Genomic DNA, 60,948 nt, shown 5'->3' on the forward strand with positions numbered 1-60,948 from the left:
ACTTCAAAAGAAGTCTGGAATCTGCAGCCTCAGACTGCAGACAAGGAAGAAGACTTCTCAGCATGCAGTGTATCTTCTTGATGACCATAGTCATGGTGGCTGGGAATCAGCATTGCTCTTATTGCTTGAAATCTAAATATTCAGGCAACTAAGGTGGTCTGACCAGAGACCTGGTGGGTATTTGATCCTCAGCCTGTAGGTTCAGTCTGCTCGAAGCAATCAGGAGAGGAAGAAGTTCAGAAGTTGAGTTCCTAGGCCATCTGAGAGTCAAAACTGAGGAAACAAAATTCAAACACAAAATCCATGCAGCAAAAGTAGGGTTGATGCCGTGAGGCCAAGCCAGTGGCAGAAGCCAAGTATAACTGGGATGGAACTGGAATTTAGTATCCAAAAAATGGGCACATTCAGCCCACTGTGCGCCTACTTGCCAACTGCTGTCATGGTGTTTTGGCAGGTCAGCCTGGCTTAGCCTTTAGTGCAAGTTTGGCTGACATCATTTTTCTCAGGGCAGAAATGAAAACTGCACCATTGTTTTGGTTAATTTTCCTTTTTCTCCCACAGATTAAAGAACCTCAGAGTTAGAAGATGGAACTTTGGCCCCATGCCTCGTAGTAATCCTAAAGTGAAAATAGCATTTAGAGCCCCTGGCAGAGTCCTCCTCCCCCAGGACTTCTGCAAGTGACTCACTTACAGTGCATGCAAACAAAAGGGCCATGAGATGGAAACCAGCACCTAGTGCACACCACTCACACATTTCCAAAGAATGCGTATCGCACTGATCCCCTTTCCATCCAGGTATCACCATGCATTTTCTTTCTGGCAATAATGGAATGACATTGGTGAAGGAAACAAGCATGAAACTTCTAGCTTATTCTGTTGTGGTTCAGAGAAGAGAGATTTCGTGTTCAGCCCTCTGACTATCTGACTAATGTGCTCCCTGGATTTGAATGAATAAAGAAGGGGGGGGGAACTACAGCTAACTCCATACTAAAACACGGAAAGTGGGAAGGATTGTATGGGGTAGAGATGAAGGAAGAGAGGCAGCTCAGCTAATTCGATTTTTCCCAAACAAAGGATCAAGAAAACAAAAGCCCAAATCTTTACTGTAAACTACTGGGTACCAGAATCCTAAAATTCTTAGGACTTTTGCAGCAAGTTACTAATAAGCGAAAAGAAACCAGGTCAGTGTAGAACAGTCTTGAGACTCCATCACAAACACTGGTCTCCCTTCCCATACCGTCTGTTGTGACTGGCTGGGGGGAAAACAAATTCTCTCCTTTTGGGTGTGAACTAAGCTGACAAAAGAAACATTTCTTTCTATCCCGGCCTTTGCTTTGTCCCAGTGCTCAGGCTCAGGGCCCTGGGGCCAAGCTCAGGGGTGAGACTTCTCTTCACCGCATGAAGGAAGCAGTGTTGAAAGCAAAGTATTTGATTTCAAGAGAGGAAGGCCTGTTCTCAAGGCCTAAACATTTAACTGTAAAATGTGTAAATGGTGCCATGGAATTCTGGCTGTGGTATGTGTCAAGCTAAGAAGGCAACGTGCCATCTTGCCACTCTATGTGACACAGAGGTACAGAGAGGCTGAGATAGATAAACACATACACAAGGTTGTTCGTTGTGATATTAAAATAAGGGAGCCGCTCAGAGAATTTCCCTGCTGTTGAAAAATTAGAACCACCATTGTATAAAAGCCATGGACATTTTGGCTTGATATCATCATCAACTAAGCAGCAGTTATAATAATTTGTTGCTGGAAATGCATAAAGATAAGGGAATATCTTGGTTTTCCATTTAACAGGTTTCTGAAAATGCGGAAAGAAGTGTTTTGTACGTGAAATCATATTAGGCATAGCCCTACTTAATTTTTTCTGTAGCACATATGACCTTCTAGTATTTAATCCACTTATCTGTTGCATTTATTGTTTATTGATTCTTTCCCTCCTATTGCAACATGAAGATCTTTGCATCTGGCGGCTACAGCCACTGCTGTGGTTGTCAGCCCAGGACCCAGCTAACACCTCAACCCCAGGGCTTCCTACTCCACATCTGCATATTTACCACTCTACCCCCAAAAGCCTGGGGTGCTCAACTCTAACACTTCATTATCCTGAAGGTGTTACAGGGATATTTAGCCCCCAAACGGGGAGAAGATTATTCCTTTCACCAACCCTTCTCTGCAACTGTGATCCTTCATTGACATGATGTTACCCACACGGACGTGCCCTGATTTACTATTTCGACCTCAGAATTTTTCAACAACTAATGCTTATTGAGCACCTACTATGTGCAAGATACTGTCCTGGGTGCTGGGGATACAAATAGACAAAACAGACAAAAACTTCTGAATTCATTCAACTTATATTTCTTAGTACCCATTGAAATTGATCCCATATGCAATACCCCTCTATAAATTTACCCTATATGTCTAACTCCATGCTTACAATCAATCCCACATTAAAGTCTCAACCTGACACTAAGTTCTCATGTTTGCCTTTAACATAAGCAGACAACAGGACCTATAATACTCCAGATCTCTAGGGTTTTTGTTAAAGTATCTTACTTCACACTTAGCGTAAATGAACAGGTGCTCGCCTCCCATAAAGCCCTGGGAAGGAATCATTGAATGTGAATATCACAGATTGCACAAACCTCATTTTTACTTCAGGGAGACTCCTCACACTCCCAAAGTAACCACCAAAAAGCCAAATTGAACTATTATGGAATTCTGGAATAAGTTTCCTAATCCTTTGAGAAAGCTCTGTCAATCTGCTTCCATCTGACCATACTGGTCCATGATCCACCCATGCAGACACCCTTGCCCAGGCAAACCACTGGAGGTTTTTAGTTGGAGTGTCATTTATATGCCAAGTCATAGGAACTATCTCGAAAATATTAGGAAAAGTCAATACAATGAAAAGCTTTCCCTTGTCTCATTCTTGAAATTCTTCTCCAGCTTAACCCAATCGCGTAAGTCACTTAGAGGCCTTTAAACAAAATGAAATCCTAATGACGTCTCTGCCATGAATAATTAATTGTTCATGTACAATCTTCTCAATAAAATCCATTCTCATTAGATTAGAGGTTTCCTCAAGATGTGTGGGTTCATTACGGACATTTTTACCTCCTTCTTGTATCTTTCTTTCTTTGTCCGTCTGGCAGCCTTCCAAAGAGGAAGAATTGGAAGGCATTTGAAGACCTTTGAGAAGTGGTCAAATGTCTTACTATTTCAGAACATAGTGGCTTAACTGACAGAGTAAACAACAGATAGTGAAGGACTAAACTTACCACAGTACTGAAGGGTAGTTTGGTCTTTGGGTGGGAAAAGGGGGAGTAGGGAAGGCATGCTTAGCCGTCTTCTTAGAAACTGACTTTTTCGTCCATGAGTCTTCTGCCTTCATGAGAAAACCTTAGCGACCAGAAAGCCTTGGGAAGAAAGAAACATAATAAGATCTTGTAATTTCTTTTCAGATTATGGAATGTAAGGTCATAAACACAATGGGAGAAACATTAGAGGTCATCTTCCACTCATTTGACAAAGTGCTGAATGCTGTCATCTGTTACAGTTCTAACCCCTGGACAATAGTGAACCTTGTCTCTATCCCCTTCACAACCCTGCCTTTCCATTCTTCCCTCCTTCAGCCTCACACACAGATGTGTTCAGTTCTTCCAACTGTATTGCTGAATTAAGTCAGACTTATTAAATCTATGTTTAAATTTTTAAAACTACTCTAGGGGCGCCTGGGTAGCTCAGTCAGTTAAGCATCCAACACTTGATTTCAACTCAGGTCATAATCCCATGATTCATGAGATCGAGCCCTGCATCTGTGCATTCAGCACAAAGCCTGCTTGGGATTTTCTCTCTCCCTCTCTCTCTGCCCCTCCCCCACTCACACATGCATGCACACATGGTGCTCTCCCTGAAAATAAATATTTAAATCAATACAAGTAAAACTACTCTAGAAGAAGAAAGGATCTCATCTCTAGCTTCAAATACACTTTCTATTTTTCTCCTAAACATTGGATGAGGCCTAATTATCATTCCTGCTCATAGTCATGGTCTAAAAGAACACTTAGGCATAAAACACACTTGGCAGATACTAGACACAGATTTTTCTTTCACAACTTTTTTACATAATTATATTCATCCGATAGACAAGATTTCGTATTCTGTTCTGTCTTCTCTAGCGTGTCATACGCCACTTTTGAAGGTAACAACCACCATTTAGAAAAGCTGCTTAATATTCTGCTGGGCGGACACACTCTAACAAACCATACTCTTTTCTTTCCATTTTTCATTACTATCAATTATACTGCAATGAGCAATGTCTTTCTGTATAAAATTTTTCCACTATTTAGTATTATTTCTATAGGTCCAACTCTTAGAAGTATAACTACTGAATTAAAGGATAACATTTAGGTTGTTGAGATATATTGTGAAAAACTTTCCCAAAACACTACTCCAATGTATCCTCCTACATTTCCTATTAAAATTAACTTTCAATTTAAGGTGTGTCAACAGAAGAGGCAGACTTTAAATGTTTATTGTGAAAGGTATCTTACATACAGAAAAATATATTACACAGTTTAAGGAATAATAATAAACACTCGTGTACCCACCACCCAGTGTAATAGAATATTTTGAAAACCTTAGAAGCCCCCTTCGTATATTGCAACACCTACAGACATATCTCATAATCTCATTAGCTTAAAATACGTATACAGACACATACATTTATATTCCATTCACATCACAGCCTATGCAGCCTAAGAAACACTCTTTGATATAATTTTGGGGCATTTCCATCTTACAATTTTACCATCTGAGATCTTTTTTTCTGCCTGTATTCAAGTGTGACAAATAAGAGAGAGGGCACAGAGAACTGACATCCACTTTTAACTGCCTTTCTCAAGAAGTGACACATCTCTGCTTTCTTTGTGAGAACTGCCACATGCCCTCAACTTCACCATAAAGGAGGCTGGCAGACATGGTCTTTCTTTACACCCAAACGGTGCTGTCTGCTGCCTCTGGCTTCTGCAACAGCACCCTTCCCCAAGACAGAACCCCTTCCTGACTTTTGTTAATCACTCCCTTGCCTTTCTTTAGTGTTAAAAAAAAATTGCCTAAGAAGCACAAACCTAATTGTGTGAGGGAAACACAGAAAATCATATTCATTCCAGACAAACAGCTATTGTTAATGGAATTCTCAGATGCATTCCTTCTGTCATCATTTTTTAAATTACTGCCTTCTATATGCAAAATCTATAAGGAAAGATGCGATTAATTTTCATGATGCCACATAGTACTTGGCTCCATCGGTCCATCAGCAAAATTCCCTCATGAGAAAACTCTAACTGCAACCAAGGAAGCAAATATCTCCCAAGAGCTCCTGGGAGAAATAGCTGATTCTAGGGCTGGGGCAGGACATATACAAGAGGAGCCTGGAACACCTTGTTTTGCCAGGAAGGCATAAGGAAATGTTCAAAGGGAAAATCTCAGTGATGAGAGTATGTCAAAGGGACACCGGAGCCAACTAAAAGCATTCCCAATGGCCAAAGCTGGAATAATATGAGCAACAAAATAAAGTAGTATTGGATTAAAACCCAATGTATAAGATAGGTAAAGATCCATGAGTCCAACTGATGTAAGTAAATGATTGGAAAAATAAATGGGAAAGAAGAGACAAATATTTCATGTAGGAGAACTCTAAATAATGTATGTAGAGACTCATCTATAAAATGGTAGAGCAGACCCTACTATTTAAGTACAGGATGTACATGGTGACTTCCTTCCAAAGAGCAGAGTATGGAAAGGGAGTAACTCTACAGTGGAGAAATCTGACAAACACTGCCTCGACCAGGTGATCATGGTTAACATCAAGAGCGATAAGTCGTGTTGATAGTGTGTACTCTTGATGTGATGTGAGGAAAAGGGCAATTTACCTCTGTGCTCATCCCCCTAAACACACACAACCCTACTATAATGAGAAAAACATCAGACAAGTCCTAAATGAGAGACATCCTATAAAACACCTGACCAGTACTCCTCCGACTGTTAAGGTCATCAAAAAGAAGCAAAATCTGAGACACTGTCACAGCCTAGAGTAGTAGGTAGACATGAATAGAAAAGGGACATTAAATAACTATTAAGGAAATTTGAATCAAGTATGGACTTAGTTGATAACGACGTATCAGTATTGGCTTCTTAACTGCGATAAATGTACCACACTAGTGTCAGCTGTTAATAACGGGGGAAACTGGGTACAAGCTGTATGGGAACTCTCTGAACTATTGTTGCAATTTTTTTTCTATAAATCTAAAATTTCTAAAATTACAAGTTTATTTTTTCAAGTTAAAGAAGTTCAACAAAAAGATCAACAGAAACATCAAGCAATTGAGGCCGCTTTTATCTATATGTTTGAGCTTTAGACAGTAATAATTAAACCCCTGTAATAAAAGATGAGGACTAAAGAAAAGTTTCTCCCAAGACAGCTGCTAAATAAGTCATGCAGCATAGATTGTTATCTCATTACCAAAAACGGTGGTCTTATTGGTGGATTTTCTGTGAATTTACCCAAAGTAGAGGCTGTCAGATTCAACCACCAAGAGCCAACTCTGACACCCGCGCTTACTTAACTCCTTTGGGAACCACTCCTCTCTCTGGCGCCACCTAGTGCACATTAGAGTCACCTGCACAAGTGGTTATTACTCTTGGAAATTTTCTGTATGTTTGAAATGTTCCGTAATAATATTAGGTCGTGTTTTGCTAATTTTTTTTCCACTAAACTTTCAATTTTGAAATAATTGCAGACAACAAGTTGCAAAAACCGTGCACCCTTCACCCAGCTTCCCAAAACGTTAACATTTTATGTAGCCATAGGACAATGATCAAAACCAAGAAACTAACTTTGAAGCAATGCTATTAACTAATCTACAAACTATCTTCAAATGTCACCAGCTGTCCCACTAATGTCCTTTCTCTGGTCCAGGACCACACACTGCATTTTTACCATGTCTCCAATCTGGGGCAATTCCTCAGTCTTTGTCTTTCAAATCCTTAACATTTTTGAACAGTCAAAGTAAAACAGGTAAACTATGGAGTTTATGGCAATCTCCCCAAAACAGTTTTATTGAAGGTAGCCCTTCAGATAACTGCCAGCGAATCAGGGAAGAGCCGTGATATGGGTTCTTAGCCGAGATGACTCTGTCATCTCTAGCAAGACCCCAGAAGCAATAGGAGGATAGGGAAGTGGCCGACAGGGGCAGGACTGTACCACACCAGGATTACAGAAAAACCAAGCTTTTATTTATTTATTGTGGTTTTTTTTTAATGTTTATTTATTTTTGAGAGAGACAGAGCACGAGTCGGGGAGCGGCAGAGAGAGTGAAAGGGAGAGACACACAATCCGAAGCAGCCTCCAGGTTCTGAGCTGTCAGCACAGAGCCCGATGAGGGGGCTCAAACTCATGGACCGCGAGATCATGACCTGAGCCAAAGTTGACGCTTAACCAACTGAGCCACCCAGGTGCCCCAGACAAACCAGGTTTTTAAATCTAAGGTCCCCTGAGCATCTACCATAGTACCAAGTTCCTAGAAACCAGGAAACCTCACCTCATTTGCAGGAACTTCTGAGGTAAGGGGCCCCAATGTTGATAAGTCCACTCAGCTGAGCTTGGTGAAGGAGTTCAACACCAAGCTGTGAGAGAGACCCAGGCCGTCAGTACAGTGCACCCTCGAGCTGGCAGGGGTCCCAGTCTGCAGCCTTCCCAGAGTTTAGCATCAAAGACTCTCTGGGCCAGGAGAGGGGTTCCTCTCTTGCATGCTTCCACATGCTACTGTAAAGTAGCATCCTGCCCTCCCCTGGGGCACCCAAGCTCTGACGAACCTAACTCCAGGACTCACCGCCATAGAGATATGTGGTGTCACAGCACCATCTAGTGCTCATGTAAGAAAGTGCACTAATGCTGCCCCTGCCTCTCTAGTCACCGTTACTGGGGGGCCATAACACAAGGTATTTAGCAGAGGTTGACAACCTTGAAGAAGCAACATGACAAGATTTCATGAGTTTACTAATTTCACACTATGACAAGCCAGTGAGGTTTGTTAGGAAGAGAGACTTTGGATCAGATGGACCAGGAGAGAATCCCTTCTCTGTTCTTATTCAATGTGACTTGTTTCAGTCTCTGAACATCCCTGAACTTCCTTTCCCTCATATTTAAAATGAGGCTAATAATAGTTACATTTAAGATTGTTATAACATACCTGGGTGAGCACTGGGTTCACATTAGGCCCCAATAGACACGTATTCCCTCTCACACTCCTCTAGCTCCTTGTGCATAATTTCCATGGCAACCAAGGTTGTCATTGAAATGGAAGAGGCAGTTCACGAGAGGTATGATAACATTTATCCAACAAGTCAGACACACTGTGAAATCCAGCAGCCACACTGCAGAGTGCTTAGAGCAGAGACTCTGGCACCCTTTCTTTCACAGCAGCTCTGCCAACTGCTGGGCTTTCCAGCTGTAAAATAGAAATGGTAATAAACACAACTGCGTCCTAGGCTTGTTGTGAGAATTAAATAAATGAATACCTTCAAGGCACTTAGGAGAGTACACATTCAATGAGCGTGGTCAATTATTGATCACAGTTCTTAATGTTGTTGACTCAAAAATGCAGCAGTGGGGGTGGGGAGACTCAGGGCCAGCATTTATTTGATTTATGAAAAGAAAATGTTACATGTTAGGTTTCTTGTCCTTTTGAATGCTGCTACTCCATCCAGACTTGTGTTTTTCCCTAAACACACACACACACACACACACACACACACACACACACACACACACACACTCTGTCTTCAAATAGTCTGAGTCTAGAGCCTCTTAACTGTTGGCTTCCTGGGCCATGACCAAAGCGTGGGGGGGCCTGGGCAGCCAACCTGGGCTTCATAAAGAGCCCAAATCCTTCAGCAAGCTGCGTATTCCTGGTAAAGGGGATCTTTTATCATTATGAAATATCCCTCTTATTCCAGCTATGCTCCTTACCTGAAAGTCCACTTTGGATACTAGATACACCAGCTTCCTGTTGGTTCATAATTGCACGGAAAGACTCTTTCCACCCTTTTACTTTTCAACCTTCCCATATCCTTACACTTAAAGTATGCTGTTTTTAAGTCTCACAGAATTGGGCTTCATTTTTTATCCAGGCTGGCAATATTGTCTTTAATTGTGATATTTAGTCCATTTATGCTTGACGCAGATAGTGATGCATTCAGGTTTAAATCTATCTCCTTACTGTTTTCTCTATTTGCTCCCATGCTATGCTCCTTTTTTCTCCTTTCTTGCCTTCTTTTGAATTTTTGAATTTCATATTCCCCTTCTATTCTCATGTTTAACATTTTTATTATTCTTTTAGCAAATACTGTACAAATGAAATGTGCACCCTGCTTTATTTCTAATATAAATTAGTGCCTTCACCATTTCCATTTCTAAGACAATTTAAGGACCTCAAAATATTCAATTCCATCTACCTCCCGTCAGACTATAGGCTACTTACTCTGTCATGTATTTTAGTTCATTATACATGTACGACCCTATAAAGCATCAAATTACTGTTTTATGGCATTACCTTTTTAGATTTATACATATATGTATCTTTCCATTGTTTTTCAATTCCTTTCTGCACCTCCAAGTGATCTGTGATCATTTTCCTTATGTTCAAACACCCATTGGTAATTTTGGTACTTTAAAATGGTGACAAAGTCTGTTTTCACTTGCCTGAAAATGTCTCCTGAGGGATATTTTTGGCGCATATAGGCTCCCGGGTTGGCTATTGTTTTTTTTTAAGTTCTTTGAAAATATCATCTATTAGGCTTACTTACTATTGCTTCTTTGAAAGTTTTCCTCTGGCTACTTTTAAAACTGGTCTGTTTTCCAGCTGTTTTACTAGGAAGTAATTGGTGTGATTTTCTTTACATTTATCTTGCTTGGAGGTCAACAGCATTTCTTACATCTGTGGCTGAATATCTTTCATCAATTTTGGAAAATTCTTAGCCACTGTCCCTTCAAATATTGTGTCTGCTCTATTCTTCCCTTGTTCTCTCTCCATCAGTCACGACATTTGCTTACCTTTCAGTTCACCAATTCTCTCTTAAACTGTGACCATCAAAGCCATCTCCTGGTTTTTAAATTTCAGCTATATTATGTTTCAATTCTAGAATTTCCTTTTTATTTTTACTTTTTTTAATGTTTATTTATTTTTGAGACACAGAGAGAGACGGAAACAGAGCGTGAGTCGAGGAGGGGCAGAGAGAAGAAGACAGAACTCGAAGCAGGCTCCAAGCTCTGGGCTGTCAGCACAAGAACCCACATGGGGCTCGAACTCATGAACTGCGAGATCATGACCTGAGCCGAAGTCAGATGCTTAACCAACTGAGCCACCCAGGTGCCCCTAGAATTTCCTTTTTATAGGATTTCCAGGTCTCTGCTGAAATATTTCCATCTTGTCATTTAAACCCTTGAACATTTTTTAATTTATTTTTAAATGTTTTTAGTTGAGTTTAGTTGGCACACGATGTTACATCAGTTTCAGGTGTACAAAATAGTGATTCAACCGCTCTATACGCTATGCTCTGCTCACCTCACCTCAAGTGGAGCTACCATCTGTCACCACACACCGCTATTGCAATATCAGTGACTATATTTCCTATGCTATACCTTTCATCCTCATGATGTATTCATTCCATAAGTGGAAGCCTGTAACTCCCACTCCCCTTCATCCATTTTGCCCATGCCTGCCCCCTCCACTCTGGCAACCATCAGTTTGTCCTCTGTATTTATAGGTCTGATTCTGCTCTTTGTTTGTTTATTCATGTTTTTTTTTTTTTAGATTCCACATATGAGGGAAATCATATGACTGATTTCACTTAGCATAATACCCTCCAGGTCCATCCATGTTGTTACAAATGGCAAGATCTCATCCTTTTTATGGCTGTGTAATATTCCTGTAGGGTGTGTGTGTGTGTGTGTGTGTGTGTGTGTGTGTGTGTGTGTGTTCCATATTCTTTTGTCTATCAAAGGACACTTAGGTTGCTTCCATATCTTGGCTATTATAAATAATGCTGTGTATAGGGGTGCATATATATTTTCAAATTAGTGTTTCCATTTTCTTTGGATAAATACTCAATAGTGCAATTATTGGATCATTTGGTATTTCTTCAATTTTTTAAGGAAGGCTCCACAGTCTTCCACAGTAGCTGCACCAATTTGCATTCCCCACCAATAGTGTAACCAGAGTTCCTTTTTCTCCACATCCTCACCAACAGTTGGTGTTTGTTGTGTTTTTCTATTTTAGCCATCCTGACAGGTGTGAGGTGATATTTCAGTGTCGTTTTGATTTGCATTTCCCTGATGATGAGTGATGTTGAACATCTTTTCATGTGTCTGTTTGCCATCTGGATGTCTTCTTTGGAAATATGTCTATTCGAGTCCTCTACCCATTTTTTAACTGGATTGTTTTTTTCATGTTGAATTGTATAAGTTCTTTATATATTTAAGATATTAACCCCTTATCAGATATATCATTTGCAAATATCTTCTCCACTTTAATAGATTTTCTTTTGTTTTATTGATGGTTTCCTTCCTAGGATAAGGAAGTTTTCAGCTGTTATTCCTTCAAATAAGTTTTCTGCCCTTTTTTCTTTCTTCTACTCCTGGGACCTCCATAATGTGAACGCTTGTTCACTTGATGTTGTCTAAGAGATCTCTTAACCTATCCCCATGTTTTTATTCTTTTTTTTCTTTTTGATGTTTAGCCTGAGTGATTTTCATTACTGTGTCTTCCAGATTGCTGATATGTTGTTCTTCCACATCTGCTAATCTGCTATTGATTTCCTCCAGTGTATTTTTTATTTCAGTTTTGTATTCTTCAACTTTGGTTCTTTTTTACATTTTGTATCTCTCTAGGGAAAGTCTCACTGAGTTCTTCCACTCTTCTCTCCAGCCCAGTAAGCATCTTTACAATCATTACTTTAAATTCTTTATCAGGCATATTGCTTATCTCTGTTTCATTTCGTTCTTTTTTCTGAGGTTTTGTCTTGTTCTTTCTTTTGGAGCATATTCTTACGTCTCCCCATTTTGCTTGACTTTCTGTGCTTGTTTCTGTGGATAAGACAGAACAGCTACTTCTCCTAAACTTGAAGGAACGGTGTTGGGTGTGGTCATCCCCTATGTAGACTGTGTGTGCTTGGTGACTTTTGTTGGCTGGCTGGAGCCATGGCTGGCACGGGCTAGGGACCCCAGGGCTTTCCACATAGCAGGTGCCCTGGAAGAGCAGCTAAGGCTAAAGTGGGTACAAGCCAGGGTGTCCTGAAGCTGTACACACAGAGGGCACCTTGGCAGGATAACTGAAGCTGAAGTGGGTGTTATCTGGGGTGCCCTGGCAGGATGGCTGGAACAGAGCCAGGGTATTCGGGAGGTCCCAGGGCTTTCTACACAGTGGGAACCCTGCCTGGAAAAACAGCTAAAGCTGAAGTGGGTGCAGGCAGGGGAGGGGGTCCTGGAGTTCTAAGTGCTGAGGGCACCCTGGTGGGAGAGCTGAAGCTAAAGCAGGTGCAAGCCGGGTGCTCTGGGGCACTCTGTGCAAGGGGGCACCCTGGTGGGGCAGCTGGAGCTGAGGCAGTGTGCAGACTGGGAGATCCCTGGGCCTTCTGCACAGAGGGTGCCTCAGGAAAATAGCTAAAACTAAAGTGGGTACAAGCCAGGGGGATCCAGGGCTCTATGCACAGTGGGCACTCTGGCAGAATAGCTGAAGCTGATATGAGGGTAAACTGGGGAATTCCAGGACTCTTCACACACAGGTGGCCTGGAGGGGTTGACTGGAGCCAAGGCAGGGCACAGGCCAGAGGGTCACAGGGCACTCCGCTCAGGGGAAGCCCTGACAGGACAGCTAAGGCTACAGTGGGCACAGGCCAACGTGCCTGTGTTTGCACAGGCTCTCTGTGCAAATTGTGCCCTGGCAAGACAGCCGAAGTGGTTACAAAGGGGGTGTTCCACTGCTCTCCACTCTAACGGTGACCTGATGAGACAGCTAATGCCGAATTAGGTGCAAGCAGGATGTCCCAGCGTGTCCCAGGGTGCTCAGCTCAGGGGGTACCCTGGTCTGATGACTGGAGCCAAGGCCAGTGCAGGTGGGGGTGTTCTGGGGTGCTCTGCACAGGGGGCACCCAGGCGAGGTGGCTGGAATTGACATGGGTGTGAGCCGGGAGGGAGGTTCTCACCGTTAGGGGGCACCCTGGCAGGGCGGCTGGATCTGAAGGGTCCCGAACGCTCTACACAGGGGGTGCTCTAACAAGCCATCTGAAGTCGAAGTGGTGTGCGGTGGAGTATTCTGGGGTGGCCAGCACCTCTGTTATCTCGGCAAGGAGGCTGGGGCTGTATTGGGCTCAGGGGCGCCCCGGTGCGCAGCGCCCTGGGGCCACCCTGGAGGCAGGCTGAGGCTGGTGTGGGCTGGGGCCCGGGGCTCACAGAGGCGTCAGGCCCATCAGGGCGCCCAGCCTGTGCGCACCGGGCTGCATTTTCAAGGTGGGGGAGGGAAGGCTGACCCGGAAGACAGCCCCTCCCATCCGAGCACTCCAGCAGCTCCCCCCACCGGTTGGCGGCATTCAACGACTGACTTTTTTATACCAGTCGCTTTTTTTTTTTTTTTTTTCCAATATAATTTATCGTCAAGTTAGCTAACTTGCAGTGTATACAGTGTGCTCTTGGCTTCGAGAGTAGATTCCCATGATTCATCGCTTACGTACCGCACCCAGGGCTCATCCCAACAAGTGCCCGTCACCCCATTAGCTAGTTGCTGTTTTAAAACCAGGCTTTTTTCCCGGTGAGGAAAGACGGAGGGCTCTGCTCCCAGTCGGTCAGTACTAGCCCTCCCCACCGTGGTTCCAGGCGTGGGCCTGGGGTCTCCCGCATTACCTTGTCTCCATCTCTCCTGCTGTTCTCTTTGGCCTTCTATCTTTTGTTGTGCAGGGGCTGTTCAGGTGGTCCTCGGTTCTTCCTCTGGAGGAATTGCTCACTAAACAGGTGTCATTTGGCATGTTCCCCGGAGCGCTTGGCGAGTTCAGGGTGCTTGCACGCCGCCATCTTGGGAGGGAAGCTGTGATTCCTTGAGCAATTTTATTTGGAGAGAGGGGGGTGGGCAGAGACAGAGAATCCCAAGCAGGCAGGGCGCTGTTAGCACAGAACTGGGCGCCCGGCTCAATCTCTCCAAAACAGAGATCATGGCCCGAGCCCAAAATCAAAAGTGGGATGCTTAACCCACTAAGCCACCCAGACGCCTCAGATTTCTTGGGCATTTTAACCATAGCTATTGTTAAGTTCAGATAATGCTAAATATCTGAATTTTCTGAGGGTCTGTTTCTATTTACTTTCTCACTTTAGTCAAATCCTATGGTTTTCTATTCCTAGTTATTTTTTATTAATGCCTTACTTTTTATTGTATTCCTAGTTTATATTGTATTCTACTTTAAAGTATCCTACTTTTTATTGTATTCCTAGTTATTTTTTATTAATGAACAGATTTCAAAAACAACTATAAAAAAATTCGGGAAACTGCATAATGTTATCCTCCTTGGGTGGGGATTTATTTTCGCTTCTGGCTGTTACTAGGTTTGGTGCAAATTGCCTCATTCATTTAGGGGCTGAAGTGATTTGAGACTAGGCTTCAGTCCCTGTGAGAACAGGCCCGTTTCCATTTTGTGTACTCAAGGGGTAGGTAGCCCTTTTGGGTCCTGGCAGAAAGCTGGGGTATTTAAAAAGCGTTTCCACTCAGATCATCCTGGACTCTAATTTTTGTTACCTATGGGTCTTCCAAAAATTCTGCACAGCTTCCCAGTCACTACCCTTGAATGAACAAGTGCTTTGAGGTGGGGAAAAATGGCACCCAATTTAGATCACGTGTGTCTGCTTTCTTGGTAGTTCTCTGATGTCTTAATAGATAACACATGTTCTGACTTTTCTAGTTTTCTCAGCAGAAGGGTGGTGCAAAACAAGCTAATCACCTATTGCTGGAAGCTGAACTCTCCACATGCCTTACTTGAATAATTAACTTTAAAGAGTTCATGCTCTAGGGGCACCTGGGTGGCTCAGTCAGTTGGGCGTCCGACTTCACCTCAGGTCATGATCTCGCAGTTGGGAGTTCGAGCCCTGCGTCAGGCTCTGTGCTGACAGAGCCTGGAGCCTGCTTTGGATTCTGTGCCTCCTTCTCACTCTACCCCTCCCCGACCTGTGCTCTATCAAAAATAAATAAATGTAAAAAAAAAAAAAAATTCTTTTTTAAGAGTTCATGTTCTAAAGTAAAATAGACAAGTTCAAATCTTGATTCTGCCACTTACTAGCTCTACGTGACCTTACATGAGCCATTCAACCTCTTTGACTCTTAGTGTCCTCATCTGGAAAACAGAAGTAACAGTAGCCCCTACCTTGAGTTGTTTTAAGGATTGGTTTTTTTAGATGCAGATAGAGCACTTAGCACAGAGTCAGGAATATATTCAGATATTAGTATTACCATTTTTACCATTAATTACCATTATTACCATAATTACCATAATACCATAATTACCATTAATACCAGATATTAGTAATACCCATTTTTAAAGCACTATAATAATTTTATTATTAATTAATTAAAACAAAACACCAGCCTCTCGCCTATGCACCCTCTTTGAGGAGTGGTAACTGGTAAAGACTCTACACAAATCTTAATTTTTCCAACTTTCCTATGGCTTTGGAACCATTGGAAAGAATGGCTTATTGCACCACATGAAATAGTTTACGCAGGCATTGGTATGTTCATTTTGGAAAGTAGATCAATTGGAGTAAGAAAGTCAGAATTTAGCAGCAGGAACAAGAAAGTAAGCTTTAGCAAGAAGACTCATGAAACTAGCCCCCCTAGACTATGGCCCCAAGGGTGAATCCCAAGTAACTTCAAGATAGTAACCACTGAGGTTTGCTCCAGAAAAGGGAGACAGATCTTTCGGTGCCCTCCCCATATTATGGCTGAGCCCTCATTGTGCTGGGAAAAGCTTTCTACTTACTATGACTCCTGGATGATAGAGAAGTTCCAGATGCTTTGGAACAAGAACCCTAACTAATTATTCTGGGCTCTCTTTGTAAGAAAACCCTTTATTTCAAAGATTTCATAGTATCTTAATAAAAGGATTACATTGCTTCACAACACTTAAATTTAAGAAGCATCATTATTTGTCTTTCAACTGTCTTAAATGTTTTGAAATGCTACTGTATTGTGCACTTAAATCTGTGGAGACAGTGGATCTCATGTTAAATGTTCCTACGGCATAAAAAAATTTCAAAACTTTTTTTCAACTTTTTAAATTTTGAAGTGTTAAAACATCCAAAATTAAATCTATGTAAGATACAGAATACAGTAAGCATGCTTTGTACTCACCATGCAGCCAGTTTATTTCACTTTCTCAGGTGGCAGTTAGGGCACATGATACCACATGGCGAGGTGAGTCCAGCCAGTTCGGGGCTCCCAGGGAGACTCCATAGTTGGGAACACCACATTCCAGAGCCTCATGTGGCTTTGCAGACCCAGCAACGCCAATTCCAGATACAACAGGCCTCCTGGCCTGATTTATATCAGACTTACAGAGAGTGGATATATAAATTGGCACACCTTAGTCTTTTCACAGTGAAGCAAAAACTGCCACTGGGACTGTACAAATGAGGATCCAAACACCGTCTTTTCTCCCCCAGTTTGAAAAGCCAAATTTCAATAGTGATGATGGAACCAGAGAAACCAGTTAGAATAATGACAGGTGCTGACATTGAACAATGCCACCAAACTATGGAGAAAATGTCTCCAACTCTCCAGCCCTCAGGATCACCTTTTCCTTTTACCCACCTAACATAATCTGACTCTCTCACCCATACTGTTTGGCTGTGGAAAGTCTAGTCTTTTTTGTGATGTGTAAGGAAAAGGAGTCGTAGGAAGTGTTCATATCCCAGAAATCCATCCTGGCGTTGCTAGTCAGCATATGGCCTAGAGACCAGTGTCTGGGCTTCCGTGCTGGTCTTTTGCCATCCAGAAACCATCTCCAAGCTACCACTGCGCCCTAGGTGCCATCTAGCCACAGCAGGGACACAGTTCTTCCCTTAATCATCCAAAATACAGCTGTCACTGGGCTGTAGTTTTTGATGAAGACTTACTAAAAGTGAGACTAACATGAGGGAATTAGTAACGTAGGAAAAAGAATTAAAATCCAGCAACACATTCCAGTGTTCTTAGAACTCTCAGCACTCCCCTTCACAGGAGGAGTCTATGACCAGCATTTTTCTCCTTAGGGCCCAATCTGTGGCTGGGATACAGAGACCTGCTCATGGGTGTCCCCCGCAAAGCTGTTCCTGTCTATGAATTCTACGGCTTCCATTCTCCCATCGCAGGCTCCCAACAGAAGAAAAAAGACTAATCTGTCTCATAATTATCTCTGCATTCTTACCCTACCCACCCACTCTGTTTTAGGATCTGACCCATTGAAGCATTTCTTCCAGCTTCGACAGTTTATTTATTTAGCTCCCAGGTTAAAATCCAGACCCTCCTTCTCGATGCACTGACTCCGTCAGCCTTGAAACAAGCCATCCCTAGTCGTGATCTAAACAGTATACAAACAAATGTACCATAGCTCACTCTGTTGAACATCTGTCAGTTCTAATTCTTTCCTGTTAAAAGAACACAATATCTTACAAGCTAAATCTCACACATGCACCATACCCTTTCAACTTTTGCTGATTCAAAGGGTATGCACATTCTCAATCACTCATTCAGTATTGAACTAACTACTGGGCACTCTTCTAGGACTAGGGATGTAATAATAAGCATAAATACATCCCCAACTTCATAGCCCTCATATCTTGTAGGAGAGACAAATAAGGAAATAAATGTAAACTGCAACAGTGTTAACTGCAAAGAACAGTGCTACTGGGGAAAAGCTTCTCAAAGCAACTGGCCATTAGCTGAGCTCTCATGAATGATTAGTAAATGTTAATGAGGCAAAAAAAAAAAAAAAAGAGAGAGAGAGAATAAGAGAATGTGTTGCAAGCCAAAAGAACACCAATTTTAGAAGTCCCTGGACTGGATGGAGAGAGTGCTAGAACTGGAAGACCAGCCCAGCTCAAATAGAGGCATCAAACAGAAGAACACAGATTAAGAGGGTGCAAGGACCCAACCTTTCAGAACTTTGTAAACAGGTTAAGGAGTCTGATCTTTATTCCAGGAACAATAAGATGACACCTAATGATTCTGTACACATTTTGAAATTTTGATACAAGCTGGAAGGGCTATATGAGATTTTATATTCCCCTGTAGGTTCACGGAGTATTCTCTTAAAATTTGATAGTTTAAGCTTGGGACTCTTTACATTTGTTTTCACATTTATTGCCCATGTTTGTATCTGTTACAGATATGTTAGTGTCCCCTTTCCTGCAAAATTCATGTTGAAATCCCAACCCTCAATGTGATGGTGCTAGTAGGTGGAGTCTTTGGGAGGTAATTGGGGCATGAGGACAGAGCTCTCATGAATAGAATCAGTGCCCTTGTAAGAAGAGATGGGAGAGAGTTTGCTACTCTGCTCTCTGCCGCATGAGAACGCAGCAAGACGGCTACCTACAAGCCAGGAAAAGGGCCTTCACCAGAAACCGTATCTACCAGCACCTTGACATTGTACTTCCCAGCCTCAAAAACTGTGAGAAATAAATGTGTAAGCCAACCGGTCTATGGTAACTTGTTAACAGCAGCCCCAGCTGACTAAAGAGTATCCTTGCCCATTCATTACCTACTGGGATATTGTCTTTGTTCTTTTAAACTAAATTTAAGACTTACTTATCGTTTTTATCTTTTTTCCCTACTTGCCTTTTAATTATGTTTGTCAAAATATTATATATATACATTGCAACCTTTTCTTTTAGAGATTCTACCATAAAGGCATTTTGTCCCCCAGTATTATATATGTATTCATCTATATTTTCTATTAGTATTTGCATGTTCAATTGCTCATATTGAATCATGACGTGTTGACTGACATCTATAAATAGAAACCTAATTTTACTTTTCTTTTTAATTTTTTTAATATACCTCCAAATTAGTTAGCATATACTGCAACAATGATTTCAGGAGTAGATTCCTTAGTGCCCCTTACCCATTTAGCCCATCCCCCCTCCCACAACCCCTCCAGCAACCCTCTGTTTGTTCTTCATATTTATGAGTCTCTTCTGTTTTTTCCCCCTCTCTGTTTTTATATTACTTTTATTTCCCTTCCCTTATGTTCATCTGTTTTGTCTCTTAAAGTTCTCATATGAGTGAAGTCATAAGATTTTTGTCTTTCTCTAATTTCACTTAGCATAATACCCTCCAGTTCCATCCACGTCATTGCAAATGGCAAGATTTCGTTCTTTTTGACTGCCGAGTAATACTCCATTGTGTATATATACCACACCTTCTTTATCCTTCATCCATCGATGGACATTTGGGTTCTTTCCACACTTTGGCTATTGTTGATAGTGCTGCTATAAACATTGGGGTGCATATGTCCCTTCGAAATAGCACACCTGTATCCCTTGGATAAATACCTACTCGTGCAATTGCTGGGTCATAGAGTAGTTCTATTTTTAATTTTTTAAGGAACCTCCATACTGTTTTCTAGAGTGGCTGCACCAACTTGCATTCTCACCAACAATGCAAAAGAGATCCTCTTTCTCCACATCCTTGCCAACATCTGTTATTGCTTGAATTGTTAATGTTAGCCATTCTGACAGGTGTGAGGTGGTATCTCATTGTGGTTTTGATTTGTATTTCCCTGATGATGATTGATGTTGAGCATTTTTTCATGTGTCAGTTGGCCATCTGGATGTCTTCTTTGGAGAAGGGTCTATTCACATCTTTTGCCCATTTCTTCACTGGATTTGTTTTTGGGTGTTGAGTTTGGTATGTTCCTTATAGATTTTGGATACTAACCCTTTATCTGATATGTCATTTGCAAATATCTTCTCCCATTCTGTCGGTTGCCTTTTAGTTTTGCTGATTGTTTCCTTTGCTGTGCAGAAGCTTTTTATTTTGATGAGGGCCCAATAGTTCATTTTTGCTTTTGTTTCCCTTGCCTCCAGAGATGTGTTGAGTAAGAAGCTACTGCAGCCAAGATCAGAGAGGTTTTTGCCTGCTTCCTCCTCGAGGATTTTGATGGCTTCCTGTCTTACATTACGTCTTTCATCCATTTTGAGTTTATTTTTGTGTATGGTGTAAGAAAGTGGTCCAGGTTCATTCTTCTGCATGTCGCTGTCCAGTTTTCCCAGCACCACTTGCTGAAGAGACTGTCTTGGATATTCTTGCCTGCTTTGTCAAAGATTAGTTGGCCATATGTTTGTAGGTCCATTTCTGGGTTCTCTATTCTGTTCCATTGATCTGAGTGTGTCTGTTCTTGAGCCAGTACCATACTATCTTGATTACAGTTTTGTAGTATAGCTTGAAGTCTCGGATTGTGATGCCTCCTCCTTTGGTTTTCTTTTTCAAGATTGCTTTGGCTATTCGGGGTCTTTTCTGGTTCCATACAAATTTTAGGATTATTTGTTCTAGCTCTGTGAAGAATGCTGGTGTTACTTTGATAGGGATTGCATTGAATATGTAGATTGCTTTGGATAGTATTGACATTTTAACAATATTTGTTCTTCCTATCCAGGAGCATGGAATCTTTTTCCATTTTTTGGTGTCTTCTTCAATTTCTTTCATAAGCTTTCTATAGTTTTCAGTGTATAGATTTTTCACCTCTTTGGTTAGATTTATTCCTAGGTATTTTACGGTTTTTGGTGCAATTGTAAATGGAATCGATTCCTTGATTTCTCTTTCTGTTGCTTCATTGTTGGTGAATAGGAATGCAACTGATTTCTGTGCATTGATTTTATATCCTACAATTTTGCTGAATTTATGAACCAGTTCTAGCAGTTTTTTGGTGGAATCTTTTGGGTTTTCCATAGAGAGTATCATGTCATCTGTGAAGAGTGAAAGTTTGACCTCCTCCTGGCCAATTTGGATGCCTTTTATTTCTTTGCGTTGTCTGATTGCAGAGGCTAAGATTTCCAATACTATGTTGAATAACAGTGGCCAGAGTAGACATCCCTGTCTTGTTCCTGACCTTAGGGGGAAAGCTCTCAGATTTTCCCCATTGAGGATGATATTAGCGTTGGGTCGCTCATATATGGCTTCTTTGATCTTGAGATATGATCCTTCTATCCCTACTTTTTTGAGGGCTTTTATCAAGAAAGGATGCTGTATTTTGTCAAATGCTTTCTCTGCATCTATTGAAAGGATCATGTGGTTCTTGTCCTTTCTTTTATTGATTTGATGAATCATGTTGTTTTGCAGTTATTGAACCAGCCCTGCATTCCAGGTATAAATCCCACTTGGTCGTGGTGAATAATTTTTTTAATATATTGTTGGAGCCGGTTGGCTTATATCTTGTTGAGGATTTTTGCATCCATGTTCATCAGGGAAATTGGTCTATAGTTCTTTTTAGTGAGGTCTCTCTCTGGTTTTGGAATCAACGTAATGCTGGCCTCATAGAGTTTGGAAGTTTTCCTTCCATTTCTATTTTTTGGAACAGTTTCAAGAGAATAGGTGTTAACTCTTCCTTAAATGTTTGGTAGAATTCCCCTGGAAAGCCATCTGGCCCTGGACTCTTGTTTTTTGGGAGATTTTTGATTACTAATTCGATTTCCTTACCTGGTTATGGGTCTGCTCAAATTTTCTATTTCTTCCTGTTTCAGTTTTGCTAGTGTATATGTTTCTAGGAATTTGTCTTTCTTCCAGATTGCCCATTTTATTAGCATATAATTGTTCATAATATTCTCTTATTATTGTTTTTATTTCTGCTGTATTGGTTGTGATCTGTCCTCTTTCATTCTTGATTTTGTTTCTTTGGGTCCTTTCCTTTTTCTTTTTGACCAAACTGGCTAGTGGTTTATCAATTTTGTTAATTCTTTCAAAGAAGCAGCTTCTGGTTTCATTGATCTGTTCTACTGTCTTGTTTGGTTTGGTTTCGATAGCATTGATTTCTGCTCTAATCTTTATTACTTCCTGTCTTCTGCTGGTTTGGGGTCTTGTTTGCTGTTCTTTTTCCAGCTCTTTAAGGCATAAGGTTAGGTTGTGTATCTGTAATTTTACTTTACTTTTCAATTTATCCCTTGAAATGTCACTTTTATCGCTTTAAGTAAACAACTTAGAGAAGCATTCATGAATGTTTTCTTACTCTTCTATTTTGTTGTATTATCTAATCATATATTACTAGACCAGTACCTCATACAACTTTATAATACATTTCATGTCAGATAAAGTTCTTGCATAGTAAGTTCTCCTATCCTCATTTGTTAATTTTAATTAGCTACCCTATGAGAAACTTACACCCTTCTTATAAAATACTGAATTGGCCTTCACAGGGATTTTTAAAAAGACCAGCAAGGTTTCAGACTGAGAATGAAGAGATACCCATCTGGAACATAAAGAGATGAAAATGAACTTGAAGACTTCAGCAACTTTTCCCAACAACTACTGAAATGTATATAGATTTTGGCATGTAATGGGTACATTATCAAAGAATCTGAACAAATATCCCATAAGACAGTTTACCATAATTGACCTTTTATTTAAAAAAATTACAGGGAGCAATTTCCAGCATATTTTATAAAAGTACTGCCCGTATCAAACATTTATATCACTATTAATTCCATTGAAGAGCTGCCATTTTTTTTTTAAGGTACTAATTCCAATTGATGGGATACATGCCCCTAAAATAGAAAGTTTCCATTATTTATCCAAATGTCAAAATTAAGATTATTGAGAAGTTTATTGCTTTATGGCTGGGCAAGATGCTGCTAGCACATTTTAGGTAAATAATATTCTTTATTAAAAACTATGAGGTCATTCTGTTTAAAACTTTCAGGATAATTCACAGAAAATAGATATATTTATTCAAATTACACACTGAAGGGCTGGGCTATTAGCTATAGACATTTATATGTGAAGCAGCTCTTTAAAGAAATAAGACACACAAATAGATCTGCCTTGACAGAATATACATAATTGAAATTAATAAAATCTGGAAGACCAATATTGTTATACTATGTTCTGTTAGGATCTTGAAAAAAAAAATCACACATTTAGTAGTCCATTTGTGCTTAAAATATTCATATGCATGAGAAGCTTAAAGAAAAAAACACCTCTGTACATGATGATGAAAAGAAAGTAATAAATTTTTTTGAAATTGCACTGTTATTTAAAACACTTTCCTAAAGTCAGACCCTCCTTCGGAGCTGGCACAGTTTTTCAGGTCTAATTGGCAACCTGGGGAGGCCCCTCTGGTATCAGTGAAGTAAAGAAGGTGGTGATAAAAGACCAAGCTGACGCCATTAAACCAGGCCTTTGAATTGCACTGGCATCTTCACCTGCATCTTCTCCACTCTCATCTTCAAGCCCATCATCCATAAGACGCTCCTTTCAAACAAAACAAGAAACATACTCCTAAGGGATATGAACAGCTAGCATTAACTCATGACAGAAAGAGAGAGAATTCTTCCCTACAGAGAGAAGGAACCGGAGCAATGTCATAAGGAAGTAGCATATACCTGGCCGTCAGAAATCTTTGTTAAATCCAAAACTGATAAATTCCTCAGTGCTCAAGTTCAAAAGGAACTTTGAGATGAATGTAACTGCCAATGTAAAACAATAAATTCTCACTATGTGCATAATTTTCTTTCTAGGCTATATTTAGGAAGAATGATGTTAGTTCTTCCTGACTGTATTATAGTCTGTATTATAGTCTAAGTTCTCCCAGATAAAATCACACAATTTCTATGTTAACTTTTCTTCATGTGCCATTCCACAAAAACTTGTGGAACACCCCAAGATTCTTTAATCATGTTGGTCTCTTCTGCTGAGGAAATATCTATGTTTGAAGTATACAAAAACCTCGTTAGCATACCATTTCTTCAAGTTCTAGGTTGTTGGCATTTTGCCCATCATTGTTAACTTCGGCATTATTGTTGGGAGCCTGTTGCTGACCTCCTTCTTGCCTAAAAGGAAACCATCCAGCTTGGTGTCTGTTCAGTAAAATAAAGAGAAAAGAAAATAAGTCGCAACTGTTTTTATTTGCAATGCTATAAGACATTAGTGCCCTACAACAGAAAAATGATTTCAACTATAATAAATGAAAAGACCAAATCTCCTACTTCAGGCCAAGGACTACCCCTCTCAAAGCAATGACAGCAAAACAAGAATCAACTTAAGTCTAAAAATCTACCATGGGCTTAACTGGCTCTATGCCAGATATCTTAATATCTAACCTACCTATCTTAATGTCTCAATGTACTGGGAATCATAACATCTTTTCTGATATTTTTCAAAATGAAATTCAACTACACATTTCTTTGCCTCTTGGGGGAAAGGGAGGAAAAAAAAGTCTACTTACAAAAAGAAGTCTGGCCTATACCTATAGGATTTACTACTGATAACTATAATTAAAAAGAACATCCTTATACAATAATGCCTCAGACCCTTCAAGCTCTAAATAATTAACAGAGCATGTCTAACTGAATTAATAATTTTTATGAAAGATGGTAAAGGAAAAATCTGCTTGCACAGTTCTGATAAACATTCTTACTCAACATAACCTGCTTTGATTTTGGTGCTAGATATATGGAGTCCAAAACTCATATTCCTTCACTCAACATTCAGGACAGACCACCATATGCCAAATTCTGTGCTATTCTAGAAAGTAATTAAAAGAAACCGCAAAAAGGTAATGAACACCACTCACAAATAAACCAGCAGCATGGCTCCCATTACCATGATAAAACGACTGAAAGAAGAATAGAAGTATACAATGCTAAGGAGAATTGCAGCTCGGGAGAACGTGTACATCCAGTCCAGCCAGTCTCGATTGAAGTCTTCTTCATTTAGCACTGGACCTCCCTGTGCATTCATTTGAACATTCTCATTCATGGGTCGATTTTCTTGGGCCACTAGGTTTGGAGCTGGTGGAGGTTCTTCTCCAGGAACATGTGCCAAATTTAGAGGCTGTGAAGCAGCAGGCTGGGCTGGGTTGGCATTTGATGTAGCTTGAGCTGAAACTGCAGCTTGACTGAAATATTCAACAAAAGAAGTATTAAAAAGAAAAAGAAAACTTTATCATACTATATTTTGTAAAACTTCCTTGGGGAACCATACATTATTTTTCATAAACCTAGCACAAAGTATCACAACTCCTGTACCACATTTCTTAGGCAAGCACAAACCCCAGTGGAAAAGTAGAGCCAAGAGTGATGGTAGGAGTGAATAGTTCAGGAAAAGATATTCTCTTAGCCTCACAAAGATGGTAGGGGAGAGGTGGAAGAGATGAGAAGGCCATGGTCATCACTGTATTTTCTCTCTTTCATTAAATTACTTTCTAAGGTAATGACCAAATCTTTTTCCAAACCTGTTCACTAACGGCCACTTTTGTTTTTCCAAATGGGATGACTACCACTGTACCCACCACCTCTCCCTTAGAGCCATGTTTTGAAACACAGGTTTAAAAATGTACATTAATCATTTACCCTGTGTGTCCATTGTCAGTGATAAATAATTTGTATTTTAAGATATTAACTAGATCTCAGATAACAACCCCCAATCCTGACTTTTGGGAAATCCATCTGGGAACCACTGGAATAGGTATTTGTAAACCTATGAATAACTGTGGTCCTGAAGTTTGCTTATAATTTGATTGCTTGAAAGAATAAATTTTCCTATAAGAGGCTCAAGTACAATAACAATGTATCTGGGATTTGCTTTAAATTATCCAGCACAGAAGGGAAAAGTTACAGAATTGATGAATATTGAAGCTGGGTGGTGAGTGCACAGGGATTCATTTTACTATTCTATACTCTCACATGCTGAAATGTTTCTACGATAAAATGTTTAAAAATCAAGATAGCAAATAAAATAAAACAGAAGTTTCCCTGGCTACAAAAGTCTATTTAACAGGCTAATACCTTGTATCTGTATAGGGCTTTTTAGTTTCCAAAACACTCCCTACTTCATAGATATTCTGATTCATAGGTGAGTTGCTTCACTAAATGAGAGAACCCAAGGCTCAGAAGGTAAATAATGTACATAAGATTGTATGATTTAAGAAGCTGCAATAAGCCCCACTTACCCTACACAGTTCTCAGGAGGTTATAAATGAGACTAGGGGTGGAAAGCATCTAGAATCTAGCACAGTACTAAGCACAAAGCAGTCACTCAAATGATAACTATTACCACAGCAATAGGTAAGGTACAAATAGCCTGTCTGCAGCCAAGGGATTATGCAAGAGAACATTAGGATATGAGGACCATGAAGCAGATCAGCTTAATGGGGTAAGGTCTGGAGTAAGGATAAGGATACAGACTTCACACTGTAGGTAAGGGAGTCATCAGACATTTGGGAGGATGGGGAATGACTGGCTCAATTTTGTGTGAAGTACATTAGCCTGGGATGAAATATGGTAGAGAGTCTAAAAAGAGAGAGAACAGTTGCAGTAAAGTAGGTCCAAAATGAGAAAATATCTAGGCAAAATATTGATAGTAAGATATAGGGGAAGAACCAAAGTTAGAAACAACATATTGTTAACTCGTCTTGGTAAGTTATTGGGTTCAGGGATAAGTGAAAGCAGAGTCAAAGCTGATGAAGGTTAAGAGCCTGGAGATGAATAAAAAGAGACTCTGTCACTGACAAAGAAGTCAGGAAGGAGAAGACACTTAAGAGGATGGTGGTGTCTGAAACTCACCATTACCCCCACCTGTGCCTTGCAAGGAACAGGTAGTTAATGTATTTTGCTCCTGACTGCAGAGTGCATGTATCTTTTTTCTCTCCTCCATGTTTTCTAAACTTACACTAAAAGGACTCATCAAGTCATCTTGCTCAGATGGCTAAGGATTGTATTTCTTTCACTTATGCTGTACTCTTGGATTCTATGGTATTTCTATAATTATGTACGAAAAATAGTGGTGCACTATAATCTATCATATAGAGCTATGTGTATGGGAAATTTTGATCCGTTTTTTAAGAAATGTATCCTGTTTGCAAAGGCACAATAAAGTCGCATCTTAGAGACTATAGGCAATAAAGCTAACAATAAACCTTATTGAACACACACACACACACACACACACACACACAAAGAAGATGGTGGTGTCAAATTTTAGATATCCTGAATTTAAAGGAAAGGCAAATTTCCCTATGGAAATCTTCCAGCAACCAGGATGAAGCATAGGAGATAAAGAATAGGGGTCATCCACAGAGAGCTAACAACTAAGGCCACAGATGAAAGAAATCCAAGAGGACTGGTCCAGGACTGAATCCTGTCTTCTTTACGAGACTGAGTGTCCTAAGGTACATGGCAAGTACACAAACATCTGTCTAACTGAACAAGGAATGTTACCATTTAGAAGGGAAAAAATGGGCCCTCAAGGAAACAACATGAGTGATCAGAAAGACAAAAAGAATGAAGAGGATAACAAAATCACAGAAACAAGGAGAGGAGAACATCAAAGAGGAGCTAGAAATGTTAAATGAATGCACAGAAGTCCAGAAGAATGAAGGCTGAGAAACCGTACTCGGATCTAAGTAAGATCTATGCTGACCAGAAGAAAAACTTACTGAAGTACTAACAGTCTGGAAACATACAAGCCTCCACTGAGCCCCACATCAACATGAACCTCCCTGACATATGATTCCCTTTTTCATTCAACTTCCTATCTCTTCATGTAGATTTGCTGCCTTCCAGTAAAACTTTCCTAAGTTTTCTCCTCTTAAATAAAATGTTATATTAAAGAAAGCATCTCAATACTGCTATAAATGTAGGGGAGAGAGGGAGAAGGAGAGAACAGGTTTAGCTAATGCGAACTGGATGTGAACCCTTTTCTCTGTAGCCTATGTATGTATGTATGTATGTATGTATGTATGTATGTATGTAATTTATTGTCAAATTGGTTTCCATACAACACCCAGTGCTCATCCCAACAGGTACCCTCCTCAATGCCCATTACCCACCCTCCCCTCCCTCCCATCCCCATCAACCCTCAGTTTATTCTCAGTTTTTAAGAGTCTCTTATGTTTTGGCTCCCTCCCTCTGTAACCTTTTTTTTTTTCCTTCCCCTCCCCCATGGTCTTCTGTTAAGTTTCTCAGGATCCACATAGGAGTGAAAACATATGGTATCTGTCTTTCTCTGTACGACTTATTTCACTTAGCAAAACACTCTCCAGTTCCATCCACGTTGCTACAAGAGGCCAGATTTCATGCTTTCTCATTGCCAAGTAGTATTCCATTGTATATATATAAACCACATCTTCTTTTTTTTTTTTTTTTTTTTTTAAATTTTTTTTTTCAACATTTATTTATTTTTGGGACAGAGAGAGACAGAGTATGAACGGGGGAGGGGCAGAGAGAGAGGGAGACACAGAATCGGAAACAGGCTCCAGGCTCTGAGCCATCAGCCCAGAGCCCGACGCGGGGCTCGAACTCACGGACCGCGAGATCGTGACCTGGCTGAAGTCGGACGCTTAACCGACTGCGCCACCCAGGCGCCCCAAACCACATCTTCTTGATCCATTCATCAGTTGATGGACATTTAGGCTCTTTCCATAATTTGGCTATTGTTGAGAGTGCTGCTATAAACATTGGGGTACAAGTGCCCCTATGCATCAGCACTCCTATATCCCTTGGGTAAATTCCTCGCAGTGCTATTGCTGGGCCATAGGGTAGGTCTATTTTTAATTTTTTGAGGAACCTCCACACTGTTTTCCAGAGTGGCTGCACCAGTTTGCATTCCCACCAACAGTACAAGAGGGTTCCCGTTTCTCCACATCCTCGCCAGCATCTATAGTGTCCTGATTTGTCCATTTTAGCCACTCTGACTGGCGTGAGGTGGTATCTGAGTGTGGTTTTGATTTGTATTTCCCTGATGAGGAGTGAAGTTGAACATCTTTTCACGTGCCTGTTGGCCATCTGGATGTCTTCTTTAGAGAAGTGTCTATTCATGTCTTCTGCCCATTTCTTCACTGGATTATTTGTTTTTCGGGTGTTCTTTAGCCAAATAATTTAAAAGAAAGTATCTGCTAAAATGTTGGCAAACTCATTCTCATAATAATTTTTAAAAACCAGTGAAATATATCAGTAAATGAAATCCCAAATCAACTTACTTAGGATGAAAAACGAAATAAAGCAAGTGGCACACTGAGCAAAAAAACTGAACTCAAATTAACTTACTATTGCATATAATACTGATGAGCATACATCTGTTGCCACCACAGCATCTGCAGCGGGCTGAAAGCAGGATACACTGGGAATCCAGCTGGAATAGCTTGCCCAGGAAGCTGGTTGTCCACATTTCTGCAATAAAGAGATAAAGAAATGTCTTTTTATGCTCTGAAAGTTGAAGGCATATCTCTGAATTTTCATTTCTTAAGTATAAGCCACCCATTGACAAAATACATTAAATCTTACTGAAAAGAAAAATATTTTCAACATTGTTCAAATAAGACATATTTAATGTCTTACATAAAATTGCTTATATAAAATGACCCTGACTCCAAGTATATAGAATGACTAACATTTCAGCCCAATTTTAAGAAGAAAATAAAGCAAATCATCCACAAAATGTGTGACAAGACTAAACATTTGCTATCTTCTCATTTCAGCAGAAAAGGACAAAAATACTTTCACTATATCTTAAGTACATTCTCCTTAAGAACCAAAAGCCCTAAAATAAACTTCATGACCAAATGTTTTGAGGAATGGGGGTCCTACCCAAATGATATTTTTCCCCAAATGATATTTTATATTAGTAATATTATTAAAAATATAGCAGCTGTTAGCTATAAAATAAAAAATAAACATTATACAATCCACAAAAAAAAAATTTAAGTTAAAAAACCAAGATTAGCAGTACATACTTATACACACATTCTAAAAGTGTGTTAAGTGCCTATTAACTTGGTAAAATTTGTGGAAGTCATATTTAAGTTCTCTATGTGTGTTTCCTTATCTCTAAAATGGAGCTAATAACAGAATCTCCCTCACAGGGTTGTTAGTCTGTACTCAATAAATGTTAGCTATTTTTATTTTTACTCTTCCCTACCCCTAAATCTGAATACAACTTCAAAATACATAAATATTTGTGGAAATTCACATATATCAAGACAACCACAGGGATAAGCATATGGAGTAAATGCAGAATTTGCTAATTTTCTAACTCTCCTTTTCTTCATGTCACTTGAACCTTATCTTTAGCTGATATAAGTAGGGGCTAACCAGAGTGAGACAAAAATCATTAACAAATTGATAAATTTTTAATATTATATTCAAAAGACTCTTAATGTACAATTGGCAATAACTGATTATAGAAACCTAATTCAAAAGAACTTGAGAGGCTTATCTGTTCTTAAGGCAACTTGGTGCTAGGTAAGCCACCAACCTCCCTACAGATTAACTGAACTTTTCTCATCCTTGGAGCAGTAGTGGGAGCCATATAGCACTCTTATCCTCAGAAAATCCTCCTACTTCCTGAATAGAGCCCTGCTCCCCCTACTTTCCAAGCTTTCCAACAAACTGAATTAAGAGGGAAAAGCAGAGAAGCCTCCATGAGAGTTCCTCCCAGCTCTTGATAAACAAGTCCCATATAAGAAAAGGAAAAGAAATTTAACTCAGCTATTCCTTTACAAAGATACCAATCACTGATTAAACCTGGAGAGAAAGCCATACCACTGGAACAGAGAAGCATTATAAAATACTTGTATAAAGATCTTAATATCTCCATCAGTAGTAAGCTGATACATCTAAGCAAATCTGAAAGGCACCTAAATCAAGTCTTAGCAACAAGGGGAGTCTATATCTAGGTGTACACTTTAAATGTTCTTAGTTTTCCCGACTAAGAAAAAAGAAAAAAACCCATCCCCCTGAAAGTACAGCTCTACCAATCCCTACAGCTAAGAAACAGAACCTCACACAAGTCCATTACTTCAATTGTAAAACAGAAGTCTGGGCTTTGTCACTGGTTTTAAAGATCAAGGGAAGAAAGAGCCACTAACAATCATTTGGAAAAAAGTTATTATAGCTTTCTACCTCACCCTACAGTGGTTGAGAACAGATGGTGATTATCAAAAATATGTTGCCAAAAACAAACAAACAAAAACTACTAAACTCCCCTAGATGATTCCAAAATGCTTCCTCCCTTACTCTCCAGTAAGTTAAAAACTACTGGACTATATACTTGCTAAGACACATTCCAGACCCAACCTGGCATACTACAACTTTCAGTTGTGCTGATTATCCTCAGACAAGATGTTATGTATTTATTTGGTACTCTCCAGAAAACAAGAAATAAAGGATTTACATGACACCAAATTACTAAATAATTTATTATTACTATAATTATTTTATTAAATATTATTTATTATTATATTTATAATATACTATTATAATTAATTTATTATTACTATTATAATATTGCTACTTATTAAATTCATATTTACTCAATAATAAGTTATTATTAAAATATATAGTTATAGATCAATTAAACATATTACATAAGAATTTAATATATTCCAGAGGATGCATCATTAAACAACATGATAAGAGAATTATTTCATGTTGGGAAAAGTGATTACCAAATAAGTGGTGAAGAGAAAGGAGTTTAAAGCTTCCTCTCATTCCAAATGCTCAAGTAAGTTTCAAATGAACTAAAATAAAAGTATTAAAAGTTAAACCACAGAAAATCTAGAAGAAACTGGAATTGATTATTTATCAAGCCTTTGGAGGGAAGAAGATTCTCCTAACTTATAAGCAATATTAGAAAGCATAAAAAAGGAATCCACATTATTTGATGACATAAAATTTAAAGAGAGCTTACAAAAAAATGTTTTCAATAAATAAGTTAATATATTTTCTATATAAAGAATTCATAAAACTGGAAATAATCATTAGGACATCAAATAAAGGCAAGTTAAAATAAAGACTTTTGTTTTTGTCTGCCAATATTTGGTATTGGCTCTCAAGGGTATAAGTGAAACCCAACTCTTTTGCTAACAGGATGAACTGGAATAGACTTTAAAAAACAATTTTACAAAATTAAACACCTTTAAAAATATTCACTTTTACCCAGATGCCCAAGTAATTCTGCTTCTGAAAATTAACTTAAAGAAATACGAAACACAGAAAAAATTTTCACATCTCTGCCCTAACCAAATGACATTTTATATTAGTAATATTATGAAAAGCATAGCAACTATTAGCTATAAAATAAAAAATAAACATTATAAAAATCTTTAAAAAAAAAAGTGGGGGCAGGAAGGATTTAAGGATTAGAAGAGTTTTAAAAAACATCAACTAAATGCAATATGGCAACTTCTCTGAACACTGACTCAATCAAGACAACTGTAAGACATTTGAGACAATCAAGGAAAACTGAACATGAACTGGGTAGTTGATGATATTCTGATTAAGATTTTCTTATAGTCTATATCTGTCTTATCTGTTACAGATACCCAGTATTTACACATGAAATGATAAGATGTCTAGGTTTTGCTTTAGAAATAATCCAGCCCAAGAACAAAGGAGGAACAAGGGGAAACAGATGAAGAATGGTATGGTCTGTTGTTAACAGTTGTTGAAGCTGGGTGTTAGGTAAATGGGGGTTCATTATATTTTCTCTGTGAATATTTAAAAAGTATAATCAAATTTTTAAAAATTAAAAAAGCAGTGACTAAAAATATTAACTATTTAGGGGCACCTGGGTGGCTCAGTCAGTTAAGTGTCCAACTCTTGATTTTGGCTCTAGTCACAATCTCACAGTTCGTGAAATTGAGCCCCGCATCAGGCTTCATCCTGACAGTGTGGAGCCTACTTGAGATTTTCTGTCTCCTCTCTCTCTGTCCCTTCCCAGCTCATATACACACGTGTACTCTCTTTCTAAATAAATAAATAAACATTTAAAAAAAAAAGAAAACTAGAAGGTTTAAAAAAAACCTTCCTCAAAAACATATAGTAATCTATATAATGGAAAATTGCGTACTTCATAAAGAATGGGACAGGTCTTGTGTATTAATAGGGAATGATGTTAATATACTTAGTGAAAAAAACAAAATGTAGGCGAGTATAGGATGTACGCTACTATTTGTGTTAAATACACACACTCATGTGTGCACACACATATACCCACATATACACAGGCACACACACACACAGTTTATCATGGATAGCTTGTGTCATAGGAGACACAAGAAGGAAACTTTTGCATACTTCGTTCACTTTAAAAATGGTACCATTCACAGGAACCACCTCTTAGAAAATAACTTAAAAAATGAATTACCTGTTCACTTTCCTGTCTGTCTGACCAGACTCTGTGCTCCTAAGAAAAGGAAATAGGCTCTACCCTTTATAATATGTCCAGGATTTAGCACAATAAATATGTGTCTAACAACAACATATAAATAGCAAGAAAACTCTGAAATAAAGTACTGTTTATAAGCAACTAACCTAGAAACTTATAAATTTCATTTAATTTTCAACATTAAATGAAAATGTAATGTTAACAAGGCAAAAATCACAACTATATTAAAGAAAACCATTTGCAAAGAAAAGAATACTAGAAGGAAACATTAAATGTTAACAAATAGCTGTCTTTAGATGATTAGACAGGGATACTTTTTCCCCCTCCTTGTTTTTTTCCCCAAACTCTTTAATATATATATGCTTTTATAATATAATATTTAATATATATATACTTTTATAATATAACATATTATACTTATATAATATATATATATATATATATATATATATATATATACACACTTTTATAACTCAAAATAATTAAGTACTGCTTTTTTTGCAAAGAGCCAAATAAAAGAGCAGGAACACAGGGAAAATGTAACTATTTGGAATCTGAAGTATGCCTGTCTCCATACAAAATGTCATATTCTTTATTCAAGGAAAGTAAATGGATAACCTGGCCTCTCCCTCTGGCCTTGGCAAAGTCAGTGAGGAAACTGCTGATATACACATGTGGGAGGAAATCATTTGATAACACAAATTCTAGTAGCTTTTTTTTTTCCTTTTCAGACAGACTATACCAGCTAGTACTATTCGATAAAAACACAGGAAACAAAGGGGTCAGGGAAATTCACAGAAACACATGGAAATGGAGCACAACAGAGAAGACAACGAAAACAAAGAACTTGAAAGACTGTCATTCACAAATACATACTTGAAAAGCTATACCAAAAGACATTCATTAGTGTGTTTATTTTATTTTTCTAATGTTTATTTTTGAGAGAGAGAGAGAGACAAAGCGTGAGCGGGGGAGCAGCAGAGAGAGAGGGAGAAAGAATCTGAAGCAGGCTCCAGGCTCCGAGGTGTCAGCACAGAGCCCAACGCAAGGCTCAAACTCATGAACCATGAGATCATGACCTGAGCCAAAGTTAGACGCTTCATCAACTGAGCCACCCAGTCGTCCCTGTACGGTTTTTTAAAGTTAAGAATGACAAAGGAGAGAAGATAAAAGGAACTGCAAACTTCAATAATCAGGAACAAATTCTTTCCAAAAAACCTGTTAAGTCAGCCCCATTTCCCTTACTACTCCACACAAAGATGCAGCAACTGCATGGAATATCCACCTTGCTCCCAGAATATGCCTTTTCAAGACTTCCCACACTTGCTTTGTTCTACCTGCTGAACTTCCCCTAAAATCAGCTCCAATTACCCCCAAGAAGCCCTCCCCACTCTTTCACTCAGAGACCGTCATTTCCTCAGCCAGGCTCCTGCAGAACTTTCTTCAAGACCATGAGAGCACATCAGCAGATGGTAATTTATTTGCCTATCTGACCTACTTCTATTGAGGGCAAGTACATAATTCATTTTCCTGTCTTCAATGCCTAGTATACAGCAAATTCTAAAGTAAACTTATACTGAAGAAAGTTACAAGATCCTCATACAGATTTGCTTACTCGGTCACCAATACTTAAAATCTGACCAGGAGATCTGACTAGAAAAAGGTTTTGCATGGGAGGGCGGAGAGGAGAGGGGCATTATAAATGAAGTCAAAATACAAATGGCAATCTAGGAAAAAATACTAAAACTAATGATAGACAAAACAGAGAGTCACTTCCAAAAGACTGTTAACACAGACTTTCCATAAGAGACTCTTAAAAACAGAACAAACTGAGGGTTGATGGGGGATGGGAGGGAGGGGTGGGTGGGTGATGGGTATTGAGGAGGGCACATTTTGGGATGAGCACTGGGTGTTGTATGGAAACCAATTTAACAATAAATTTCATATTAAAAAAAAAGAATACAGACTTTCAGGTCAGATATGGATTTGAATTCTAGTTCCACTGCTGACCCCTTCTGTGAACTTAGGCAAGCTACATAGCTATCTTTTAAGCCTCATTCTCCTCACCTGTAAAATGGGAGAAAATAGTACCTAGACCACAGAGTTGATATAAAATTCAATGTTTAGCACTGAATTATAGCATGTATAAGTGCTTAATACAATGCCCAGCTTGCACCAAGTGCTCCATAAGAATTATTAATATTCTTTTACATGAAGAACTGTCACAAATCAATTTTCAAAAATAACAACACACCAACAAGTATTTCACAAACCAAAACAAAAAGAATGTCTCTTTATCATGTCTTAAAACAGGAACATCCCAATTTGTCAGACTGGCAAGTACATATTTGTAAAGCAATGGACAGCTGTTATTAGAATAAACTGGTACAAATTCACTGCACTTCTACAATAGTCTTTAAGAGTCTCAAAAAGTCTTAAGAACACTTTGACCCAGGAATTCTCTTTTTCACAACTTACCCTAAAAGAAAAACTGATAATATGTAAGTATCTAAGAATACTGATTATAGTGAGGTTTAGTGGGAAGCAATTAACCCAAAAATTTCTGATAGAATATTGTCCCAATTTGGGGCGCCTTGGTGGCTCAGTAGGCTAAGCATTAGACTTAGGCTCAGGTCATGATCTCACGGTTTATGAGTTTAAGCCCTGCGTCGGACTCTGTGCTGACAGCTCAGAGCCTGGAACCTGCTTCAGATTCTGCGTCTCCCCCTCTCTCTGCCCCTCCCCGACTCATGTTCTGTCTCTGTCTCTCAATAACAAATAAACATTAAAAAAATTAAAAAAAAAAAAAAAAAAGAACATTGCCCCAATTCTTCACTCTTCTATAACAGGATTATACATGCACACTGTCTGACACACGGTGGCAAAGCTGGTCCATGCCAGCTAATACTGACTCACAAAGCTAATTGTTCAAGTTCAAGAATTTTGTAAGCCAACCCTTGGTATCTTGAATCTGCCATAGTGAAAGTATTCAAGACCAGAGAAATCAGCAAATGCTACAAATTAGCTTAATATCCCCCCTGGAAAAGCCAGTAACTAAGCACTTGCCAGCACGGCATTGGTAACTTGGCAATACCTCTCCAATCCCAACGCTACTGAGCAGGGGCCATGTGATTCGTTTTGGCTAATGAAATGTTAGTGAACATGACACATGCTGAGGTTTTAAATGTGCTCAGTGGTTAGCTTCCCCTCTTGCATTCCCGTCATTTGTCATAAGAAGAACATGTCTTGGGGAGTTTCTAGTCCAGAGAATGAGAAACATGAAACAAACCAGAACTCAACCTACAGCCTGAGGCAGAGATGTCCCAAGTGACTAACAAGACTCGTGAATAAGAAAAATGAGTATGTTGTTGTAAGCCTCTGAGTTTTGAGGTTATTTTGCAGTAAAAGCAACTAAAGACATTCTTCATCAACAGAGGAGTGGGCAAACTGGCACATCCACATAATTAAAAATTAAAAATCATAGATTTTTTCTTTTAATAAATGGGACACCAAATGCTGAAATATGCAGACATAAAGCTGGAAAGATACAATGTTCTGGGTATATCAAAGTAGTCTCCCTGGAAAGAATGAGCTTTGAATTGGGTGGTGCATAATAAGAATATGATTTGGCAAAATGCTGAACAAAGGCTGTTTCAAACAAGACGTGGTTACAGAGGAAGATCACAGGGTGGCAACCAGGATGTTAAACTAAGGCATTACTAGAATATAAACAACTGGAGAAACTTGTACTTTTTGGATCTCCTCTCAGGAGAACTACACATATGTGGAAGGACTATTTCGATAAACTGCTTGGGGTAGTGGGAAGGGGATTAAGGGCCTAGTATGCATGTTCACATTCAAATAACAATATTTGGTCTTTGAACTTCCTGGTTAGCTACAGGGCTTTCATTTTCCCGTTTGGGCACAGCCTTCTCGTCCCTCTTTTTTCCCACCCCCAAGTCTACTCCAGAGCTCAATCACCCTAAATGAATGTTGAACAAAAATCTAAAAAATATTAGTGTGTATGTAAGAACTCATCCAGAATGCCACATGTCTCAAGACTTTAAATGTGGTAGATTTATATTTGATCTGGAAATACGTCCAGGCTAAATTATGTTTTTAAAAAAAGTTTACAAAGTAAAATAGCATAATGTTTTATTTCAAAGTTTACTTAGAGGGGCGCCTGGGTGGCTCAGTTGGTTAAGCGTCCGACTTCAGCTCAGGTCACAATCTCATGGTTTGTGAGTTCCAGCCCCATGTCAGGCTCTGTGCTGATAGCTCAGAGCCTGGAGCCTGCTTTAGATTCAGTGTCTCCCTCTCTCTGCCCCTCCCCAGCTTTGCTCTGTCTTTCTGTCTCTCTCAAAAGTAAATAAAAATTAAAAAAAAATTTGTTTTAAATAATAACAAAAATTTTTTAAAGTTTACCTAGAAAAGTAAAAGGATATTACAAAAATGTTAGTAATAGTTATTTCTGGGTGGTGAACTAAAGCAATTTTTACTTTAAAAAAAATCAAGCAATATAGAAAGGTACAATGAGTAGGCTTTCAGTTTTATTAACTATAAAACAAAGCTGTTAACAGTATCTCAGGGGGAAAAAGTGATGTACAAATAGTGGGTATTCTATAACGCAACCAGCAATTTTTGGAGTTAAAGTAAATGAATGTGACAGCACAACAGACTGAGTCCAAAACAGTCAGGATTGATAAATGTGACATTATAAATGGACAGCCAATACGATAATGTACATGTACCACTCTGGTCTTCTCATGTTTCTTTAAGAGCTAGATATGGGTGAATAATCACCTGTATTAGGATTTCTCAAAGCAAGGTTCCCAAAGTCTTGTTAAGTTGGCAAATTCCTGAGTACCACCACAAACCTAGTGATTCAAAATCTCAGGGAGTAGACACCAGGATTTAGCAGTTTTAACAAGCTCAATGAAGACTGAGAATACTAACCTACGTGGTGAAAAACATGTGACTAGTTATATGTAAGCTGTAGTGAATTTTGAAAAAGGAATGCAGAGCTTCTATTTTGTTGGTGAATTCATCAAGGTCACTAAATCACTGACTACTCATGCACATTTAAGGCTAAGGTCTATGTTAAACAAAATCTACTTAAAGAGAGATTTAAAGTCTTCATTAGTAAAAAATTACAACTATGAGATTAAGTTAAATTATATTCGTTATTAAACTAAACAACCTATTTACTAAACTTTCAATAAACTGCATTGTATATCACAAAGTGCTCTTCTCAAATATGTCTGTTTTCCAGCACCCAACACAGGCATTCATTCATTCAAATCTGTTTGCTGAATGTTTGTACAACATTCACTTGTAAATATGAATGAATTTGTAAGTAACTACTAACACATCACTAAAAACTTCGCATACAAGAACTCTTTTAATCCACACAGAAATCCTGTATGATAAGTACTCTTATCTCCAGATAGTGAGCAAACTGAAGCAAAGTAGGGAAAAGACTTGCCTAAGCTAGTCAGTAGATACATTCAAACCAAGGCAGGCTGGCTCCAGAATCTGGAGCCACTAGACTATATTGCTTTCCTGATTTAAAACCAAATGTTATTCATCTAGTAATAGATTCCTTAAATAAAGCTGTAACATCTTTAAAGTTTTATTGTTCATCATTTTAATACTTATATTTGGCAAAAAAAAGAGCACAATTATTTCAGATTTTTCCAATCTGCTTAATACACTGCTAAGAGCTGAACGCTTTTGTCTCGTTGATTTCCTCAACAGCTTAGCTTAGAGAAATTAATCCTTTCCCACAATATCTATGGTTTTATTCTAAAGACTTGCAACCTTATAGGCTTTGTTTTGTTTATTACAAAATACATTCACTATAAGTATGAGAGTTAAAAATCTTATTATCCAGGGGCGACTGGGTGGCTCAGCTGGTTGAGTGTCCAACTTCGGCTCAGGTCATGATTTCACGGTTCACGAGTTCAAGCCCCATGTCAGGCTCTGTGCTGACAGCTCAGAGCCTGGAGCTTGCTTCAGATTCTGTGTCTCCTTCTCTCTCTGCCCGTCCTCAGCTCGTGCCCTGTCTCTCTGTCTCTGTCTCTCTCTCTCTCTCTGACTCTCTCTCTCAAAAATAAACATTAAAAAAAAATTTTAAATCTTATTATCCAGAGATAACTATTATTAACATGTCATCATCTATTCTTCCAGATTTATTATATGTATAATACTCTCACTTTCCACCAATACCACCAAATAAAATAAGTAAAATCACTGTATAAATTGAGAGGAACTGAAACTGTTTTACTCTGCAAAAAAAGACAGGAAATGAATTACTGTCATAAGATAGAAAATATTCTAAGCTACCATTCCATAACGTAAACCCTGAGAACATTGCTTTTTACAAGTAACTAAGTTTTGTTTTGCAGTAATCGTTTTCTAAAAACAAAAATAGTTTCATCAGTGCTTCATAAAAGTCTACGATTAGCCTTATCTAAAAACACTTACTTTCAGAGAAAAAGCTTCACATTCAAGAAATGTGACACAATGCGTTGGGATGAGCACTGGGTGTTGTATGGAAACCAATTTGATAATAAATTATATTTTAAAAAAAGAAATGTGACACAATGAGTTTCTTACATTTTCCTATATACTCAGCTTTGATTGTCAACATTAAGAATTAAGTTTTGCTATACACCTTAAGTTCATATAATGTTTTACATCAAATATAACTCAATATAAAAGAAAAAGAATGGAATTAAGTCTAAAGTTCTAAGTAAAAAGTACTCCTTGGTTATGTCATTTATACTACCATTCTGAGGTCCCAGCCATTTCCCTATGTCTTCTAGCTTCACAATCGTGGATATGGAGCACTGCCACACACTGCATCCCACAGCATGATATGCAACACAAAACGATCTCAATAACCTATTACTCACGTTTCCTTTACTTCAAGAGCACCCCAGTAAAGTACCCTGGTTTCATATATAAGCCAGGTCCAAACCACATTCTCCGTGATCCTACTCTCTGAGCTGTCTGAAGGGTGTGCTGTGGCTGTTGGCTGCATTTCCCCCTAGAACTGCCTAATCCAAGAGGCCTGCTACAATTGCTAAATATAAGGTAGCCATAAGCAAGCTTCTTGCATAAACTCTAACAAAGACTCTAGATAACAGACAATGGTTAGTATGTCTTTATTAACACATCACAGTTTTACCCTCCCTCAGATGTTACCAAGCCTAGCTGATCAGAAACACCTGTGGAACTTTTTAAGAACAGATTACCGGGCCTTCTACTCTTCCAAGAACATCCTCACTCACCCATCTGCTTCCCAGAAGGCTAATTTGAGTAGATCTACAGTGACATTGGGTTAAAAAAAAAAAAAAAAAGAAGTTAAGAAACTGTTTTAGTTACCTAGATCCTTGCTATTCAAAGCATGAGAAGCATCAATATCACCTGGGAGCTTGTTGGAACTACAGAATCTCAGGCCCATCAGACCTACTGAATCAGACCTGCAGCTTAACAAGATCCCCAGGTGATTAGCACAAACATTAAAGTCTGGGGGCGCCTGGGTGGCTTGGTCGGTTAAGTGTCCGACTTCGGCTCAGGTCATGATCTCACAGTCCATGAGTCCGAGCCCCTCGTCGGGCTCTGTGCTGACAGCTCGGAGCCTGGAGCCTGTTTCAGATTCTGTGTCTCCCTCTCTCTCTGCCCCTCCCCTGTTCATGCTCTGTCTCTCTCTGTCTCAAAAATAAATAAACGTTAAAAAAAAAAAAAAAAAGTCTGAAAAGCACTGCCCTAGATGATTCTGATGTATTGCCAGCTTTCAAAAGCACCACTCTATTTAACTCCCTAATTCTCAAAATGTTTAAGGAAGACTATGAATAAATTTCCAGTGTACTTTGGTTATTGCAAAGGGGCTACCAAGAAAGTCAGGAGTAACAGATTTTTAAGAGCCCCACCGCTACGATTTCACTCACCCTTGCATTACATATGGGAACTGATGAGTCTGTGCTGGGTCGGTTTGTGCTTGTGGAAGGGTACGTTGCCTCAATCCTTCCGAGGAAGAACTGGCAGATAAAGACAAGGTTTCTTGACTGGATGATGGAGTTGTTGATCCTGACTGATCTGAATTCTACAACAAAAATGTAATTATTTTTCCAAGGAGATTTAATTCATTGCAATCATGAGATTCGAGACACATTGCTAAATATGTATTGATGAAATACCTCTGCAAAAAGTGAATTTTAGAAATATACTGACTTGAATCATGGGCCCATAATAGGTCGATATTTTAATTCTGATGAGATTAAGAGTTCAGAAAATCAACAAACCCGTTTTTTCAAAGAATGAACAAGATACCAATTAAGATTTTAAAATTCTCATGTTCTGATGATGTTATTAACTCCGAAATTCAATAACTTTAAAAAATATGACCCCTTGAAGATGACCCCAATTTACCTTTTGAAAAGTGTGTCACAAGTTTTACGTAAATGTAAAACACAATTACATTTGATATAAATTGTAGTTCTCCCACTTTAAATAGCTGGAGACAATATAATTTTAACATCCTTCCAAGCTCATTAAAATTGTATTTTACCTGTACTGCCTTCCTACTGAATGACTTTTTATATGTCTACCTTTCTAAGTCCTGCCACGTAAAAGGTCCTAAGGACACTGGTCTTTTTGCAAAACTAACAAAGCTTTCTTTAAGAGGTTATTCCACATAAAACAGCGTCAAATATCTTACGAGAGAGTGTGATTCTTAGGGGCATAAACTGGTAAGGCTTCCTTTTTGTCAAGATTGCTCACTAAATGGACCAGCATCATATGATACTCAGTTTAAAAAAATCATAGGAGAAAGGCATAGCCATTTGGCAGCACAGCCTAATTTTGCTAGAACTAGTGATTTCTGACCTTATTAACTCTTTCATGACTAGATTTTTAAGACATTCTCAAATCCCACTGAAATTTCTCAGCCATAAAAAAAAGGAGAATTCAACTTAAGTTTCCCTTGATACTTCTCAGATTTTCCTAACACACCTTGAAAAAACTGGATATACATACTCATGACATGAAATCATGGCTGAGGAACCACATGACAAGTTGAAAGGGGTCTTTCTGAACAAAAACTGAAGTAACACAACTGCGTCCAAAGACTCTGTGCCAATGCCAATGTTTTGTCCCTTCTCATGAAAGGTAGGAAACATATGAAGACCCCTTGGCCTTTATTGACAAACCATATCTCAGTTGAATGTAAGCTAAATTCCCACAGCTAGTACTAGAAAATACTTACCACTAAGGCCATGCTTTTAAAGAGGCAGTTAACTAGTAATTACTGAAAGATCCTCCAACTAGTTACCACCTCTGCGATCCATCCCTTCCTTAAAGTTTTGGCTAAACTCTTCACAAGAAGGAAAGTATACTTGGCAGAGTATGTAAGTTCCCTGCCCATGAAATTTAAAGCAAACTTCCACTCATCCAATCATTTTCTCTCATCATCAAAGGTGTCATATAAAATAATGGGAAACCAAAAATAATTTAACATAAAGGATTTGTCTTTCAACTGGTGGAGTATGACTAGGTTGAAAAGTTCAACTATTAAAAAAAATTCCAAAACAATTTTAGTCAGATGAAAAATAAGAAGGGAAAAATGAATACCCAAGTCTGAAAGAATTGAATAAGAAATTTTTTTTCCTGACATTGAAATGCATGCCCAAATCCAGTCATTTTAAAAAACAAAATTCTTGAGCAATCTACTTGAAGATGATTTAGCATACTTAAAATTTAAATAATTTAATGAACCTTGAATATAATACAGTGTATCAAGTACCTTTAGTATTATTGAAACTGTACTGGTCTTACATTTTAAATTATATAACCATATCATCACTCTGTTTTCTGAGTATTTTAGTAATTAAAACCTTGAAGATTGGATCTTCAGTCTATACACAAATTATAACTCATGGAGAACAAGCTTCAAGGAGTAATACTCTACACTGGATCTCTAAAAACAAAGTTTAGATGCCTAACTCAAGCTGTTCAAAACACAGTCTCACAATGCATAAGCTCCAATCGTTCTGTTTTTCACTTAAAAGGATAATCAGAAAATTTCAACATTTACTCCTCCCAAAACAACTCACAGAATTGCTGCTGGATGCCAATGCTTCATGACTTTCTCTAGTGGTGCTGGATTTTGGAGAACTGGGAGGAGTCCGAGAAGTACACACTAGATGAACCATATGATACTCATCTTGCTAAAATTAAAGAAGATTACATTTAAAGGGTAGTATTGGAAAATGTTTAGTTCAAAAAGTCAATAGCTAAGCTGAAATATTTAACTCAAATGTTAAGTTCCTTTCTAGCACAGCCATTTTATTAGTAGTAAATTTTTGCCACTTGAAGGTACATTTACCATTTCAGTATTTGGTACTAACACCCTTCTGAATTCAATATATTCTCCATGCTTAGAAAATGGTCTAACTACTCAGTACCTGCTATATGAAAAAATGATTACTTTGCATATCAAGGAATCTTGAAGCAAGAAGTGCTGTAAAGTTGCATCAATGCAATCTATTACTTCAACATAAAAACACCTAGCACCTTAGTACCAAAACTATGTAATAGTCACATTGAAGCTGAGGCCTACAAACTTTTGAGTATTGAAAATATTTCCATTACAAGAAACTCAATTTCACCATGCTCTCATATGCCTTAATCCTAGCAAGGTAATGTATAGTTTGTTTTTTTTTAATTCAAAAACTAGTTTTACCTATAACAATTATACACAGATTGAAAGGGTATATTTGAACTATATTCCTTACATATTCCATGTGTTTCCATAAACCTACAACTATGACTAAAGGAAAATATTCTAATATTGATTAGGATTGGCATTTAAGCTTAGTGATTTCATGAGTATATTTATAGTCAGACATAAAGCTAGGATAGAAGATAAAGGAAAGAAAATAAAGGAGGGCAGAGCAAAGGATGGCTCAGCAATTTAAAGACAGAAAAGAAAACCAGAGAATGATAAATAAAGAAAAGGGGTCAGGAAGAAAAAAAAGATGCCCAGTTGTGAGAAAGAGAAACAAAGCTACCAGAAACTAAAAATTTATCAACTATCTCACATAAACCCAGAATTGGGCTTAATTCTGAGGTGAATCCAAAAAAGGGTAAGAGTCAGCCCCTCCCCTAAAGAGGCTCACAAACTGTTAAGAGATCAGACTAGCATATCAGAGCACAATTAGGGAATATATAAAACAGTCTTTGGCACAAAACTGAGAAGCACGAATTGCAATTGCTTGAGGAGTTTAGAGAAAGGAGTTAACGGGATTGGAATGCTAGGGAAAAGGCATCCCCAGAGACAGCATGACATGAGATGTGCCTAGCAAAGTAGGTAGAAAGCACGCCTGATTTACAATGTCTTCTTAGCTTTGGAATGCAGAATACTAAAAGGTATCCAAGTATAAGATGTTTATCCTTAAAAAAAAAAAAAAAAAAGATGTTTATCCTTAGAAACCTAGTTTCAAAGGTCATATAAGTCACAAGTAACAATTTTCATTCACCTTTGGGAGAAATATTTCTGCAAAACATTTTATAACTAAACAAGTAAAACTAATGGCAGGACCTATCTGAATAAAAGCAAATACACTGACTTTAACAAAAATGCTTTAAAGATCTATTCAAAATATAAACATACTGTTCAAAACATTTTCTATGGGGGTACAACAGTCCTTGAACTGAAGCGTTTTTATTTGAACTCTTCTGGTCAGAAATCATTTCTGGAAGCAAAAACCTTCTAAAAGGTATTCACATGCCAAGTCTAGCCATACTTGGTTTAAAAATCATAAATAAATTTGTATTTTTTTTAGTTTATTTATTTTGAGAAGAGAGGGTGTGCACGCACATGGATGGGCACACTAACAGGGGAGGAGCAGAAAAAGAGGAAGAGAGAGAATCCCAAGCAGGCTCCATTCCACCAGCGCAGAACCCAACGTGGGGTTCAATCTCACAAACCATGAGATCAAGACCTGAGCCAAAATCAAGAGTCGGACACTTAACCAACTGAGCTACCCAGGTACCCCAAAAATGTGTATTTCAAAGAGCATATGGCAGAAACGTTTTTAAGCATAAACACAAGAGGGAAAATGAACAGGTGGAGCACAGAGGATTTCCAGGGTAGTGAAACTATTCTTTAGGATACTATAATGATGGATACATGTCACTACACATTTGTAAAAACCCACAGATTGTATGCACACCACCAAGAGTGAACCCTAATGTAAACTATGGACTTTTGATGATAATGCTTCATCAGTGTCAGATACCGTGCACAATGTCAATTGTAACAAATATACCACTCTGATGCAGAATTTTGTTAGTGGGGTAGCCTCTGCATGTGGAAAGACAGGAGGCATATGGGAAGTCTCTATGCCTTCTGCTCAACTGTGCTGTGAACCTAAAACTGCTCCAAAAATTCAAGTCTAGGGCACCTGGCTGGCTCAGTAGGTAGAGCATGTGACTCTTGATCTCAGAATGATGAATGCAAGCCCCAGATTGGGGCATAGAGCTTAACATTAAAAAAAAAAAAACAAAAAAAAAAAAAAAACAAAATCTATCAGCGAGAGAGGCAAAAAATCTGCCACAAATTCCACTATTTTTGAGGGGGGCCAAGGAGGAGAGGTTATTAAACCACTTTGCCAACCTGAAACTACATGATTAAAATGAAAATTACAGCAAGAAGTCACACTGGCAAAGCTAAAATTTCAACTATCTAAACAAAAGGAACATACCAGTATAAGATTTTTTAAAGTTTCCCACAGATGATCATAAACATACAGGAGAGGACATAGACCTTCTAAATCAGATTAGGGTTATCCAAAAGAACATTAAGAGTTAAGTCAAAAAGTTAAGTTTGTGAAACACAAAAGCTATGTATCTGATTCTGCTCAAATCACAAACAAAAAGCAGCATCTCAAATGCAGAAAAGTTATGAAAGTATAAATTCCACAAATGAACATGAGCTAAGACGAGCTGCCATTAAAATTACTAGCATCAGGGGTGCCTGAGTGGCTTAGTAGGTTGAGTATCTGACTTCAGCTCAGGTCATGATCTCGTGTTCATGGGTTCGAGCCCCCCATTGGGCTCTGCGCTGACAGCTCAGAGCCTGGAGCCTGCTTTGGATTCTTTGTCTCCCTCTCTCTCTGCCCCTGCCCTGCTTGTGCTCTCTCAAAAAATAAAATAATAATAATAAAGTTAAAAAATTACTAGCATTTAAGCTGATTGTCAAAAAATTACTTTGAAATATATTTTAGCTCTGAGCACTAGCATTCAAAGTTTGCTAATCGATGGGCCAATTGTACTTCCTTTCATCTCCTGTCCTGAAATTAAATTCCTACCTCAAGCAACTTGTATTAAAATATCATGCAGTTTGGTCAAAAGGGGATTTAAGAAAGAAGAGATTATCAATGAAAATCCTTCACCACTACTTGAACACTACTCCCGCACTACTGATAAGTCAATACTGCTTTCTAATATGACAAATACCTGAACACAAACATATAATCCTATTTTAGATTTAGCCATCAGATGGATATACAAAACTGTTTACCTAAACTAATTAGAATCTATCATTATGTTCTTTACTTTCTAGTTCAAGTTTACCTGTTATGCTCCCCAAAAGGGTTGATTTTAAGTATCTAAAAACTGAACCAGCTAAATATCAGTAAAGCTTCAGAACATATCTCCTCTCACTCTGAATGTATCTGGTATCAAATAGTAGTAGAAAAGCTTACTTTTCTGAGAATGTCTTTCAGCTGCAGATGATCGGGAAGCAGTCTGCCAGAATACACCAATCTTTGATCCTTCGTCAACTAAGAAATGGGACAAAGAAAAGATTTCAACTTTTTCTAATTATACAAATTGGAAATTGGGAATAACATGCCTAAATATGAGTAAAGTAAAACTCCCTTTAGGCACAGATAAGCAGAAAACTGACATAACTTAAAATTATTTTTTCCAAATTCGACATAAGACATTAAGAGCTCAGCAAATGGTAGTCTACCTATTGTAGGTACAATAAAATACAGGTAATTAACAATGTTTTAAAAGATAAGGAAAAAAAGGTAAATTGGAAGCTTGCCTTTCAGCCATAATGTAATGCATGTGTGACTATCATTAAAGGCCTTCAAGACTTTAAATAAGAAGGTGGTTGGCCTTCTAGCAGTAATAGCTAACAATGGGATATACCTTCAAGGTCACCACAATTAGTCTGTATTGTTTTGTCAGTATTTTTAATCTAAAAGGATACATAAGATTTATTTTCTTATTTACTAACATCATACAGAACAATTTATTGGTTTTAATTCAAGAGCCATTTGGATTTACAGTTTTACATGATAACTATTCTAGTTTTTATTATTCCTGCCACTCTCACAAATACCTCTATATATTTTTCAAAAACACAAGACTAAAGAAAAACTAACTCAAGTGCATGGAGATTCAGCTGCCATCTCCATATGCAACCAAGAATAGGAAATAAGTTCTGGGTGTCTCTGCCTTATTTTGTACATATGATAAATCTGCTAAGTGCTCGCAATGCTAGCATTAAAGTATTTAAAATCAAAGCATTTATGTACAGTCCCCATAAGAACTCCCCAGAAAACAGGCAAAGGTTCCATGAATTCTATTAAAACAATTAAATATTAGCCATATCAACAATTGGTAAATATGCCGAATCCAAACAACTATAACAATTTTCAAACAAAACATATGTATTCAACATGGCTACTAAAAAAATATAATAATAAATAACCATATATATTATAATAAAATATATATATTTTATTATAAATAACCATATATATACCATATATATTATAATAAAAATAACCATAATAGAACCTGTCATACTGAATAAGTAAGAACTGTGGTTCAGGGGTTCTTAGGTACCAAAGATGAAGGGAAAGGTATAACTGTCTTTCCAAGATATTTAGCTGTTAGACATAATCTAGCTTCTCCTGTATTTTTGAGTGTGCCATTCCTAAAAGGCACAAGTTCAAATTCCTGTATATCAACAACCAAACAGAATACAGAAGGTTAAAAAAAAAAAAAAATACATATCACAAATCTTGAAACTTCAATCAATACATTTAAATACTGAGTGAGGAATAAATAGTAAATTATATAAATAACATAAGTTAAAAGCTAAGTAGATAATAATTGACTTAACCCTTGAACTAAATGAATTCTATAATACAAGTTTCCATAATGCATTTATTAATTCAGCTGGAAGCTAAAGTTTCTTTGACAAAGACTACAGCCATCATAAGCTATCATTTTTCCACCAGTCCAAACATTTAATAGATACTTCTATGTCATATCATCATTCTGCACAAAGGACATCAGTCTTATGAATGTTTTACTTCACTATGAAAATTCTCAAACACACATAAGGTAGAGAGAACAAAATGAACTCCCAGTTATCATCATCAAAACTTCCCAAATATTCAACTCCGATAATTATCAATACTTTGCTATTCTTGTTTCATCTATCCCCCGCTGCCTTTTTGAGGGAAAAGAGTTTCAAAGCAAATATCACACATCATTTCTTTCCACCCGTAAGAACAGTATGTTTCTGGAACAGATTTTTGTTTTTTGTTTTTTGTTTTTTTTTTTTCAAATAACCACAATGTTACCACAATCAACAAAATAAATATTAATTTGGTCAACTTCAAATAAACTTTTATCTTTTCACAGCAAGGGAATATCAATTTTCAAAAAGGCAGAATACATAAAATAACAAAATTACACAGTACCCTCCCATAAAGTACACTGAGGCAAAAACAAGCATGGATGAGGATGTAGAGAAACTTTGGAGAACTCTCACACACTGCTGATGTAAAATGCAACAGCCTCTGTGAAAAAGTTTGGCACTTCCTCAGAGTTAAAGAGTTGCCTGATGATTCAGGATATACCCTGTTCCATTCCGAGGTATATACCAAAGAGAACTGAAACCATGTCCACATGCCTAAGAATATCCATAACAGCATTAGTCATAATAGCCAAAAACTGGAAACAACTCAAATGCCCATCAATTGATAAATGAATAAACAAAACATGAAATATACATATAATAAATATTAGTTGGCCACTAAAAGTAATGAAGAATTGATACATGCTATATACTGTGAGTGAACCTTGTAAACATTAGGCTAAGTGAAAGGAGCCAGACAAAAAAAGACCACATATACTATGATTCCATTTATATGAAATATCCAGAATAGGCAAATCTTACAGAGACAGAAAGTAGATCAGTAGTTACAAGGAATGAGGGAACAGAGAACGGAGAGTGGCTACTAGGGGGTGTAAGTTTCCTTTTTTGAGGACGAAAATGTTCTGGAATTAGATAGTGGTAACAACTGCACAACTTTGTGAATTACTAAAAATCACTGAGTTGTACATGTTACAGAGCAATTTTTATACTATGTGAATTATATCTCAATTAAAAAATTGTTGCTTGAAATTATTCAAATGCCTTCAAAAAATCAGAAATTTTAAAAAGAGAAAGGAATTCTTTAATTTTACTGGGATTGAAAACAGGAAAAAAGGAATTTTCATGTGCCTAACTTAGGTGAGATGATCTGAAAATTTTTTCTATGTCACTAAAAAAAATTGCCTCTTCACTTTAAATATTAATGAATTAATTTAGATATCTGGAAAACCAGTGGTTAGACATAGTAACAACCCAATAATCAACTGAGCTTTCAACTAGCCATTTTGGATTACAGACTACAGTATCAGGAAAAATAGAAATTTTGAGATCTCAATTCATATTCAATTTCACTTATAAAAGTGATACAATTTTTTTTCTCCAGACTTGCTAATAACAGTACCTTTTACCTTGATTAAAAATCCATTTCTGTATTATTTAGGTAAGTAATGCTAGCTGCTATAACAAACCCCATAAACTCAGTAGCTTGACACAATAGAAGTTCATTTTTCTCTCAATTAAAAAAAATATTACATGGTACCCTTTCAATATAAAAATCCATAAGACTCAAGATTGGTAAATCTAAAACAAAGTACTGATTAAATTGTCAATTAAAAGTCTACTGTTAACATACTGGCTACACAGATACATCTAAATATACTTGACCATTTATGTTAACACTACCATCATTCTTCCCATTGCTCATATGCTACATCCAATAATAGGCAGCAATCCCTATCAGATATGCTATTTTCACTGCCTCCACTGTTCAATAGCAGACGAAGTCCAGGGAAATATGTATGGTACCTGGTGTTATATGGTAGAGCAGAAACAGCTAAATTACCAAGTTGGAAACATCCTGATGGTACTCTGAGGAGCCCAAAGGCAGAACTATGCCACGCCAAATAAATACCTGCTTAACTAGCTAGCCCAAAAAATTCTGCCATCCACTTAACAGACATTACTAAAAAACATGGTGAGGAAAGCTCACCTACTAGTATAATATGTAAAAATCATAAACTGGGGATATTTGTTTTCTACAGGGCTTACATATACTATCTAAAGTATCTGACTTTTTAATGTTCAATCAGATATCAGAAAGAGATAAAATTCTATGTATCCCTGGGGCAACTGGGTGGCTCAGTCAGTTAAGTGTCCACCTTTGGCTCAGGTTGTGATTTTGCGGTATGTGGGTTCAAGCCCCACATCCAGCTCCTGTGCTGACAGCTCAGAGCCTGGAGCCTGCTTCAGATTCTGTGTCCCCCTTTCTCTCTCCTCCTTCCCCACTCATGCTCTCTGTCTCTCTTTCTCTCTCAAAAATAAACATTAAAAAAATTTAATTCTATGTATCCCTAATCCCTAAAATATTCACAAGAGTCTGATAGATGAGCTAAAAGGCCAACAACAGTTTCATATTTCTAGAAAATCACCTAGTTGGTATCAAAAGACTAAATTTTTTACATGAAGAAATAGGTCTCTCAATATGCATGGCTTAAAAAAAATCATGTTTAGTGTATCTAACATCAACATAATCAAATAGCTTAGTAAAAAATCTTCATCTTACATGTTAGTGCAAAGAACTATAACCCAAGTCCTTTGAAAGTGGTCATAATTAGTATTTCAGTACTTACATATAATATAGTTCAGTCACAAGTGTCCAATAGCTTTAAAGAGGTGGTTCCCAGAGGTGGGACCTTCACATTTGTGGAAAATGAATTCTCTGAATTTGTACTGCGACATATCTTCCTCCCACTGCCACTGAATTCACCCAATTTATAGCTCCAGAGAATTCAGAAATACTGTAAAATGGAAGCTTGGTTTACCCAAACTGCCTCCACCCTTTATCTCTGTGCAACAACAGTATACAAAACCAGCATTCAGGAGCTTAAAAAGTAATTTTCTCTGGAACTCCAAAGGGACATTCCCTGCTTAGCTGTTTCCACTTATAGGCCACTTGCAAATCAGAATGCCACAATATCTGACTGCTATGGTTCAAACAGACAAGCAAGAATGTGAAAAGATAAAGCAAAACAATGTGCTTTGAAGTCTTTTAAGATGCCAAGTTCCCGTATCTTCCCTAAAATGTATCAAAATAAACAGAGAATCACACACTAAGATGACATACATCAGAACAGAATTAAGGCTGTGTTATTATCCATTCATTTATAGCCTTTAAATGACACACCATCTAAACGCATACGCCTCCTTTTACAGTTCACTTACTTCTTTTCAATTTGCAAGTATATAAAAACTAAGATGGCCAGATCCTTAAAAGCCTTTCTCCATCTTATTACACATAACCATCATAAACAATGTAAATTATAATAGTTAAGCGCTGAGGCTTGAAAGTCAGACCAACCTGGGTTCAAATTCCAGTTCTACCACTTAAGGAATTCTATGACCTTGGGGAAAAAAATCACCAAGCCTCAGTTTCCTTATCTATAAAATAGAGCTAATAATAAAACTTATCTCATAAGGTGTCTATGAAGAATAAATGTGATAAAACATATAAAGTGCCTAGTAGAATGCCTAGTACACATGGCAACCACTTAGTAAATGGAAGTTTAAAATTTCAGCACCAAATATGACGGTTAAATAAACGCATTTGAGACCATCAAATCACTATCTGTTATATAAAGGAGAAAAACTTAAACTAAAAGTTCTAGAAAAATTCTATTTTAAAAAGACTTATGCATGAGGGGCATCTGGGTGGCCCAGTCGGTTAAGCATCTGACTCTTGGTTTCAGTTCAGGTCATGATCTCACGGTTCATGACATGGAGCTCCCCATCGGACTCTGCACTGACAGCACAGATTTTTGATAAATTTTAGGGAAGATATGGGACTCTCTCCCTCTCTCTCTGCCCCTCCCCTGCTCATGCCCTCTATCTCAAAATAAATAAATTTTAAAAAACTATTAAAAACAAAAGACTGATGCATGACTAAACAAAACACAATACTGTTATTTCCCCAAAAATACATTAGGAAAAAGGCTACAAAGGAGTTAAATTAGTTAGCACTCATTCAAAACTTTTAACTTTTCATCAATCTTCACATTCAATTTATTATCTTTTGTTTGAAGTGTTTTAAAAATATGAACTATATTGCTAGGTGACATGAAACCCTCTTAAACACATGCAGTAAGATTTTAAAGACAAGTCTTATAAAACAAAAATTATTTATGTATACGGATTAAAGCTCCTTTAAGTCAACAGTTCTGAGATGGTTAAGTGAGTAAGTTTTAAAAATGACCTGTCTGAGGAAGGTAATAAAGAATCACAAAACTGAAACAGATATAAACCTCAAATTATATTACATAAGCTATTTCCACTGCTAATGAAAGTAATACTTCCATCTGAACTATAGGCAGTTTGGTTACAGAATGTCATATTCTCAGAGCAGAACTTATACAACTGGTTCTGTTCCTATTTCTTTAATTCCAACAGAATCGCAGAGCAGAGTAACAGTTTGAAAAAAGCACAACAAACCTCCCCAGCTGAGCAGGAGAGCTAGAAGATCTAAGCAACGAAACTGACTGCCTTAGTTTAACAGTATAAAGCACCAATATAAAGGAAATCTACACGTTCAACAGGTATTTGCCCTCAAGACTGAAAAAAGGAGAGCCACGGCGTGAAAGTCCCAGAAAGGTTTGCCTTAAAACTGAACTCAGGGTGAATCAGGTCCATCTTAGTTATTGTTTGTATGTGAGAGGAGAGAAAGAAAGAGATAATGAGAAGGTTGCCTAATCAGACTTAGAGATTCTTACTTTTTAAGTTTTCTCTAGGATAGTCCATTCTCTGAATAACATTAAGTCCAACCATTTTGATATTTACATCTCTAGAAAATAAGTCTAAACTAGATCAAAGTCTGAAAATACTCAAGTAAAACTGGCCTTCTTGACAGGCATCTTCACACCCCAATGGCAGTTACCTAAATTACAGAATAATTTCACACTACAGGCCAATTTCAGGATCTGATAATCTAAAGTCATAAAGAGAAATGTCACATTAGAACATGATTCACAATTATCTATATACACTATCAGCGTGAACCGATGGTATTTTCCAGTTCCTAAACCAGGTCCTAAACCAATTATCAATACCATTCAAAGTTAAACAAAACTCCAAAAGCCTTCAATTCCACATTTGAGGTTTTTAGTGATGACACTGTAAAGTTGTACATAAACATGGCAACTGCCTTACTTCCTAACTGGAAAACACCTTCCCCTTTTTAGCCCATTATGAATCTGTAATCTTCATACATAGTACTATATTACATTTAGAATCATCAGGGCAATGTTACCTCTGAAATAACAGGGTTTAAAAAAAAAAAACAAAACAGGTATCATCTTGTCTGCTTAAAACTGTTATCAACTCTTGAGGTGCGTGGGTGGCTCAGTCAGTTAAGCGGCCTTCTGCTCAGGTCATGATCTCGTGGTTTGTGGGTTCGAGCCCTGCATTGGGCTCTGGGCTGACAGCTTCGAGCCTGCTTCACATTCTGTGTCTCCCTCTGCCCCTCCCTCACTCGCACTGTCTCTCTCTGTCCCTCCAAAAATGAGTAAAAAGGTAAAAAAAAAAAAAACTGTTTTAAACTGTTATCAACTCTTTGCACAAAATGTCCCTGTGAACCTTTTCTTAAAAAGCTACACATTCCCTTACCTACACTTCAGAGTTGACCACTCCCTCCCCTCTGCTCCTACACCATTCAGTACCTCCCGCTTGTGTAACACTAGTCACATAATATTACAGTTTTTTACTTACATATCTGTATACCCCACTAGACTTGAGCTTCATAACAGCAAAGGAACCATCACCACCTTCATGCTTAGCATATAGACATCCAAATGCCAGGCCAATAAAATCCTAATTAAATAAATAAATGAAGCCCAAGAAAGTATGCTTTGGTGGGAAGGAGTATATTTGCTCTGAGCTTACTGAAGAACAGAGAATTGAATTAAAATATCCAGGTGGAGATTATCTGTGATTAAGTCAAGTCAATATCTGACCATAAAGCTAGAATCTTAAGACTTAACACACTATTGCAGTTTGGCTAGAATTCTATTAACAGCAGTAGACATGTGACCTATCCTTTTAGACATCCTAAAAGGACAAATTCAAATCTCCGTTCTTCTCACTCTAGTAGCTCCTATTTATTTTCCTAGAAGCCAGTGCCCACAGGGACCAAGGCCCTCCACCTACCCTTGGCTCATCAGATCTATCAGAGCCATCAACTTTTCTACTTCTTACCAGGGAACACCTGCTTCTACAAGACACTGGAATCCTACTTGGATTCCAAGTCACCCACCACCACCAGGCAGATCAGATGTACAAAGAAATCAGGCATAAGAAATAATCTCTGTTAAACACCAAATAGCGCTTGAGATTCTGTGTTTCGGTAAACACAGAATCAGTGTTAAGTAGTCATTGTGGGTGGTCATAAGAACCCAAACTTCCCCCATAATATTTTAATAATAATATTGTCTCTATTACAAAATGTCCTCTGTCCTTTGTAACCGTCTTACAAAGTTAACTTTTAGTCCCCAATCCTATGTTGAGGACTACCTAGGGGGTATCATTAAACAGTTGGTCATTAAACAGATGCTTCAAATCAGTCTTCATGTGATCAATAAATTAGAATGTAAGCCTGTCAAATCTAATAACCACAGGAAGTTTTCAGTGACATTCTAAGACAACAAACACATGGTCCTCACCCCCAGCTCCACCCACTCTCATTAACATAGAAATAAACTCCAGTTTTTACAGTTCTCTTAAGAGATGACTTTCTGGAAGAGTAGAAAAGTCAGGTTTGCCACAGGTAATTAATTGACTGCATGTCATTTTGTACAGGCTCTGGACGTGTGTGCACAAGAAGCAGGTGGGTTAGAGGCAGGGGGGTGTAGGAAAGTTTGCAACTGATCTGTCCTCCAGCAGCCAAATGATCCATGTGGCACTGGAGATTAGTACTAGGAGGGCAGAACTCCTGCCAAAAGCTGGCTTCTCCTGTGTGCAGGTAAGGCAAATGGGTTTCACACTCTTAGATACCTTTTGAAAAGTGATACCTCTTGGTCTATCACCGTGCAAACCAGGCCCCTTTTGGTTTAATCATACAATATAAAGATCTCACACAAACACAAATTTCAGCATATATATTTAGGAATGGTATTCATGCTATGTTATGAACAACACTATGGAAGTCTACGACTTTCAATTCTGACTATTCTGAAAAGCTATTTTCCACTTTGAAAATGTGTAAAATGAATCATATGCAATAGGAAATGTTCTGTAATGCAGAAAATTTTTAAACAAATTGTCACCCCCTATATAAATCTTAATTGTCAAAAGATCTGAATAAATGAGAGTTCCAACTAGCTTGTTCCAAGCACTTAAATACCTCAGGGTTTTCATTTCCCCTACTAAAAATATTTGTATCAAAAAGTACTGACAAACATAGATAACGCCAACTGAGTTGTTTTTCTAAGCCTCCTGTTTTTGCAGTAACTGCCCTATTTCTGTACTTCTAGAAGCCTAAACGCTAAGGAAAGCAATAAAAGCTTTTATATGGGTTGCAGTGTTTATCTTTTCTTTTTAGGGTCCATCTGTCACTCCTATACTAGGCCGATGACTTATGTCCAATGAAAATGGTCCTTTTTTATGCCTGTCAATTCTTATGTCCTTTGATATTTTTGTACACAGTACTCTCACTAATTAACTGAACCTCAGGAGGAAGATATTAATGATGGTTGGGAAACACTCAAGGGACACACATACACTTCGGAACTCAAAATACTTCGTAGTCTAGCAAGAGACCTACTTGATTCAAGAGGGCAGGGAATGAACAGAGAGCCGGGAGTGCATGGCACGAAAAGTTGCTGGCCAGAGCAGCTGCGCCCAGCTTTTAGACACTTACTGGTTTGCTAGGGTACACGTTAGACAGATGCGTTTTTAGTTTCCCCACGGTCCAGTTCAAGAAGCAGCTAATAGTCTGATCACTGTATTTCTGATTCGGTGCTTTAATGATGAGGGTCACAGGAATCTCCATCCCACTTTGGTCCATGGTGCCCCCAAAGTTGAACAGAGTCAAGAGGAGCAGTACTTAAGCCCAAATGAGCCGAGGTGGTAACTGCCGGCGCGACTGGTATGGGGAGCGCGGCAAGTAGGTTCTTAATATTCCGTGTCCAAGTCAGTCACAAGTGCATCGGGTGATACAAAGGCCATTGCCGGTACCAAGGATGATGGACAGTGGCGGCGGTGGCGGCGGCGGGGTCTGGGGGGCCCGGCCGTGGGTGCAGCTTTCCCCGCCAGGTCCGGGCTCCGCCGGGCTCCGGACTGCGAAGGGAGGCCGGGAGGAAGAGAGAAAAATTGATGATAACGGAGAGAGTCACCGCCCCGCCCCCGCCGCGACCCCCAAGCTGAAACGCAACAAGGCCCCTAAGCGACGGCCCTGCCACGCGGGCCGGAGAAGGGGCCGAGCCGCTCAGTGCGACCAGCCGGGGCAGGAGTACCTGAAAGAAGGCCGCGGGGCCCGCCACCGTCGCCCTTCGAGCCCGGGCAGGGCCGCCGGCAGCACAGTCCTGCCGGGCGTCCTCCGCAGCGGCCGCTCCCTTCCTGCTGCTCGACGGCGGCCACGGCACGGCCCAGGGTCTCGCGAGGTGGCGCGGTGGCCGCTGGAGAAGTTGGCCAAAGGGCGCGGCCCGCTCTCAGCCTGGTCCCTCGGGCAGGACACAGCTGCGCGGCGGCGCAGGGCCGGGCGCGGTCAAGGCAGCTGCAGGTGGCGGGAGGGCGGGGACTAGAAACCGCGGCGCCCGGCGCGAGCGCGCTGGTTTTGTTGTTGTTATGAGGAAGGTCTAGCTCCCCTTTAAGCCGGAAGACGCAGGACGGAAGTGCGTCACGCGCGGCCCGCCCCGGCGGGCGGCCCTCTCTGTCCAGCAGCCACCGCCCGCCGCGCCCCCGCTGCCCCGGGTACCGCGGGCCGAGTTCCGGGTTGCCCCGAAGCCTCTAGTTGTTGGAGTCCACCTGGCCTGACCAATCGCTGGGTCCCGTCCCGCAGCGCACTCGCGCCTCGCCACTAGCCGAGCTGGCGCTAGCACATCCTGTTTTGACCACACCCTGAAGATTTGAGAAGCGTTCTTCCATCCTAGGAGTTGTCTGCAAAACTTAGTGCCCTTCCAGACGTGGAATCAAACTTCTCAAATTTTCTGGTGTCTCCTGTCTGAAAAGCAGGGTACCAGGAGCTATGGCGGAGGAGAGACCATTAGGAGCATTGACTAGAAGCACTGCATCAGGAGCAGGGGCTTTCAGTTAAACCTGAAGCCTACCTCTACTTTCCGTGTGACCCTGGCTATCCTTTCTGAGCCTCGGTTTAGTTGTCTACATAGTAAAAGCTATCTAACTGCGTGTTGATGAGCAAATGAGCTATGATGTAAACCATCTAATACTGTTCAGGCATATGACAGTCTCTCAAATCTCAATTTCCATCTTTTTCCTCTTAGTCTTAACAGAAGTTGGCAAGTGTTTACGGAGCCCCTACTGTGTGTTTAGTACAGTGGGGGGGGGGGGGGTGTTTTACCGTTTAGGCGTGGAACGCAAAGGTTACGTCCACTGCCCAAAGCTGACTTCCTCTCCGTTTTCTGCATGGGTTTAGGAGTCAGGACAGCAAGTTAGTTAGATGTGCATTTTCATGGGCTTCCACTTACATGAGAATGCAAACACATAATATAGAGAGCAAGTCTTCTTTCCTCTCGGCTTCAGAAGGGTTAGTGAAGGTTAACTACCGTTGAGTTATTGACCATGGGGAAATTCTTCCCCTCTATAGCTAATGCAGCAGGATCCCTTATACTCGCTCTTCTTTCACCTCCTTCTTTGTGGTAGGACATCGACCATATCTTAGCCATGCCCTCTGGATGCTCTTTGGAAGTAAGAGTGAGGTTCCCTTTATTTTTTGTCATGTGCTGAGGACAGCTTGCTATAACTCAGCTTTTCTGCAGCAGACCCTGGTCTTTTTCGATCTAGTATCTAGTCATGCTAATAGAACCTTCACTTAATTCTAGCTAAAAATACTTTTTCAGACCCCTTTACATCTAGGGGCAGCTGTTTGACACAGTTGTAGTCAATAAGACAAAAACTGAGGGGCGTCCAGGCGGCTCAGTCTGTTGAGAGTCTGACTTCAGCTCAGGTCATGATCTCTCAGTTCATGAGTTCGAGCCCCAAGTCTGGTTCTGTGCTGACAGCTCAGGGCCTGGAGCCTGCTTCAGATTCTGTGTGTCCCTTTCTCTCTGCCCCTCCCCTGCTCATGCTCTGTCTCTCTCTCTCTCTCTCAAAAATAAATAAACATAAAAATATATATATGAAAGCTGAAGTTGCTACTGGCCTTTTCAGGAAAACTTTTAGAGGGGCATGTTCTACAGGCCAGAGTTCACCCTGTTCTGCACCTGTTTTTCTTGCTTAAGGAATGTAATGCCGGAGGTGCAACAGCCATAGTTCAGTCATGAAGCAATGAACAGAACAGAGGCCTGCATTCCCAGCATGGCAGAGCAGAACAATTAAAAGAGGCTAGATCCTTTATAGCATCATTGTGCAACCACAGAAGTCCTAAGCTGTCTGCCCTAAGACTTCTTTTTTGTCCAATTCCTGTTTAAGCCAGGAAGTTTCCACAACCACCACCACCTAACCCTGCAGCTCTTGTCACTTAGGCTTGTGACTCAGACTTCCAAGAATCCTTTAGAGTAATGTCATCTCACCTGGTACTGTGAAATGTACATTTTTAAAGAGATATACATTAATAATTATTAATATTAAGGCAGAATGTGCATTCCACTATTTAAAGCAGAATCCATCAAAGGTTCGCCAGTGTGGACAAAAACAAACGTGTAATGAACATTCCAGAGATTGAAATATATGGGTATAAAGACAAAAATTATTTTTTTTTAATTTCACAGCCACCAGAATTAAGTGCCTAGAAATGCTTTTGATGCTGTTGAATTTGGCCATAATAAATGATACAGGAATGTGATCCCATTTTTAGTAAGTTATATGTGTATAGAACAATGTATGAAAAGGTGGTCCCCAAAATATTGATAGTGTTGACCTTGGAATTTGGGGTAGGAAAAATCGTTAGCATTGAGGAGATGGAAAATTGCAGTTATTTAAAGGCTGCTATGAGCATTAAGCTGCCTATTTAGATCACTGTACATTTTGCAAATAAATGGAAATACGAAAGAGCAGTTGCACATCTCAGTTACCATGTATTGCTTATAGACAGCCTCTAATGAGAATGCATAAGGGTATGATGCTAATAGATACTAAAGGATTTGTGGTATTAAGGCTAAATCTACTTTAACAATATTAACTATCCAGTACACATAATCCTAGTAGCTAATTCGGTAGTTCAGGGTGATTTCTGCCCATGAGATAGCTTTGTTAACAAAGTAAAACAAATCTAAAGAAAATCATTTGTAAATAATAAAAGTTGATTTCCAGTACTTATGGAATATTTATTTACTTCCAGTCCTTTTCATCTTTGGAGTGGGAAGGAGGATAGCTAGGAAAGCATATATTGACTCATTTTGTGAAATTCCAGTTTATTCTAAAAATTTAAGCAAAATAAAGTGCTTGTTACTGAGTTTTTCTTACTGAAACTTGGAATACCTTACAGGAAGGTAAAATATTTTATGATGTTGAATAATATAGTTTGTGGTGTTTTGGCTTTTGGGGCATTTTTTATATATATAATCTTGAGAGGAAAGACATTAGTCAAGTGATGATCTTGCAGTTGCAAATTTCAAAGATGATGTTGGCCATCTGGTTTCTGATTCCTTCTATTTCTACTTACACCAAACTTGTCTTTTTTAGTTTTTTTAAGATTCTGTGCTACAAAGCATCTAATCAAATCTTAATCAAGTTCATTGTTTAAAAACAATGAAATCCTATACTTGAAGCCTGGGAAAATTAGCTCATTTCAACACTGCACTTCCAAAATCTTAATTGGTCCCAGATGTTTGATTATAAATCATATCGTAGAAAATGGAAGG

At 38.7% G+C, this 60,948-nt stretch overlaps 1 protein-coding gene across 3 annotated transcripts; it reads right to left on the minus strand.

Annotated features, from left to right (window-relative positions):
* Positions 1-22,675: 22,675 nt before the first annotated feature.
* HERPUD2 (HERPUD family member 2) lies at positions 22,676-59,251 on the minus strand. 3 transcript variants are annotated; one of them, XM_045495293.1, is made up of 9 exons: positions 57,424-59,251; positions 56,829-57,247; positions 47,229-47,306; positions 43,575-43,688; positions 41,412-41,566; positions 29,337-29,459; positions 24,866-25,189; positions 24,032-24,149; positions 22,676-23,544 (listed from the first exon to the last, which is right to left on the minus strand). In XM_045495293.1, exons 2-9 carry the CDS (start codon positions 56,973-56,975, stop codon positions 23,383-23,385), a joined length of 1,221 nt encoding a protein of 406 aa, XP_045351249.1. In that variant the 5' UTR covers positions 56,976-57,247; positions 57,424-59,251; the 3' UTR covers positions 22,676-23,382. The 3 variants fall into 3 exon arrangements, with proteins under 3 accessions (XP_045351249.1, XP_045351250.1, XP_045351251.1); XM_045495294.1 differs by lacking the exon at positions 47,229-47,306 and having other exon boundaries at positions 57,424-58,008; XM_045495295.1 differs by lacking the exon at positions 56,829-57,247 and having other exon boundaries at positions 57,424-57,996.
* Positions 59,252-60,948: the final 1,697 nt, after the last annotated feature.

Source organism: Leopardus geoffroyi, chromosome A2 (genome assembly GCF_018350155.1).
Source record: "Leopardus geoffroyi isolate Oge1 chromosome A2, O.geoffroyi_Oge1_pat1.0, whole genome shotgun sequence".
NCBI classification, from domain to species: Eukaryota; Metazoa; Chordata; class Mammalia; order Carnivora; family Felidae; genus Leopardus; species Leopardus geoffroyi.

Excerpts from the sequence above, each read along its gene's own strand:
- HERPUD2 (XM_045495293.1), bottom strand. The coding sequence starts at position 56,975 with ATGGACCAAAGTGGGATGGAGATTCCTGTGACCCTCATCATTAAAGCA. Across the intron at positions 43,689-47,228 it reads TGAAAGACATTCTCAGAAAA|CAAGATGAGTATCATATGGT; the intron begins GTAAGCTTTTCT and ends CTTTAATTTTAG. Across the intron at positions 25,190-29,336 it reads CATCAGTATTATATGCAATA|TCAAGCTGCAGTTTCAGCTC; the intron begins GTAAGTTAATTT and ends TGAATATTTCAG.